General features: G+C 39.4%; 1 protein-coding gene across 2 annotated transcripts; it reads right to left on the bottom strand.

The window, feature by feature from the left end:
* Positions 1-18,471: 18,471 nt before the first annotated feature.
* On the bottom strand, positions 18,472-57,475 carry ZNF366 (zinc finger protein 366). Of its 2 annotated transcripts, none has more exons than XM_074856417.1 (6): positions 57,364-57,475; positions 40,787-40,856; positions 34,729-36,056; positions 32,368-32,559; positions 26,147-26,321; positions 18,472-23,635 (listed from the first exon to the last, which is right to left on the bottom strand). In XM_074856417.1, the coding sequence occupies exons 3-6, from the start codon at positions 36,025-36,027 to the stop codon at positions 23,100-23,102; spliced, it is 2,202 nt and encodes a 733-aa protein (XP_074712518.1). In that variant the 5' UTR covers positions 36,028-36,056; positions 40,787-40,856; positions 57,364-57,475; the 3' UTR covers positions 18,472-23,099. The 2 variants fall into 2 exon arrangements, with proteins under 2 accessions (XP_074712518.1, XP_074712520.1); XM_074856419.1 differs by lacking the exon at positions 57,364-57,475 and adding an exon at positions 56,121-56,190.
* Between the last annotated feature and the right edge of the window lie 14,614 nt (positions 57,476-72,089).

Genomic DNA, 72,089 nt, shown 5'->3' with positions numbered 1-72,089 from the left:
TGTTATAGACAGATCTTTCTTTGTGCATCTCCCAACTGCTGCTGCTGCCTGTAGCTGCAGCCATTCTTTATTGTTTCCTGTTCCTTTACATTTAGGGAATAAACTGAGACTCCAAATTCACCATATCTACAGCTAAACGGTGGCAAAGATGTCTTGCTAAATCTGGACCCACCTGTGTTGTGTTTGTGAAGCTAGAATGAGACTGCAATTATTTTTACTGATGGATTCAAATGTCTGAAAACTAGTAAGGCCAAAGGGCTTTGTGAGAAAAGAAAATGTACTGCTTGCATACTCCATTGAAAGCCAACTGGTGCTTTGTGCGCTTCCTCTTGCTAATGATAAATGTGATACTGCTCTTCTGGCATGGAACAACATTTTATGTGCGTTAATAATATATTGCAGTTGTAGACTACAAATTTCAGCAGCATGAACAGAAACTGAGAAAATACACAGAACAGTATTTTGCTCTTTCATGGGACCAGATAGCTGTACATGCACTTTGAATCATGGTAGGTGAAATAATGTGAGATCAGCTCACGGTATTACAAAGCATTTATGGCTGGAATCAGACCTGGTAATACAGATATCACCATGCTGAATCAGCAACAGCAGAAGGCAAAGGAAGGCAAAATAACACAAGAACTGTTCAAGCATTGTAAAAAGAGCTGTATCTCAAAATCCCTTATGTCAAATACAGAGCAACAAGTTCAAGAAAATTCTATGTACATAGGAGAAACCTGCAGCTGGGGATTTAGATAGCAAGTGCTAGTTATGCTGGCTATTCTACAAAACAAAATCCATTAATATATTGCAGAAAAAAATAATTTATTACTAGGAGATAATGTTTCACCTAGGCAATAGCTACTTAAAATTTACTGTGCATTGTGTTACCTAAGTCAAAATAGTTTAGGTATTTTCAACATAGTTCTGTTCTGTGTTCAACATCCATAAGACAAAAATTCCCTCACAGGATTCTTTGCAAATTGTATACCTGCTGAATTCTATACGCACTTGCTGGTATTCTTACATAGAACAGGCATCTACTGGCTACGCTGAACTTGCATATACTTAAACGATGCCCTGCTTCAACTCTGCCACTGTTTTTGCAACTTCATTTGACCTTAGTTTCAGCTATCAGAAGAGATAGCATTGAGGAAACACTTTGTTGTGTAAAAGGTTTTGTTCACAGAATTAAAATTTGTGACACTGATACAATAAATACTGTGACACTGATACAATAAAAATATGCCCTCTATCAAAGTGATTGCATCTTTGAAATGGTTTCAAAGAGTAATGGAAATACAGAGTAATGCTGAAGTTATTTATATATGGTTTTAAAGAGGTCATAGTGGCCTTCATCCATCCACCTCTACACATAAAAGAACAATTAGAAGGATTTTGTGGTTAAAGATATTTTCTACTCTTGACTCACAGTACACACGTTACCAAATTGCTAAACAAAACCCAAATATCCCATCATACTTACTAAACATAACATTTCTATTCTGAATATGTGTTATAATGTTTTGCATTGTTATCCCATGTTTGCTGTCCATGGCTCTCAGTAGCCAGAAGTCTAGTATTACCTGAACTACACTATATTTAGAAAAACTCCTGAAATGTCTGAAAAATACCCACATGCTGCACCAACACATTACAGAGAACACAACTGAAACTTCACTTCACTACATGCAAAATCAGAAAGTCTGTTACCTGTTCTTGCACCTTGTCTTGGCATCAGGACCGAAAAGAGATCTTCATATGTCACTGTAGTTATGAAAGTTTCATCACTGAAACGATGTTCCTTCTGCTGTCTCTGAGATCTTACATCATGTTATGAAAACATTATGTTTCCAATATATTTAAGATACTCAACCATAAAGAGTGATGTGTGGAATCTGCAGCCTGTCTAGACAGGTGTCCTCCCATGCATTTCCTACACTGGCAACTAGAGATGCTTCAGACTCCACAACAAGAAACTTAACCATTCCAACCACTTTTTACCAATACTTTGAAAATAATGAACTGAAAATAAAGACTTTGAAACTTGTCCTCTTAAAATTATTCCTCTGGAGTATGAGAGATACTTTCCTAGAAAATAAGCTGCTATGCAAAATGAATAGTCATACTTTTCCAATTAAGAGGCAAATAGACACCAAGACATGTTGACTGACTACCTGTCCCCACAACAGCAAATCTTGAATTTCTCATTATACTATGAAAAAACCTTTAAGTATTCCTCATTATGCGACCAAATTTTGCCTTTTCTGATTTTTTCTAGCTTCCATGCATGCTGTTAGCTGTTTATCTATTACAATGAGTGATGAGGAAAAGGCTGAGGTGCTTAATGCCTTCTTTGCCTCAGTCTTTAATAACAAGACAAGTTGTACTGAGGGAATCCAGCCTCCTCAGCCAGAAGATGGAGACTGGGAGAACGACCCTCCTACAATCCAGGAGGAGATAGTCAGTGACCTGCTGCATCACATAGACATACACCAGTCTATGGGACCAGACGGGATACACCTGTGGGTGCTGAAGGAGCTGGCTGGGGTGCTCGCCAAGCCGCTTTCCATCATTTACCAGCAGTCCTGGCTGACCAGGGAGGTCCCGACAGATTGGAAATTGGCCAATGTGACACCCATATATAAGAAGGGTCAGAAGGATGATCCGGAAAATTACAGGCCTGTCAGCTTGGCTTTGGTGCCTGGGAAGCTGATGGAGCAGCTCATCCTGAGTGCCATCATACAACATGTGTGGGACAACCAGATGATCAGGCCCAGTCAGCAGGGGTTTATGAAAGGCAGGTCCTGCTTGACAAACCCAATCTCCTTCTACAATAGGGTGACCTGCTAATTAGGTGAGGGAGAGGCTGTGGATGTTGTCTACCTTGACTTTAGTAAGGCCTTTGACACCGTTTCCCACAGCATTCTCCTGGTGAAACTGGCTGCTCGTGGCTTGGATGGGCACACACTTCACTGGGTAAAAAACTGTCTGGATGGCCGGGGCCAGAGAGTTGTGGTGAATGGAGTTAAATCCAGTTGGCAGCCAGACATGAGTGGTGTCCCTCAGGGCTCGGTTTTGGGGCCACTCCTGTTTAACATCTTTATTGATGATCTAGACGAGGGGATCGAGTGCACCCTCAGTAAGTTTGCAGATGACACCAAGTTGGGTGGGAGTGTTGATCTACTCGAGGGTAGGGAGGCTCTGCAGAGAGATCTGGACAGGCTGGAGCGATGGGCTAAGGCCAACTGTAGGAGTTTCAATAAGGCCAAATGCCGGGTGCTGCACTTGGGCCACAACAACCCCCAGCAGCGCTACAGGCTTGGGGAGGAGTGGCTGGAGAGCTGCCAGTCAGAGAGGGACCTGGGGGTGTTGATTGACAGCCGGCTGAACAGGAGCCAGCAGTGTGCCCAGGTGGCCAAGAAGGCCAATGGCATCCTGGCTTGTATCAGAAATAGCGTGGCCAGCAGGGACAGGGAAGTGATCTTGCCCCTGTACTCGGCACTGGTGAGGCCGCACCTTGATCACTGTGTTCAGTTTTGGGCCCCTCACTACAAAAAGGACATTGAATTACTCAAGCGTGTCCAAAGAAGGGCAGCGAAGCTGGCGAAGGGTCTGGAGCACATGTCGTACGAGGAGCGGCTGAGGGAACTGGGGTTGTTTAGTCTGGAGAAGAGGAGGCTGAGGGGAGACCTCATCGCCCTCTACAACTGCCTGAAAGGAGGTTGCAGAGAGCTGGGGATGAGTCTCTTGAACCAAGTAACAAGCGATAGGACAAGAGGGAATGGCCTCAAGTTGCACCAGGAAAGGTTTAGACTGGATATGAGGAAGTATTTCTTTACAGAACGGGTTGTTGGGCATTGGAATGGGCTGCCCAGGACGGTGGTGGAGTCCCCATTCCTGGAAGTGTTTGAGTCAGGTTGACATAACACTGAGGGATATGGTGTAGCTGGGAACTGTCAGTGTTAGGTTAATGGTTGGACTAGATGATTTTCAAGGTCTTTTCCAACCTAGATGATTCTGTGATTCTGTGAACGTTTCGTAAAGATGATTATGAATTATTTCAGTTCTTTTTGTAGCTATGCAATAACATACTTTTGTTGCATTTCCTCCAGGTCTGAGTTTATTGTTGGCATTAGAGTGGACAGATTTCAGATCCATTTAGTTCACAGAAGCCTAGAAATCTGGGCTGGAAGGGCCACTGGTGGTCATTCAGTCAATTTCCTACTTGAATTGAGACTATTTCTCAGACTAAGTCACATCAGCCCCAGGTTTTTCTAGTCAAGTCTTGAAAACCTCCACCTTTGATGTAGACTACATGCAAAGAGAATAGAAACCTGTAATTCATGGGAAAATGTCTTTCGTAATGAGGGTTGGATTTTTTCTATAGTAAACTTGGGCACTTGCTAACTCATTTATTTTTAATGTGCTTTTCCAATATACATTAATGTAATTTCCTTTACAAGTTGCATGCTCTAGATCTTACTTTTGCTATATGGGAGAACAATAGCAGGAAGGAGAAATATGTGTGTATTATTTAAACTGAGGAAGGGACAGGTGCAAAATTAAGTGACTCCTAGTTCAATAGCACAAAATGTTTACACAAATTCAAATGGAAACTACTTAAATAGGTGCTAAGAAGATATTTGAAAGAACTGATGTCATGCAAAGATAATGATACATGAGCTACTCTTCTAATACTTTTACTGCAAAGTACAAGGAAGTAACTACAATATCCTGAGAAAGAATGCAATGGAGATTTGTTAGAGCACATCAGGCATTTACGAGGTCTCATGGATGCTGGAGAGAGGGCAAACAGCTCTGACATCTGATGAATCAGAGATTTGGGCAATTATTTTACTTGGTCGCCCTAACATCACACAACTATTGTTAACATTTGTAAGTCTGTGTGGCTCTCCTTCATTATAGGAATGTTGTAAGGAAAAAAATTGACTATTTACACTGTTCTACATGTTTTGTAATAATAATAATAATAATATATGTTGTGTATTCAAACATATACTTGAAACGTTCATTTGAGTAATTTCAAGAAAAGTTTAATACAGCTTGCAAGCAGGCATTTTATTATTAGAGTGACTTGGGGCATTTTACAAAGTGTACATAAGTGTCATTAGTTCTATCTTTATTTTTAAATGACAGGACTTAATTTTCAGCTAGGTTCCAGTGACTCATCATAGCTAGTCTTAGCTGACAGATTGGAAATATTTTGTAGCTAAGCTTTTTTTTGGCAGAAATCTAGATTTTTTATGAAATTTTTCCCCCAAGATTTTTCTGTCTTCCTGAAGAATAATAAACATTTTTTGGCCAAATCATGGAATTCCTTGAAATCAGTAAAGGTTTTATTTGTGGTTGAGGTTTATTTTATTTCAGCTGAAATTAAAGATTTGTTTTCTGAATTGTGTCTTTGCAAAGTGTTGTCTGTCAGCAATGAATAAACTACACCTTCTATCATATGTCTTGGCTCTGCAAGCACAATACATAATTTTATTTCTTTTCAGAGAAGGAGAGCACATAGTGTCTTCTCAGAGGCTTCAGCCGGCTAGGGATCCTGGCCAGTAGAGAAAAATAGCATTGTGACTGAAAAAACTCTTTCAAAGGCGACGGTGTTGTACCACCTAGCTGGAGCCATAAGACAGTGCAGGTTTCCTTTCATGGGCTCCTGCTCCTCCTTTCACTTATTTGACATGATCTTTGAGTTTTCAAATAGTACCCATTCAACTGGATGACAAAAACCAGAAGCTTTAACTGAGTATAAATAGAAGAGTCAGAAATACTGGCTGAAAAAAAAACAGGCAAAAATCAATACATCAATATGAATCTTCAGCAGCTCAAAGATCACTGCCACTGAACCAACTAACTCCTCTGCCGAGATGACTGCACCACAACTTTCAAGGCTTTTGACATAGTCTCCCATAGAATCCTAGTACCCAGACTGGTGAGCTAGGGATTGGATAAGCAGGTGGTCAAGTAGGTGGAAAATCATCAGGATTCTGTGTCCAAGGGGTTGGGCAACCATGAGTACGAAGTCCAACTGTTGACTGGTTAGCCACTGTGTCCCTCACGGACGGATACTGAGACCCATACTGTTTAACGTCTCTGTTAATGATGTGGATGATAGGAAGTTCACCCTCAGCAAGTCTGCCAATGATACTAAGCCATGGGACGCTAGGTATGCTGGAGGGCATGTTGAGAGGAACCTGAAATTCTCAACAGAATGGAGAAATGGGGTGGCAGGAGTCTCGGAAAGTTTAACAAACACAAGTCCAAAATCCCGATAGAGAATAAACTCCTGCAACACTACAGAGAGTAGGACGAGTCGTTGGAAGTTAACTTTGCAGAGAATATTTAAGTGCTATCTGCAACTGCCTCATGGGAAGATACAGAGAAGACAGACCCAGACTCTTTCTGGAAGTGCACGGTGACAGGACTGTAGGCAACAGGCACAAATCAGGACATGGGAATAAGAAACAATTTTCACTGGAAAATTTCCATTGCACTGGAACAGATTTCCCTGAGAGGCTGTGGAGACTCCATCCTTGGAAGATACTCAGAGTACAACTGGTCAATGTCCTGAACCATCTGATCTAGTTAGACCCATTTTGACCAAGAAGTTGGATTGGATGACTTCCAGAGGTCCCTTCCAACCTCAGTTATCCTGTGATTCTCCAATTTTATAAACATTGTGTCCTCTTCAGGTAAGTTATTAATACAACAAATCTATTTTTCTTTGTCAGTCAGACAACTTGTAATTTCCATGGTAACAAGGAGAATTCCTCTTTCTCAATTTTTACTCCTTGTTAGATTAATTGCCATATGTTAAGAAGATGTAACTGAAGGTGGAGGAATTTCCAATTACTACTGGCTTATCTTTTTTCTTTTTTTTTTTTTTCACCCTGCTGTACTATTCAGTTACTCTATCAGATTTTGGAAGACAGTGTTCAGCAAATTGTCTGCATAGCAGCTGTTGGTGCCAGCAAAAAATGTGGAGAGACATTTCATCCTCTGCATGTTGCTTATTGCACAAAAGTAGCTAGAGAAAAGGAAACTACTCTCATCTGCTTTCCCACAGTCTGATCAGCAACCTCCCACATGAGCACAACCCAACTTCCAATGAGTTATTCCTGGTTTACACCATAAGAAAACAATCAAGTTCACCATGAGAAGACAATCAAGTTATATTCCTGGGTTTAAAACCACTAGTAAGAACTAACAAATAGTTAAACGTTTAACATGTCTTGGTATGGAAAGGAACAATTAGGCTTTAGATAGCTACTGAAATCTCTCATTTCATTGCTCTTTCTGTTGCTTTTTAGTAGTGTCTGCTGTGATGTAAAATGAAGGATTCACTAGCTGCTATTTACCTTAGTAGTTTTCAGATTGCATCCCACATAGCTACAAAAAGGGAAACATCAGCTATATTTACAATGCTAAGAAAGACAACATTTTTTTCCTTAAGCTTTCATCTTGTTTGCTCCCTTAAAAACACTGAAAATGAATAGAAAAGAATTTCCTGGGGAAAACTCTGAAACACTTAGATAAAATAGAAGGAAATGACAGTGAAAGAGAATGACAGGCCTGTGTGTCATGGATGGGGGTGGGAGACTTCAAATTATGAAGCAGAGGGTAAGAAGCAAAGTGTTTCTTCATAGTCAGTGGCTAAAAAGTCATGACATTATTAATCATTTGTATAGAACAAGAAATGTGATGGCTCTGTACTGTGAAAGATAAACAAATAGACAGATCTGTCATGGGTTTATATTTTAAAGGAAGGGGAAAAGTCAAAGGAACACAGTACTGCACATGTAACCATTACAGCTTTCCAGTTTTAGAGAACAGTTGTAGTTTTTATAAGGTCAAGAGTGGCTACAGTTGAGAAACACATTCTGAGTAACTTCTGTCAGAAAAAGCTGTTTCAAATCAACCTATTTCTCTCCTGCAAAGCTGTATTGATTTCAGTGAAAATTTCTGCAGTCAGAATGGGTTTTACTTCAGAAAAGACTCAGATTGCATTTTGGAATCTATTCTGAAAAAAAAAAAAAATATTTGATGTCATTAGATGATATTACACAAATATCTAAGTTGTGCTTGTAAATGTTTCTGGGCACCTACTAGCTTGTGTTTCTTGCCATCACTAGCTCTTCATTTTCTAGTGTTGCATGTGACTTGGATTCGATTTATACTGAAACATTTTAGAGAGAAGAAGCTGATACATATGCTACTCACCTTTACCCAGGCAAGTCAGCTGCTCTGTAGGAAGCCAGTCTCCTTGCATAGCAGCAGAGAAAGAGATATAAGTATCTTTGTTTTCTGTGATGGTGATTCACAAGAACAGGGAGAGCAGATTTGGAGACTGAGACAATTGCTGCCCTCCATTTGCTAAAAGGGCAGTACAAAAGCTTGAGCTGGGAAAGCATTTTGCTAAGGCAATGTGTCAAATTACTTCTTAGTGACACAAACAATAAAGCAAACATCAGACTGCCACTCTTGTTAAAGTGGATTTCAGCCAGCTTTAGGACCAACCAACCAGCTTGCTCATGCCCCTTTCCCACTAATGAATTGACTCTCCTATTTGATTCCTAAACTGGACTAGCTAGGGATATGCCACACTTCCAAGCAGCAAAGCATTTACGAAATCACAGTGTTTGTGAGTCACATCTAACAAATGCTTCTGCTAAGAGCAAATTTGGCAGAGGGATCGCATTGTTATACCCTTCTGTTTTGTGTATCATCAGCTGGAGTTATTTTTCAGAACAATGCTGAATGCCTATTACATACTGCTTCAAGCATGTCAGTATATATTAATATTACACTGACCAGTCATATTTCATTTTCATAATGCCATGAAAGAATATTAATGTTTTAGATATACAAGGTGACCCTCAGGGATGTGAAACCAAATTAATTGTAAAGTAGATTAGGTAAATTGCATTTAATTCCTTTTTGAATACTGTTCTTAAGAATGAAATTCTTATGTAGTTTAACCGAAATTCAAAGAGAATTTCATCAAATCAAATTCACACTACCTTAGCACCTAACAATCAAAAGCTGTAAGAATGCTCCACTTTAAATACACACCTTTACATAATTCAGATTCATCTTCTCAATTTTGATCATGTTGTCAACCTGCCAGTTAAATTCCTACGTATTCTAACTTGTTTTCTTTTAGTAAATGCAACACTTCTAGGCTGGAAGATTCTGGTAGCTGTCAGGGTTCATAATTTTCACATATTGGTGATCTCAAACTTCAGTATAGCTGGCTAGGAGACTCATATAACCTCGAGAAAATAATTACATACCCTTTTGCTTAGCAACAAATGAAAGAGTAGAAACTGCTACCTAAGGAAGGCCTGGACTGTACCTGTCAAAAAGCTTTCTCTGGGACATTTTGAAAATACAGACGATGGATTCAGACTGGATCATAAAGGTGCATACATGCGACTGTGAAGTGAACTTAACAAAAATGCAGTCAAAAAAGAGCCAGGGCCAGCCAAGGAAGTACCAGCAGCATGGCCTTGGAAGAAATCCAGAGAGGGAGAGAAAGTTCTAATTTTGGATAGAATGCTGGCTTAAAACAGATCTGATTTTCTGAACAAAGAAACTGCCTCCCGTTGTTTGTCCCTACTGTATTCAAAGAGACAGTATTCTGTGTACTTTCTGTGTAAATAGAGAGCAACACACATCCCAAATTTCAAACTCTCCAGATTTAGCTTGTTTTACACCAAGAGTTTTGGCTGAAAGATGCCTGGAATACTTGATATTTTGTTCATAGTTACTGTTTTTCTAAAATCCACTGCTTTTGTTAACTCTATTCCTCAGCTTCTTTAGCACAGCTACAAGTCGGTATTCACCTTTAGCAGAAAAAAATGGTCAATTCAAGAATCTAAACACTGCTTGTTTTTCCTCCTTGCATGTTGTGCATTGATGTAAATAACACTGCTCCCTGACAATGCGGAGCACCCCTCCAGAAAGGCTTAGAGTCATAGAATCATTTAGGTTGGAAAAGACCTTTAAGATCATCAAGTCCAACTGTAAGTCTAGCACTGCCAAGTCCACCACTAAACCATGTCCCACAGTGCCAAATCTACATGTCTTTTCAATACCTTCAGGGATGGTGACTCAACCACTTCCCTGGGCAGCCTGTTCCCATGCTTGACAACCCTTTCAGTGAAGGAATTTTTCATAGTAACCAACCTAAACCTCCCATGGCGCAACTTCAGGCTGTTTTCTCTTGTTCTATCACTTGTTACTTGGAAAAAGAGACCAACACCCACCTTGCTACAACCTCCTTTCAGGTAGCTGTAGAGAGCTGTAAGGTCTCCCCTCAGCCTCCTTTTCTCCAGGCTAAATACCCCAGTTTCCTCAGTCACTCCTACTAAGACTTGTGCTCCAGACCAAGTGCTTCACCAGCTTTGTTTTTCTTCTCTGAACACGCTTCAGCACCTCAATGTCTTTCTTGTAGTGAGGGGCCCAAAACTGAACACAGTATTAGAGGTGCGGCCTCACCAGTACCGAGTACAGGGGCAAGATCACTTCCCTGTCCCCTGGCCATGCTATTTCTGATGCAAGTCAGGATACTGTTGGCCTTTTTGGCCACCTGGTCACACTGCTGGCTCATATTCAGCTGGCTGTCAACCAACACCCCAAGGTCCTTTTCCACTGGGCAGCTTTCCAGACACTCTTCCCCAAGCCTGTAGCGTGGGGTTGTTGTGACCCTGGAACTCAGCCTTGTTGAACCTCACACAATTGGCCTTGGCCCATCAATGCAGCCTGTCCAGATCTCTCTGCAGAGCCTCCCTACCCTCAAGCAGATCAACAGTCCCACCCATCTTGGTGTCATCTGCAAACTTACTGAGGGAATGGTTAGCACAAGGTTCTCATTCCTGGGCGCAGCTCCTTGGCTGGTGGCCTGGGCTGTTTTCAGCCAATGTGAACCCACATTCTCCTCTGTGACACAGCGACTTTGTGAGAATGCCCCTTGCATGAGCTCACCTCCCAGTCTTCTGGGAAACTAGTGGAAATGATCAACAAGAGGTCAAAGATGCTCATGGAGAACTGATTCAAAAACACCACAGTCACAATGATGAAGCAGTTGGAGGCGAAGTTACTCTGCCTGAAGCATGATATTCTTCTATGAATACTCTTACTATATTCCAGCTGTGGATATCTTATCTCTCTGGATTAGAGAAATACACTGCACCACAGAGCCTACCATGGGGTATTAATGAACTTCCAATGATTTTAATTTCCCTAAATGCTTTCTTATCACTGAATTGCTTTCCAGTTACTCAGCTAAACAGTATGGTAGACCTCCAATGTCTACCACCTTGTCTTCAGGGTCTGAGTGTAAATCAGTCCCACAGCTACACCCATGATACAATGGTGTAACAAACAATGAGAATGAATAAAAATTATGAGAGTGTGAAGGTATGAGCGGTAACAGAACATCTTTGTTTTAGTTGGAAACTGAAATATAGGCTCCCCGTTTCTTTCCTCCTGGTATTCCAAGCCTCTCCTTCCCCCTCAGATAAGGAACTAAGGAGAGCCTTATACAAACTCATGGCTTGTATTGGTGCCTTGCTGTTCTTAGATGGGACAGATATTTCTTCTATCTTGCTGTCCTCCAGGAAGAGTATTGTCACCAGACTAACGGAACCCATTGCAGGCTGATGTAGCCTTTTTTTAAAATAAGATTGTTTCCATGAGGATGAAAAGGGAGAGGAAGAAAGTGATCTCATATAACCAGTTTAACCCACAGATGATGAAGTCCTTTCTAATAGGTTAGCATTCTGGACAGCAAGATGAATGTAATCAAATTCTGCAGTGGCACCTTGAATTCCAATTTAGATTACCATCTCCTATGGCCCATTTTATTTATCAGGGATTTCCAGATCAGACATTTGCATCTGAATATGGCATTAGTGGTACTATAGGAGCTGTAATAACAATTCTCTATTGCGAGAACTCCTTTCTGTCTTCCCAGGATTTGCCATGGGTAATGATGTTTTTTGCTGCTGGCTAGCACAATGAAGCTGAAGTACAGCCTCGGGTCAGGACCCATATATTTACAGGGTCAAATTGTTCTTTATCTAGCTCAGCATCTTTGACTGCCTACACTGCTGCTCAGGCAGAAGAAGAAGGAAGTTTGCATGTCAGGAAGATTGCTTCCTATTGCAGCATGAATAACCCAACTGGTAGCAAGTTGGCTGTCTGCCATTCAAAATTGAACAGCCAAGTCAAACTGGGTCAGGTTTACACTTTACCAGGGTAATGCTGTCTAGTTACACATCAGCACAGGAGCATTTTCAGATCAGAGTCTGGTCAGCCATGGGAGGAGAAAGAGAGAGCAGAGGAAGTTTGGCTGTCAGAAACCTTGTTTTATCTTCTATTGTAAATAGCCAACTGGCAGCTGGTCAGGCATTCAAAGTTGAAGGGTCTGGTGACACCTGTTTTAGGTACATCCCTTCCTCAGTTAATGCGCTGAAAGGGTAAGCCTCAGGCAGCAGCCTCAAGTGGCAGCTAAAGCTGTTTTCCATTTCAGCTGTGCAGTAGACTACATTAATCTGTAAGTTCTGCATGTATGCCTTGCCTATGGTTACACATCTCAGGTTGATATTGTCATTACTGGTTGATGAGGCAACCACTGTTCTGGCTGTCAGGGCAAATCTACTGCCCCTTAAAGACAGGGAACAGTCATGGGATGCTGTTCACATGCTCTGGACGGGCTCCATGAAGTCCTCTTTACACTCGTGTGTGGTCAAATTGGTTTGTGGCAAAGTGAAAGTCAGTTCTGAGAGTTAATTCAACTTTCCTATGGATCGTGGTTTTAAAATTTACCCTTTTAAAAACAACATCCCTGAGATGGCTAAAGACAAGAGAATCAAAACTTTCCTTTAATGGTGGAGAGTGCAATAGCATCCAACATAAATACAAAGCTACTATTACTTTCTTGTACAGCAAACATTTACATGTGCTTCAGCTGCACAGTTAGGGCAGCATGAAGTTTTGCTCTATTTTTTCATTTGGTCTAAGGTTAGTCTGACTAACATAACCACCTACTGCTTCCACCTGAAGAGGGAATGTGCCAGTTGCATCTGCCTAGAGGAAAGAATAAAAAAACCAAGCAAAATGAAGAAAGGGCAGAAGGGAAAAGAAGATTGTTAAGGGAAAAGAAGATTGCTAGAAAAGATATAGAGCACAATTTGACAGGCACTTGAGGCCAGTGATGCTCTTCCTCCTCTCACAAAGGAGAGCTCCATAATAACAAAATGTATACCATTATGAAACATTATTCAGGTTGTAGTGTCAAACACCCAAAGCTTAGCAGAAGACAAAGTAGAGAAGGTGTGAGGAGGAGGGTTCTGATCAGGAGAGAAAGTGGTTCAAGCACATCCATCAATGTGGAAACAAAAGTAAGCTCACCCACTCAGTGAGATTCATCAGTGGGAGCAGTGAGGTGTAGAGAGGCAGTCAGGGTGTCTAGAGGAAAGAAGCCCTCTTTCTCCAGCGCTTGGAGGAAAAACTGAGGTTTTGATATGTAACTTTGCTTTAAAGGTGTTGGAAACGTGTAATGAAAAAGTAAACTTTTTTTTACTTACATAAAAACAGTGTTTGCTGTGAGTAAACACTGGCTATATTTGTCAGATGGTTACTGTTATGAGAAGGGCTTATACCCTGCAATGGTGAAGGACCTCAGAAAATGGAGGTAGGGCTAAGTCCAGGGAGAAGTCAGAAGGGAAATACACAACTGCATCTCAGTTATGACTGCATGTTTCTCCCCTGATGAGCTCTGTTGAGAGCTGGCTGCTCTCAAAAGTATTCATGCTCTCCTGAAAGGCATATTTCTTAAAATAATTCCTGCCAGTGCAGAGCACAGGTTGAAACAAGACCCTGTCTGTTGCATCCACTCAGATTGAGCTTTATGGGAGAAAGTATACGTGGTTACTCATGGTAGTGGTGAGATGTAGTGTCATTCCTTTTTGTACACCTTTTGCATCCCTTTCTCCCTCCCAGCTGACCTGAGAGGATGACCCCAGTGCCTCAACCTCACTGTGCGCCACTGGGCTGTGGTACAGCTGCTTTGGCCCTGGGAGCCGTTGGCTCTGTTTGAAGCTTGTCACTCTCTAACAGAGTGGGCAAAAGCCTTATGTCTCTCCTCTAAAACTGATAGAGATGGCTTGCACCCCAGAAGATGAAGCTGGAAAGCTTTTGCTTAGTAACCAGTTTGTAAAATGCAGTGGTCAGGAGGTACCAGCTGAGGAGATGCCTTGGCAGGAGAGGACAGGACTGCAGGACGAGGAAGGTGTGGTTGCCTTACCTCTGAGCATGCTCCTGCATAATAGATTCAGAAAGCAACAGGAGGGTTAGTAGTGTGGAAGTACAATATAACAAAACAACTGCAGAGTAAAGCTTGAAAGGCTACATATTTAATTAAATCTTTTTGGAGGATTATCAGGTTTGAACAGTGTAGGATAGCTTTCTACTTGCTGGGCAACTAGGCCTCATCTTCATGTTACCATCATAAAGAAACTCTAAACTGAAAGAAATTTTAAGAATGTTTAATATAGAGGTTGGAAGGTGTTTAATAGCAGTAAGATTACCTTTTTTTTTAATCAACCTAGATCTCCAAAGTGATTATGCTCTCTTTCCCTGCTCCCTTAACATTTTTTTTGTATGACTCATGGCAACTCAGGTTGAAATTTTAAGGTCGGAAGTTGAAGACAGTTGAAAACAAATAAATAAAATGGGGAAAATCTTCTGATGTACAAGCAAATGCTCATCTCCTTTTGACAGCATCATAATTGAGGTGCTTGAGCTTCAGAAAAGAGAAGATTGCAGATTATTTTTGGTAAAGGGATCTTTAACTGTGCACTTACAAACCTGCATTTGCACAACAAGAGCAAGTCTAGGTTTGCTGACTGTGCTGCTTTATGAAGCTGTTGTTCTGGGATGGTATGAATGGGACGAGACCACCCTTCATATCTGATTGGTAGGATTTTATGGTTGCTGTCAATCTAAAGGGATTTTTTTTCATGTGTCTTTGAAAGAACCCACATATGGAAATAGACGCATTATAAATATACTCAGACTGACTAGACTCTTAATTCATGGGATATAAAGATAAAAAGGAGACTAACAATCTTTGCCCACTCTAAGTGAATCTGTATGTTCCCACTGCCTGCCATTACTCACATATTCAGCCCATAATCTGAAAAGTGCAAACCCTGAAACACGATTTTTTAGATTAATTTTTAAAATTTTTTTTTAAAAATTAATCTAAAAAAGTTTAAATCTGCACCTTGCTTCGTATAATTTCCAAGAGCCAGCACTGTGAGTACAGCACATTAGTCCTCACTTCTAAGTGCACCTGGGTCTATCATTCTGTCTGCTTGTCTATCACACTGGGGTATTCTTTGTTCTTTCAAGAATTTCATAAGAAAAGGATGGAAATGGCTCTGCAGCAGTGGTCTCAGAGTAAATCACCCTGAACACTTAAGGTCCCCTGTATGAAGCTGATCAGAGGTCTATGCACTAGGGTCCTGAGAGTTAATCAGAAGAAGGAAAATGAAAAAAGGGGAAACATTTTTTAAAATTTTTTAAAAATACAAAACAAAACATAAGAAAATATAATTAGCTAGTTTGCCACCATCTGTCAAAAATGCATGCAAGTAATCACTTGCACTTACTCTCCTCAGTATGCATGATAAGATCTACACAAAAATTGGTTCTACAGGGAAGCCTAAAAATGCAGAACTAAAGCCCTGGAAAAATAAACCTGGAAGTATGTGATTGTAAGAAACTGAGGAAACAGGTCAAAACATCTGCAAGGTTATTAGACTCCTGCAATAAGACTACTGGGGCAATGCCCTACATTATCCAACAGCGTATGAGTAGTTGGGTGGTTTCATGCTTCACAGGGGTTGGATCTGCTAATACAATTCAGGCAGAAGGACCACTAACCTCACTGCTGAAATCAGGCATGTTACTGGATGTCAGATGTTCATCAGTAAAATGGGTGCAGCTATTTAACATGTATTTGTCCCACAGCTGCATGTTACAGAAGAGTGGGTGGAACAGGCTGCATGAGCATGCCTCAACCCCTTCAGAGTGAAATTAGGCAGGTTTACTGAACTGGAGGATGATATAATTAAAATGGACTAATTGCACTGAAGCAGGTGACATTTGCACAATCCTCTGTCATGATCCATTCTACTGGCTGGCTGCAGGGTGGTTGTGTCCCACAGAATGACGGTAACAAGCATGTATGAGCTACCGTTATCATAAGTAACCCCAGACATTTCTGTAGAAAATGTTTGAGAATGGCATTAGTTTTGCTGGTATCTAGTCTCAAATGATTGCTCATATGAAGTCTGCTTCATGCAATCCTTTTAGAATTGGAAATATAGATAATCCCAGTTTAATAAAAACTCTCATTAGGGCACAGCTTTTAATGTTTTTCACTTAAGTAAGATCACATTTCTTTCTAAATTCCCAGGCAGTGTCTGCATGTTCATTTATCAGACCTATATCACCTTGGACCTGTATGGTCTTGGTGCTGCTCTCATAAACTTCCAAGATAGGTTATACTAGACACAATCCTGTTTCAATTTTAGTGTAAGTTTCTTCACAGCAAGACTTCACCATTGTTGTCAGTTTTCATTATATTTATGTAGCTGGCTGGAGAGTTGATTCTCTCTCTTGTATAAATGCTTTATCTACTGAGTTTAAAAAAATCCTCTTGTCCTATGAAACAAATAAAAAAGATCAAGAGTTAGTGTTTCTAGAAAAGTCCTATAGCTTGTAGTAGAAAATGGCAAGGTCTGTAAAGAATTAAGCAGCTTGCAGAATTCCCTGGCAAGATATCACTCTGTACTGATAGATATTTTTCTGAGTTTATATCTGCCACTTATCTTGCTAAACTATATTTCTTTTAGAGACATTTCTGTGACACCTTGTCTGTCATCTTTATACTGTTCCAATCTCCATTAATTTTATAATAGCTTCCCATAGGGTAGAAAGATCAGTTAGATAGATCAGTTTTTTGCATCATGAACCAGTGGGCAAACACATTTACCTGTATCACTACACAAGACTTAGAGTGTATTAATGGGACGAATTTGGCAAGAGGTTGTGTATGCAGCCTTCTTACTTAAACTAGGATTTTAATCTGTTGAAGGTCTAACACACTGCAATTTGAGAGTAACCTGATCTTCTCAGAGATATCCCATATCATTTGTATCTAACTAGGATTGTTTTTCCTTTTAATGATTCACCAGATTTTTGTTGTATTGATATTAATTTGGCTGTCTCCATGAAAATACTTTAGAGGTAGTGGCCTTCCACCCTTTCACTACAGGCATAGAAAAGGCCCCTGGGAACATCTGAGAAGCTGTCTTTCTCTTCTACTTCATTTCTGCTTGTTTGAAGACATAAGTGAGCATAGCTCAGTTTTCAACAAAAATGAAAAGGAAATTTGTGAAAAGGACCTAACATATGTTCTTCTAAATTATAGTTTTGTAACTGGCAAAGGGGAAACTTGGAGATTCACTGATACTGAGTCACATGGGAATGAACTAGATCACTTCTTAATATATCCTTCTCCTCATGTAGAGGAAGCTTATAATCTTCGTAGTGCTTGTTACCTGCAATCAAAACAGAAGGGAAAAAATAGAAAATAAGAAAACAGAAAAGCAGAAAAGGTTTAGTTCTGTTTCATTTAGCCTCTTACATATATTTCTAGTGTTTGTATAAGCCTTCTTGTACTTCTTAAGGTATGTACCTCTCAGAATTAGAAACGGAATAACTCTATTTTCTTTATTACTTGAGTTATTTTATAGCAAACATTCCAGTAGCTTTCTCTCTGTGCTCAAAAACAGCATAAAACGTTTTCTGTGGAGTCTGATGATTTCAATTCCATCAGGATGTCATTAAAATAAACAAATCCAAGAGTTTACTCATCACTTAAAAGTGCTGCTTTCCATTAGAAGAAGAAACTCTGAGCTTCTGAGTTCAGTGTCTTCTGCTTATTCCTTAAGTTATAGAGGTATTCCTAATTTCTTAACTTCAATCTTATAACATGTCTGGTTGTTTTTTCCTCTCTTAACATGATGCAGATCTTTGAAACATCTTTAAAATAAGGATTACATCTTTCTTTTTTAGTTTGTTTGAAGCCAAGTTAACAAATATCATAATCATCCCAGAGCATTCTTTATGTCCTCCCTGCAGTCTGTAATAATAAAGAAGTGATCTGTCTACCTCAGAGGACATGGCAGCTCATCTGCCCTTGTGTTCTAACTAGTCTTCCATCATTGATATAGGCTTCTCTTTACAAGGACCACTCTTCCCTGGTGCTGCATGATGTATGACCATGTCGGACCAGAACAATGCATTTACTATATAAAATAGCTAGAGTGCCAGGAACTCTGGATCCATTTCAACACAAAGTACAGCAGCTTCTCCAGTAAATATTTATTTGCTTAAATTAATACAATACATCATACATGCTTTTACTATTGAGATAGAAAGCCAGAAACTAAATATTCACAGATAGTTGGTCCATTTTTTGAGTTGGGGCTTTAAATAGGAACCCAGTGTTCTGTGTGAAATAAATATACACCACATTATGGGCAAAATCTGTTAGGAGTACAAAACGTTAGCTCTGTTACATCTTGTTCAGCTAAGCAGACATGACTTATTTTCAAAACTGTTAATAATTATTAAAAATTTCTTGGAATAATAAATATAGTACTTATATTACTTCTTAACTGTACACATGAGAGCAGAGTCCAGCAGCACCATATGAAGAGAGAAATTGGAGAATAGCTAGTAGACCAACACAGAATTGTAAAAAAGGTGGGTGCAGTAGCATTACTTGGTCTTTCCAGTAACATGTTTTATAGGACACAGCGCAGGATAAGCTTCTATTATAATATTGTCATAAAGTGTTTTATGCTTTGAGCTGCTGAACACAGAGCACTTGCCTTTGTCTTCACAGATGGGAGGCTGCCCAGCAGCCAGGAGAACTCAGGTTCACAAGGAGATGACTGAGTCCTGGTGGCCAGACTCAAAACAGCTTGTTCCAGAGTTACCTACAACTTCACTTTCTTAGTAACTACGTTGTATTTCTTTACCCTCAAATTTTATTAACCCAACTTCTGACTTTTCATCCACCTACTCTGTTTGTACAGTGTCTTGCAGAATTCTCCCTGCTGCCCTTAACAGCAGAAAAGCTTCTAATTTGACAAACCACATGCCTTCACTTGCCCAGACTCATTATGATGTAGGCTATTTACTTTTCCTCAGCATCGTCTCCTGAAGCACCTCAGTTTGTATGAGTTTGGAAAGTACCTCACTTGTATGAGTTTGTGGCCACTCTTATTTGCTCTGATACTCTCCTAGAGGATAAAGTTAGGCTTCATATAATAATGCAGGGAAATTATATGGATGCAATTTAATATAGAGGTGGTAAAGACTGGGCTTTAATTTCATGTGTTATCACAAGCTGAAAACCCAAACAGCAGAGAAGAGTCAGATAAATACATTTCTTTTCACAACATAGCAAGAAGTTAGATAGATTCATATTAGGAAGGAGGGAAAAAAAAAGAAAATGTGTCCCCCAAGGTACAGGACTTCTGAGCCTCTATTCAAAGCAAAACAAGGAAGCTAATCCCTCAAAAATTAGAAATGGGAAATAACTTCATTATGAGAGCAAATTTCTATAAAGCATTTTCAAAGCTATTAAAAAGCAAAGGCTGTTACTGTCTGTTCCCAAAGCGATGCCAATGTAAATAGCATGAAAATAACTTATGTTTGAAAAGCAAGGTGCTTCACAATGAAGGCTGTTATTTCACTTTTAATTTGTCCCTTGGGGCCTCTTTGTAACAAGTGTCTTAGACTCAGCTGCATTATGTTCTGCAGTAGGGAGAACTATCATCTCCCAATCTCTTTGCTTGGGTCACTTGACACTGTCTCCTTATCTCAGTAATAGTTTTGTTTGCAATTCCTCTGACTGGTGACAGGGTTTTAGATGAGTCCTTTTCTATTCTAACATGAGTTATCCTTAGGTGTCTGTGAATTATCTTAGTGCGACTATGTGACTGTGCACAGTCTCGAGGCCTCATTGTAATGGAATGTTCTCCACTTTCTAGGAAGAATGAAGGAAAAGAGATTCACATGAATTACTCCCAAATAGCATTGCCATTCTGGGGACCTCTACTCCTTGACACCTGCCTGTATGTCACTGGCAGTTGCTTTTGCTCCCATGAGAAGTGGGATTGTAGAAGTGGTTAAACCACAGTGATGGTGTGGTTGAAAGACTTTGGGTTAACCATTCAGACAACCCTGAACTGTTTGCAGTGATTTCCTTTCCTAAGGATACATCTGGCACATTCCCTTACGAGGTCTGTAAGGGAACTCTAGACTACATACTTCCAGTAGACATCATTTTTGTGGTTGTAATGTTATCTACTGGGAGCTGAGGTCTTCTGAAGATGTTTCCTTTGCTCCATTTGCCTGAAGTGCTTTTGGTATGTAATCATTTGTTTCTTTCTTAATAAGGATTGTCTAGCTGTCCCATAACACTTTCCAATGCATAGACAACAGGACTTTACAACGGAAGGGCTGCATGCCTTTCTGCTTTACCCATCACAGAAGTGAAGGGATTTGCTAGGTTCAACTCATCTGCATGATCACCATTCTAGAAATTGCAACCAGGTTCCTAAATCCTTGCTTATTCCTCTTATCATAGGAACTAATATGGCTGCAAAGGTGGAGTAGACTGATCTTGAGTCATGCACAGTTGGAAACTACACCACCTTGAGAGAGACATTACTAAGAGTCAGTGGCTCCCAGCTCTTGGCTGTATGTGTTCTTAAATAGGAGCTTTTGTCTGGCAGAGACAAGATATTGCCAAGAAAGTAACCAAAGGACTTGTTCCCATTTCTAAGATACAACCTCTTAGACCATGCTGAATTTCGACCTGATCATTTCCCTTCTAGTCTAAGAAAGAATGCAGTTACACACATTACTCTGAAAATTTTCAGATTCTTCTGCTTGACCACAACATCTCCCTTGAAATCAAGATGGCTCCAAGAGGAGTTACCTTGCAGTGGAAGCAAGGAAGTTGAATGTATATGATAAAACAGTTCATCACTGAAAACACATGGCTACGTACCTCTGAAATACACCTCATTTTGAAAGACATCATTAATTCTAGGCCTGAAGTGACCTATATTCCACTTTAATTTGGTATACCCTTTTAATTTTAGAAAAGTATGTACATCAGCTGTAGAATTAATTACATTTAGAAGAGTCACCTATATGTTACAGCTTCTTTTATCAACAGCTTTTCCTGCTCTTCATTCAGAGTCTCTATATTACAGCGTTTGAGCCCTGAAAAATGAAACCACCTTCTGCAACCTCAGACTATACAAATCCAGTTTTATATGGTGAAGAAGGGCTGCTACCCTGTGAATGCTGATTAACTGGTAGGTGTGACAATCATTAGTTCTGTAAGGTGAGTGGTGTCTTATAATGGTAGAGAGCTGCAGCTACATGACTCTAGCCTTAGCAAGCCATAAGTATATGACTATATTTAATTATAACTTGCTATATATTGGGCATGTTAACAAGGTCTTCCAATTCAAGAACTTGGCAGGTAGGTGAAGAAGATAATAATATTTGGAAAAGATGTACCATGTATATGGATTTCAACCTTTTGAGCTGGGATGTCAGAATGACATAGGACTAATTAAATGACTTAATCTTTATTTCCTTATAAGCAATAGGATGGTGTAGGGCTGTTTGTCAACTGTCTTGAAGATGCAGGAATCAAAGCACTGGTCAAACCATTCATGTGATTAATAGAATGTGCTCTTAGCATCTTTGGTATGAACATAATTGTATGGGAATCAGAGGATGAAAAGTTGGGAATTAATCAGTAAAAACAGCATGAGTGGAATTCTTCTGAAAGGCCTGGAGTTTACTGGTCAAACCATGCTGACAAGGGAGTACTTCTGATTCCGATAAGAGGAAATACAGAACCAGTTTTCCTCTGTCAGGTACTGCTTGCCCTGTAAGGGGTCTTTTTTGGCATACCTTCAAAAATAAAATCTGATCAGACCTATGTATTTCAAAATCATCCTTGCTAACCAAGATAAACTGAAGAGATAAATCGCAAAATGGCATAATATTCTCAATTAAATTACTTGTATTGGCAAAATGGCATAATATTCTCAATGAAATTACTTGTATTTCTTTATGTGTAATTACAGCAAGACTTGTAAATGCTACACGCTGCTGCTGTTCATTAGATGTATTGGTCTGAGCAGACAGTAGAACAAAATGTCAACACAGTCAATGCTATTTCACTTGAAGAATTGCTGAATACTCCCATACTGACTAAAACACAGCAAAGCACAAACATCCTTTGTGCCAGAGGAAAAGCTTATGTGATCATAATAAATCCTAGTCCTTTCAAAGCCTTACAGAGCTGCCCTTCACGATCTCACAAGACATTATTTTTTTTCTTTTTAATTTGTTTCCCATTTCTCATTTTACGTGGTTGAACTAACAGTCACTTCAGTAAATGAAAGTATTTGGACTGTGTTAGTTCTGAGAGTGACAGTACTCTCATGCACACCATATTTAATAGTACTCTTGCTTATACTGTGAAATACTTAGTATTTTCAGACTTTTTTCTGAAGCATATGGTTGGAAGTGTTCATATATATTTAGTCAGATAATAAATCAGACACTAAACTATGTTGGTTTTTGGTAACTAGAAAATTGTGTATAAGTCACTATCCCTCCAGATAAAGGAAATCAACTTCTATACTCACCCCACTGTCTGCTTGTACATTAAGTGGGTAAGTATAAAAATGTTATTGTTCAGTATCTATTGCATTTATTGATGACCTTGGACTGCTTTACTCTTTTACTGTACGCGTTTTACCTTACATTATTTTTATTAATTTGGCTTGTTTATTTCTAAAGACTACTGCAAAATTCCAGGCTTTGCTAAATTACAGTTCATGTTAAAAGCTACCTGGTTCCCATTTTTCAGCTGCTTTAAAATGTCCATTTTAAATGCCTATAAGCATTGTTTGTTTTTCCATTTTTCTTTCCAGCAATTCTTTCAAACTCTTGTTCCTGTGCTTGAAATACAAGTATTCAGAGAGAGAGTGACCAAGTCTGGCCTTTTCAAAGGATCTAAAGCTGAGGCATTCTCTGTTGTTTGCAAGGTCTCTCTCTCCTTGGCTCTCCTGTTTGTCTGAATTTCCCATTCTCTTCTCCAGGCCTCCCTTGTTTAGCACTTCTTCCTTCTCATTGCAGTAGGATTCTCTGAAGTCCTTCATCATGCACTCAGGTTTGCCAGAGAGATCTTGAGCCACATACAGCTTGTTGTCATCATGGTGGTACATGTCAGGGCTGTACCGCTCTGCCTCATAGCAGTTGTCTTCCTCTTCTTCCTGGCATGAAGTTCCCTTGGCACTCTCGCTATCCAAATGAAATGAGATTCCCTTTCCTTGTCTTTTCTGGGAAAGATCAAAGGGCTCTTCCTGTTCCAAGCTTCTCAAGACGTTTGTCTGGGACAGAGCAATTCTTCCTCTTCCAAAACCTTGTAGTAGTTTGAGGGGAGGAGAAAAGGAATAATTTATATGCAGGAAATTTTACTGTGTGATACATGGTTAAAAAACAAAACTTGAGGTGGCCTTCTATTTCATACTTCACCTTTGTCTTCCACCCAGCTATCTCCAAGTACTTTACTGTTTATATCTCATGGCATCTCCTTTCAGATGTTGTTAAAATAAGTACTATTGTATACACTTCACACCAGGTCAGGACACATAAAACATTGTGCTGTACATGCCAGGCACTTGATGAGGGAGCTAGGAATAAAAGGAAGTGGCCTGGCCTGTTGTAAAGTGTATCTGCCAGTGAACCTATCCACTTCCTCCTCCCTTTTTTTTTTTTTTAATGAAAAAGTTGATCTAAAGCATCACAGGTCATAATCAAAGTCTCAGGTTTTGTACATTTTTTTTTCCAGAGGAGTGGAAGAGATCAAAAATATGTTAATGCATTCTATGGAAAATGTGGTTCAGAGTTACTACTTTAAAAATGAAAAGTCAATCAAGTTTCAGCAGTCTATGTCCTCCACTGTCTTTAATTTTTCTTCTTTCAACCACTGAGAAGTCATTCATGCCACTGAAAATTTCCATGCACTAGGTAGTGCTTCTGTTTGAGGAAATCATTATAAATAAATGATGATTTTGAGTAGTGCAGTGTAAGTTTGAGAGTTGTTCTGGATCTGGTGTGTCTTAATATTTGTCAGAGTGTCTCCTCTCTTGCTGGAAATCCAGGCATTACCTAGGAGGCACCTGTGGACTCAAATATGCTCTGAACATTGGCACGTACCAAAGAAGATTCAGAAACTGCTGGCATAGTCCATCTTAATTAAAAGAATAATGACAGTACTGGGGTGAGGATTTCACCCAATAGAAAATATCTATGAAAGCCACTATTTTACTTGCTTTGTTTTGGTTTTTTTCTCTCAGTAATTGAATCCAATTTCTGCAGGGTCTATGCAGCCTCACTAGATAAAGCTTCTACTTTGCAACAGGTTTTATTTTTTAAAATGGTTCATGAGCAGGTGGCAGCCCTTACAAATTGTCTGGTGTCTGATAAGCCTCAACGGCTGAAAAATCTCTGTACACTGTAAAGTTCTTAGGCTGTCTTCAATTACAAGTAATTGTGTAACTAAGATGGTGCTGTACACCTGATTTACAGGAAAAAAAGAGCCATGTATTTCATTACCTGTTAGGATCTTTGTAAATTTTATGCCAAATATCATTAGAGTATGTGTTTTACACACATGTTATGTTGTCCTAAAGGTTGAATTTGAGGAACACCAAGAAATCTTAACCATGAAAGCCTTGTTTACCCAGAAATTCTTAACAAACAAAATATCTTGGATACTCAAACTCTCAAAACAATCCTGCCTAATTCACCCACTACTTTAGATAGAGTTAGCATGTGTCACACATGATGCTGACTTTAGGAAGTGTATGTGGTAGGTGGGAGATAGGAAATGCTTTGCAGGATACCCTGGGTAGTCAAAAATCTATATACTTTGAGATGGGGGAGGAGTGTCTCCTGTTCACATGCTTCCTTGTAAACTGGGTCTTGAGCCTATGGCTTTTGCCTAACTTCAGCTATGTCAATATGGTACAGAATAACCAAGGCTCCTGGACATATATCCATTCAGGCTTCCAATCCTATTCCAGACTGGAATCCAATAAGCAGTGGGCCAGACCCATGAAATCTTCTCGGTTTTTTGCTTCAGTCAGCTTTGAGTGAATTTATGATTTATGATGTAGCTTGAACATGAGAGAAAAAATATAAACTTCTAATCAGATGTGTCTGGGGAAAACTGTTTGCTTGTCCATGGCTGCTAAGCTGTGGTCTGTCAGTCTCTGGGAATCAGGTCCCTTGAAACTGTAACATGTATTCAAAAATAATGGAACTACACCTTCAGTGGGGAAGATCATGTCATCCAATTATTTCCCTAGCCAACTACATGTACCGCAGTCTCACTAAGGCTGAGTCTCCACCAGCTCACTCCCATTTGCGTCTTGGGATACACACATGCTGAGAGAAGCTCTGTGGTGCTGTGGATATTGCACCTTCTCACAGTGATGGATGGGGAGCCCTGGGCATAAGTACAAGAACGTTTGGTATGGCTTGATAAATCCTCTCACACCACTGACCGTATTCTCCCTAACACCTGACAACAGCATCGTAGTGTGCTAAAATTATTTCCTTTGTGCTCATAAATACTGTCTCGTTTTGTTTCCATCTACTCCTCCACCTCAGTCTGTACCTCTCTGTCATCAGATATATAGTCTGAAAGGTCTCTGAGACAAGGGTCACTCCCTTGGGGATCTCTGATGTGTAGCACTGGAGTAATATGGATAGCTAATAACAACCTCCTAGGCTTATGGGATTCAATCTGTTCCAATAGCATTGAATCTATGGTACAAGGTCATGGATCTGTGGTACAAAGCCCATTTGGCTTTACTGATATGCATCTTCAAATCTCTGAGAGAATAACCGTCCTGAAAAATATTACCTTGGGAATGAAATCCTCTCTCCATGACCCCATGTTTGACTTTCATGTGCCTGGTTAAGTTCCCCTTCAAGGTGAATTTGCTGGGACAGTAAAGACACTTGAAAGGCTTACTGTCTGAGTGCAAGTGCATGTGTCCCATTAAATTGTGCATTCTGTTAAATTCCTTTCCACACAGCTGTAAAAACAGTAAAAATGAAAATTATTAGTTAAAGGGATACTTCCGAGGAGAACATTTTAAAAGAAAATAGGGCCTACTTTTGTCAACTTGAGACCTGGCAGCTTCTGGCTGCAATTTGTTTTTCAAAGATGCAGGCAAAAATCCTACATACAAGAATATGCAGTTGAGTCTGATCCATCAAGGGCCTTCTGCACTGCTGCCATTTTTTAGATTTGGTGACTAGGACACACAGTCAAGTATTTCCCAAAAGCAGGGAATGTTGTTGTAAGGAGGGGAGAAGCCTAAGTGTGTAATCTGGAAGGCTTTTAACTTGAATGAAATTCAAAGTATAACTTTCTGCCCTGGTGAACCATTTAGTTTGCAGTTTATTAATCTAGCCTTTAATCAAGAACAAAGCCAGGCAGAGATGGAGATACAAAATAAAACCAATGAAGGGTTTCTGTGAAACAGTCAAGAAGAATATTACTTCTTCTTAAGTGGAAATGAAATGGCTGCACATTTTGCTTAAAGCTAGAAAAAGCAATTCCTTTTTTTCTTTGTTTCTTGCTCCCCTATTTTTCTCTGATCCTCTTATCTTCTGCTTACCAACTTCTGTGTTTCGGTGTCTCTGGTGAGTAAGTTGGAATTTAAACAGCCATGGGGCTGCAAGAATGACTCAGCTTTCCCTGAAGCATGTTCCTGCCAGCTCAAGCCGTTGAACATGCAAGTTTCCCTTTGATGAAACAATAAAGTTTTTGCTTTCATTGTTGTTGTTTATCTAGATGACTCCTTCTGTAGTCTGCTCCCTTATAAATCAGATGAATTCTCAAGACATGAGAATTTGACATCACTGTTACAAGCTTCTAGTCTTACTTGTCTTCTGGTCTTTCTTTATCAGGATTTAAAATTTTATTCACATTCAAGTGGCTATTTCCATCCTCCACAAACTTCTGTGTTTGGTTTCTACTTCAGCTCCTTTTTTTGGAATGGTTTTAGACAAATACTTTTATGACCAGATTTAATTTTTTTACATTCTTTATTACTATATGAGCCAGAATCACCATTACTGAGTAACCGAAACTTCCATCAAGCAGCATGCTCATCTGGGAGAAAATTAGTAAGAAGCAATTACTGAGATTTCACCAAATTTTTGGTCTAATATGACTTCTGATTTAATTTATTTTAGTAGTACAGAAGGTCTGCAACAATACTTTTTGATTCAAATTCACAAAGCCATCACCTGGAATACCTGGAGGAAGTGTAGATAGTGGAATGATCCTTGGTGAAACAGTACTGTATCCCTGGCATTTTAAACCATCTCTTGAGGGAAAATGGAAGCAATTCATTAATATAAAAATTTGCAGGAGGATTGTTTTTAAACAAAAACTAGAACTGAGTCAATGCTACAAAAAGAAAGTCTGGAAATATTCACTTGCTTTAAAAAAAAAATTTACTTCAGCTGCATAAATTCTCTTCTGTCATTTCCTCTCTGTGATTTTGCTAAAACGAACATTCTAGAAAATAAATTTATCAGCAAAGTGTTTACCAAGACAGTGGGGGGGCAAGGGGGAGAAGAAAAATAGCCACTGAAAATGAGTTATTAATTTGTAGAAGTAAGATATCTGATTCCAAGGATCATCCAACTACTTAGGAAAGAGGACTATCTCTTCTTTGCATTCAAATAAAGTTAGTATGTTGGATGACTTATAGTCAGGGAAATTAATGCACCAAAAAAACACTCAAAGTGTTCGGAGGAAACAAAGAGGAGAAGAAGCACTGATGAGCACAGAAAACTCACAAGAAGAACAGCAGCTGATTATATCTTGACAGCTGCTGGAATGACCTATGACATGTCAATATTTCTCTGGCTACAAGAACGCCAATAATAATAATAATACTTCTCTAATACTTCTTAGCAGAAATCTTCTAGTTATCTGCTTGTGTTGTGGCTGATGTCTGTTCTCAACAACTTTTGCTTTCCAATAACTAGGTTTTTACTTCTCTATCTAAACTGGTAATCCAGGAAAATCAGGTTGAACAGGTGTATGGTTAGAGTACTTCATGCAAATCTGTATCTTTATAAGGTATTGAGTATTAGAATGGTTCTAGTAGGAGCATTTTTTTTTTTGTTTCTGTCAAGGCAACATTTACTTCCCTTTCTTCATAATGAAAAGACAGGGGACTTCGTAAAGGATAGTTCCTTACAGCATAAAAGTTTTGTGTCTCTAAATAAATAGGGAAGGTTTTCCATTTCCCGAAGTCATGCACAGTGTAATGTGTTCTTGTCCTAAAATCTCCTCTGGGGACATGAGGAAATGGTACTAGAGGGGAGAGGTGTGGCAGGAAAATGAGAGAAATGCAGATATGAAAATTGGTTTTTTTGGAACAGTGGCTCTGTGTGGCATGGTCTCTGGGTAACCTATCCTTTTCAAAAGGCACAAGACAACTTTCAGATGAATGTCAATGATCCAGAAGGTGAAAGGAACAGGTTTTGAGCTCACATGATAGAAGACAGCAACTCAGAGCCAGCTGGGGTTCACAGCTAGTGCCTAAAGAACACTCTGAGTCTGTAGACCAAACTGAGGAAGGTGTACAAGATATTCTTTCTCTGTGACAGGGCAGGGGTGTGAGCACTGATGAACAAAGTGTGAAAGATGACCCTGAGCCAGTTGCATGGGAGGGAGCTCCAGCAGAACTCACCACAGAGCACGTTAGCACTCAGGAAGATGCAAAGCTTATAAAAGAGATCTTGGGATAGCAGGAACAACATGGCTTACTTGTGCACCTTTTGTTAGGCTGTTTACTTTAGACAAAATAAAGTTCAAGCCCTGAAGAAAATGACCTCAGCTGCAAGTCTGCTGAACACGCTTTGTTGCACTGGCTGGTGAAACGGACTTCAGTACGGTTTGCTAGAAAATCTGAAAGAGTTCAACATTAGATTTTGTCTTCGTAAGCCACCATGTGAAGTATCACCCTTCCAGATTTGTCAGTCTCTTCCCAAAGTACTTATCTCTCACATTTTCTTTGGTTTTGACTTCTGATCTAAACCCATGATTTTAGATGGGAAGAAAGTAGAGTTCAAACATCTGTTGCAAGGTGTATTTGGATGAGCTGGAGAAAACTTCATCACATTCTTTATTGAAGATCTGAAACATAGCTGGCTTCAACACTAAAAGCATTTATAAATTTCATGGAAGCTTTCTCTACAAATCAGAATTAGTGCTATTGCACCCGTTGGTGCAACTCCTTCAGAACTCTTCAGTGGGTTTTTTTTAACAGAAACAAACAAGTCAGCACAGGCTCAGGCCTTTAAACACTACAGAGAAGTTCACTCTTCAGAGAAAAATCAAACAGGCTGCAGCTGGATGAGGAAACAGAAGGGACAACTATTTGCTACTCCCTCACTTCAGATAGTCTGTGCTTAGCTGTGATTAGACACATAGGAAAGCTTCATGTTTTCTTTTGCTGTGAGAAAAAGGTAAAGAAAATCATTGCATGTGGTGAAGTAGAAAGGCAACTGCTGTGCTCTCTTTCCCTTGCATTCTTCTTTTTTTTTTTTTTTTTTTCTTCATAAGAAGGGTGTTCCTTTCCTCAAAGAGAGAGGGAGAGGGAGAAAGACTGTAAACTGTCCAAAAGGACCGTGAGAAAACAGGAAGCTTTGAAAAGTACAAGAGAAAGCAAGATGAAATCTATTTGCAGGCGGTTCCCCGGGGACATGTGAGCCATTGTTAAGCAGGCTGTTCATACAGCTATATCCTTCCTTCTGCTGAGGAGGAGCTTGGTGCCAAAAGGCTGCTATCTGGTCATTGCCTTAACCCCCTGAATACCAGCCAGAAACACTTGCTTGAGTCTTTCAAGGGCTCTGTCAGAGAGACAAGGGTTTTCCTGATACGGAAGAGCAATACCTGATTCTCCCTTTGCTTGTTATTACAGTCTCCATTTGTTCAGGGGCACTGATGTTGATTCACACCCCTTCAACCATAGCAGAAACTGTTCCACTGTGCTTACTTGTTTCTTTCCTCCTAGGAACATTGGGTGGAGACAGAGAAGTAAAAAAAAAAAAAAAAAAAACCCAGGTGTTCCCGTAGAGCTTTTGTTCCTGGCTAGAAAACATACAGGTAGTACTCCAGTTCCCCGTTCAAACTATTGCTGTCTCCAAGTTTTAATAGCCTGTCATCATCAAACCCTAACCTGAACACAAAGTTCCAGCTAATCTGCACATACCTAAAAAATACGGTGGGTACAGATATTGCATCTAGAACAGCTGATCAAACAACTGAGTTTCTTTTCTGAAGTTTGAGGGATCAGAGAAAGAGGGCTTTGACCAAATGGCAGCAAAAAGGTTTGCAGGTGTTCTCAGAGAATGAAAGCCTCCAGCAGACTTGACACAGAACTACCCAAGCATTTCAGTAACAGAAATTATTTCACTAATATAGAATAACATATCCTACTACACAAAATAACATTTTAAGAGGACGTAAATTAAAATTAAACAAAACACTAAAGTTGAAAGACTTTATTATTTTTTCAAAGTTAAATGCTTCAAAGTAATCAAAGTGAAGAACTCAAAAATATTCATTTTGACATTTTACTAATAAAATTATCACTGAATGCTGTATTTTCTTATGACATTTTGAACTTCTACATTTTTCCAGAGAAAATAATTCCATTTAAAATTTTTCATCCAGCTCTGCTTCTCAATGAAATGTTCCTTTTAAGAAAATATTTAATTCCATAAAGATGTTGGATGAAAGAGTTCTAGAAATTGCTTCCAGATCAATCTTCAGTTACTTAGGCATAAACTGGGTAATATGCTCCACTCTGTATTTATAACCCTCTTAGAGAAGATCAAAGTGGGAATAAAGCCTACAACCTTTGACTTCACAAGATAATACTATAACAATGAAACAGGTAGGCAGTAAAAGGAACAGAGGTAGTGTCCAGTACTGAGTAAGAATATAAACATGAATATTTAATTCATAAGGAAGATATTAGAGATAAGCACAGTCAGAATCACAGAATCATCTAGGTTGGAAAGGACCTTGAAGATCATCTAGTCCAACCATTAACCTAGCACTGACAGTTCCCAACTACACCATATCCCTAAGTGCTATGTCGACCCTACTCTTAAACACCTCCTGGGTTGGGGACTCCACCACCTCCCTGGGCAGCACATTCCAATGCCCAACAACCCGTTCTGTAAAGAAATATTTCCTAATATCTAGTCTAAACCTTCCCTGGCACAACTTGAGGCCATTCCCTCTTGTCCTATTGCTTATTACTTGGTTCAAGAGACTCATCCTCAGCTCTGTGCAAGCTCCTTTCAGGTAGTTGTAGAGGGCAATGAGGTCAAGAAAGCCAAAGCCTCAAAGGTTTATGGGGAGGGAGAAGAAGAGAGGATGGAAAGGGAATGTCAGCCTCTAGTGTGCCGGAGGGAGGCAGCAAACTGGAATTTGCACAGGACCCTAAAAAGGCCAGATGGTCTGGGAGGCTGTTTTATTAAGATACTGATGTCCTGCCCTGAATTTCAGTTTGGTTATTACACTTGGCCCATTCAAATTCCTTCTGCAGTTGTATTTTACTGTGTCTGTCTTTGAGTCCTTCCCTGAACTGTTGCACAGCATCACTGTCTGAAGTCGTGGCTGCTGCTTTCCCATGGTCCTCTGTGGGGTGCATGACTTGATCTATATTTTTAGTCAGTGTTTCAAGCTACTAAGCACTTAGACTCCTTTTCTGGATGGCTGTATTAAGCAAATGTCAGATATGTTTATTGACCTCAAACAGCCATGGCAATGCTCATGAAACAAAAAATGTATTTGAGGATGAAAGTTAGTGATATTGAAGGGGGAGACATATCTGTAAACCACAGATATTTACCTCCATTATTTTGTGCTATGTAAGCAGAACCTGAATAAAGAAAGAAAACCAGACTGGTTTATGCTAATTTAAATGCAACTGCAGAATGTGTTAGCAAGTCTTGTTTTTCTAATTCTAGCATATTACGAGATGATAATATCACAGAAATATCTAGTGGGTTAATGACTCTGCCACAAAATACACTCACCTTGCATTTAAAGGGTTTGACATCAGAATGAACAATCATGTGGGCCTTGAGAGTTTGCTTTTGCACAAAGCTCTTGAAGCATAAATGGCATTGATAGGCCCTGATATTGGTGTGGATCAAGACATGTCGCTTCATGTTGGCCAGCAGAGTAAACTCCCGGCCACAAATTCCACATTTGTGCTCTTTAACACCCTGTAAGAAAAGAAAAAAAATCAGAAAATTCTGTAGATGGAAAATTTTCTAGATAATTTAATCTTCAGTACAGCAATATATGAATTATTCATTCTGCATTAACAGAGCAGGTAATAAATTATTTAACTTTTAACATGTTTTGCTCAAGTATTAGATATTTATGTGGGGTTTTTTTCCTCATAAATTCTTACAAGAATCTGAGAAGCCAAGAAGGCAAACAAAATGTAATTTTAATGAAATAATGAGTTTTGCTTCTATCAGTAAGTTTACAAATCAATGAGACATAGTCAGGAGCAGAGCTTCTCTGTCCTACTCTCCTGCTTATGTAATGTATTGGTCAAATGTACACACTTACTGACCAAGAATAAAAGCTAACCAGTGAAGAGACTAAAGTAGTGCTTGCCTTTGATAATTGAACATCATTGGCTTCTAAAAAAGGCACAGCCCTGTTTTGAAGAAGGCTATAGAAAAGAATCTCAAGTAATCGAGAAATAGTAAGCAATACCACCAAATAAGGATATACATGTTACATTCAATGACAGAAAAAACTGTTAACTCTTAATGGGCCTTGCACTAACCCTGGTGGAGTGATCTCATTTTACCTGGTGTTTACAGAGCATTTTTTCTAGCACTTTTTATGCCATCCAGTCAATTTACTAATGCATAATTCAATATCCTTGCTCACACTCATGTGGTCTAACTGCCAGCTCCTCAATAAGTTATTTAGATACTATGAAAATCGACTAATTTACCACTAAACACTTATAAAAGTTTGAGTATAACTTGTTGGAGCCAATGAGGATTTACCAGTGAAGTGCTGAGAGCAATTACTCCTCCTGCAAGTCCCCATCAAAGAGAAGACTTGAAACGATCTCTACTTTCGTGCCAGTCAGTCATTTTCACAGTTAACTGCAAAGCTAAAACAGTGAATACCAACAGCGGCTTCACACGTCTGCCTATCTGATGTGAGGCTGCATTTGGTCAGCTAAGTACTGTGAATTATGTTCACAGCTGAATCCACCTGCAGCTGTGGACAAAGAAGCAGAAGCTCTCTAAAGGCTGAGGGGCATTGCATTTCCTTTGACAACAAAATACCAAGTCTTAAAGTAGTAGAATTTTGCATGGTAAATCCAGAGACCAGGGAATCTCCGAAAAGAGCAGAAATTGTAATTATGTAGTAGGGAACAAAAAGCAAATGTGGAAGTAAGGGATGTTGGTATTTAAAAGAAAATGTGTCCACAAGACTGAAATGCTGTAGCTTTCTCTATTTTTTATGTTTTTCACATAAAAGCCAAAATTGCTGTGTTAAAGGAAAAATATGCAAAGCTGGAAAAAATTTTTTATAAAATGTGTGGAGTTTTGACTTGTCTTAACAACATCTTTGTAAAGGTGGATAAGCCAATTTCAGACATTCTTGAATGGAACAGTTACATTTTTCCTATTTTTGAAAGCAATCTTCTGGGAGGTGTTCCAATGCCCTCTCCTAGCCTAAACTGACTCTCCTGTCATTGCTGTCAGCAGTGACAAGACTACCACTCAGTACGAATTGGCTGGGATTATGGTCCTGCTTGTCTACTTTTATTAACTGACATTCTGGATAACTTATGCACAAAGGAGTATTTTTCTTAGGTTGTTTTTCTTTTTTCCCCTAAATGTCTCATTATAATGATTCTTCAGAATCTAATGAGTTATGATATACTTTCTTTTGCTGCATACATGCAGTCTACTGCAAATCCACCTACTTCCAAATTAAGGGAGCAAAGCAATAGAACCGGTTTTCAGTAGAAAATTTCTGTCAAAATTTAAAGGGGGTTACACAGGTCTACAAGATTATGCTTTGTTACAGAAGGCCATTCTGAAGATAAAACCCAGAAACGGAGAGATGTGAATACAGTTTTGTGAAGTAATACAGGTGGTTTACTTGAACTGCTGTTTATAACAAAGTGGGTTTTGTGTGTACTTTCTTAAGACTGACAGAGATACCTAGCTTCTACTGTTGCCAGCACTGCTGGGGCTTATTGCTCCACATAAAACTCTCCAGCTGGCGAAGGGCCAGCATGAGGCTCTATAGACTGATTACCTTCTTTCTGAGGAGGTACATACGTGTATCTTTAGTGTCCTTGTGCTACCTTCTGAGGCAAGGTGAGAGCACAAGCCATGCTGGCTTACCTTATGTGTTAGGGAGTGTTGTTTGAGATGGTGGGGCTGCACAAACTCCATGCCACATTCAGTGCAGATGTACGGGCGGATGTCTTTGTGCTTCATCATGTGGTTTTGCAGCTGACTTGGGTACTGGAAGGTCTTATCACATTCAGTGCAATTATACTGTATAGGGCCACGGTGGGTTGTTAAGTGTCTCTTCAGCTGGGCCAGGGTTGGGAAGTCCAGACCACACTCCACACAAATGTTCTCTCGCCCACTCTCGTGCTTAGACTCATGTGCTTTTAGCTCACTGGGGTAGGCAAAACCTCTGCCACAGATCCTGCAGTTGTAAGGCTTGATGTCACTGTGTTGCATCATGTGTCTCTTAAGGTGACTGGTTTGAGTGAAAGCCTTGTGGCACACCTGGCACTTATGTGGCCGAGTGCCCTGGTGTGTCAACATATGTGTGTGCAAGTGGCTCAGCTGCTTGAAAAGCTTGCCACATCGGGTGCAAGCATGTGGCTTAATGCCACTGTGCCCCAAGATATGGGTGACCAAATTGTACTTGGATGTATAGGACTTCTCACACATGGGACATTGCCAGCGTTTCTGTTCACCCCCCACATCAACATAGTAACTGTCATCTATCTGAAGGTTGACATCTACTCTTTCCACTTTCTGTTTATTTTCACCACTTTCTCTTACTTCAGCCTTCCTGAAGGGTGGCTCTGGAGGTCTTTTCATCTGAAATGGGTTCCTGAAATGAAAATTTGGTGGCACAATAAAAGGAAACATTAATCCAGGATGGACTTTAGGATAATAAGGGTAAGGAGGCTGCATGAATGCTGGGCTACTAGGCCATGCCATATTAGGCTTCACTGGTTCTTGCTTAATGGGTTTGGCTCCAAAGTGCTCCAGAGTTCTACAGAACTGAAAACCGAAGTTGCAGAGGTCGATCATCTGGGAACTGTACTTGGGCTGTGCTGGCTGTTGGAACACCAACGGGAGACTGGAAGAGCCTATGTCATTGTGATCTCCAGGTCTGTCTGGTGGTGATGAGGAACCCTCAAGGACAATAGAAGGAGGCATTTTTGTTGGCATGCTCTTGCGTTTTCGAGACCCTCCTTCCAAGGATCCCTGGAATGTTTCCATGTCTCCAAGAGGAGGAGGGCCATAGCGGAAATGTGAGAGGTGTGGTCTGAAGTCTTCACCAAATAGAGTCGTTCGCTGTCGCTTTGTAACAGGGCTCAGTGGCTGCAGGTAGCGGGAGAAGGGAGAGGCTTGTGTACTGTTCACATTAAAACTCGTTTCTTCATTCTTCATCATATTTGATTTTTTCTGTGTTGCCCAAATTCCTTAAAACAAACAAAAAAACAAATCTCTTTATTTCTCCCTATTCTCCTGGGTTTATTTTTTTTGTCTATTTTACTGTTTTGGATGTTGTTGGGTTTTTTTAACTAAATGCAACTAAGATTATCTTAGGCCCATATAAAACAAAGCCCTTTTAAAGCTGAATTATATTGGTTAGTGAAGAACAAAGAAGCTTTGGTCTTCTTGAGGTGGGATTGGTGGTTTAAATCAAGTTTGACCCATACAACATCTTTGCAATATAAACATGCTCTACTGTGACACACTACTCTGTAGCTGAGTATATATGACAAAGTTTCTGCTTAATTTGATTCAGACAGGCTATTTGTGGGCAAAATCCTGTCCTTGGCCGTGCATGCACAGGCTCTAGAAACTGGCGGTGCATCTAAAGGATATGGCAATACAAACAATAATGTGCACATTTATTATGGTTCTGACATGAAAAGCCAAAGCCAAAAAATGTTAAAATTCTTTGTATCATTAACATGCGCTGCTGTGAGAGAGAACAATGGCCAAGCGATCTAAGGACACTGTGTACCATCAGGTTTTGCACCATGTTTCCTGGCTTCTCTCACTTTGTATTGTAATAACAAGGCGGACATGAATTTATTTTCTTTGTTTTAATCCCAGAGATATTTACCTGGCAGATTTGGGGGAGGAAAGACCTTTGATGACTCTCCAAATTACATTCAGTTTTATAGAGTTAATCTAGGGGGGGGTGTGTGTTTCTAAATAGGTGGGCAAAATCTCCACTATAAAGCTAAATATAGAACTAATGTCAAAAACCTCCCAGGTGTTCAGAGACATTGACACCTAAGAATGCTCCAAGCATTTCTGGTGGTACAGTGTGACAAAGCAGATTAATAATTTTCTTCTAGCAAAATTTTATGTTCCACTGGTCATGCAGGGAACTTCTCTTGAGTTTGGGGTTCAATTGAAATACTGGTTATGAATTTTGGTTCATCATAAATAAGGCTGCTACCTTTTGCCTTGGGTCTCTAGAATCACAGAATCATAGAATCATTTAGGTTGAAAAAGACCTTTAAGATCAAGTCTAACTGTTACTGTAGCACTGCCAAGTCCACCAATAAACCATGTCCCTAAGCACCACATCCACACTGTGATTCAACCATTCACCACTTCCCTGGGCAGCCTGTTCCCATGCTTGACAACCCTTCTGGTGAAAAAAATTTTCATAACATCCAACCTGAACTTCCCCTTATGCAACTTCAGGCCTTTTCCTCTTGTCCTATCACTTGTTACCTGGAAAAAGAGACCGACACCCACCTCACTACAACCTCCTTTCAGGTAGTTGTAGAGAGCAATAAGGTCTCCCTTCAGTCTCCTTTTCTTCAGGCTAAACAACCCCAGGTCCCTCAGCTGCTCCTCATAAGACTTGTGCTCGAGACCCTTCACCAGCTTTGTTGCTCTTCTCTGGAGGCGCTCCAACACCTCAACGTTTTTCTTGTAGTGAGGGCACCAAAACTGAACACAGTATTTGAGATGTGGCCTTGCCAGTACCGAGTACAGGGGGACAATCATTTCCCTAGTCCTGCTGGCCGCACTATTTCTAATAAAAGCCAGGACACCATTGGCCTTCTTGACTGCCTGTGCACAATGCTGGCTCATATTCAGTCGGCTGTTGACCAGCACATCCAGGTCCTTTTCCACAAGGTAGCTTTCCAGCCACTCTTCCCCGAGCCTGTAGCATTGCATGGGGGTTGTTGTGACCCAAGTGCAGGACCCGGCACTCATCCTTGTTGAACCTCATACAATTGGCCTTGGCCCATTGATCCAGCCTGTCCACATCCCTCTGTAGAGCCTTCCTGCCCTCAAGCAGATCAACATTCCCTCCCAATTTGGTGTCTGCAGACTTACTGAGGGTGCACTTGATCATATTCAGATCACTAATAAAGCTATTAAACAGAACTGGCCCCAGTACTGTGACCTGGGGAACACTACTTGTGACAGGCCACCAAATGGATTTAACTCCATTGACCAAACTCTTTGGGTCCGGCCATCCAGCCAGTTTTTTACCCAGTGAAAAGTGTACCCCTCCAAGCCAGTTTCTCCAGGAGAATGCTGTAGGAAATGGTGTCAAAGGCTTTACTAAAGTCTAGGTAGACAATATCCACAGCCCTTTCCTCATCCACTGAACGGTTCATCTTGTCATAGAATGTCAGGTTAGTCAAGCAGGACCTGCCTTTCATAAACCCATGCTGACTGGGCCTGATCATCTGGTTGTCCTGTACATGCCATGTGATGGCACTCAAGATGATCTGCTCCATAACTTTCCCTGGCACCGAGGTCAGACTGACAGGCTTGTAATTTCCCAGATCCTCCTTCCAGCCCTTCTTGTAGGTGGGTGTCATATTTGCTAACTTCCAGTCAACTGGGACCTCCCCCATTAGCCAGCACTGCTGATAAATGATGGAAAGTATCTTAGTGAGCAATTCCACCAGCTCTCTCAGTGAGGATCCTTATGAATACTTAGGTGGATTTCATTCAGCCCCATAGACTTGTGTGTGTCTAAGTGGTGTAGCAGGTCGCTAATCTTTGCCCCTTGGATTATGGGGAGGGGACAGGGAAGTGATCGTCCCCCTGTACTCATCACTGGTGAGGCCGCACCTTGATCACTGTGTTCAGTTTTGGGCCCCTCTCTACAAAAAGGACATTGAGTTACTCAAGCGTGTCCAAAGAAGGGCAACAAAGCTGGTGAAGGGTCTGGAGCACATGTCGTATGAGGAACAGCTGAGGGAACTGGGGTTGTTTAGTCTGGAGAAGAGGAGGCTGAGGGGAGACCTCATCGCCCTCTACAACTACCTGAAAGGAGGTTGCAGAGGGGAGGGCATGAGTCTCTTGAACCAAGTAACAAGCGATAAGACAAGAGGGAATGGCCTCAAGTTGCACCGGGAAAGGTTTAGATTGGATATGAGGAAGTATTTCTTTCCAGAAGGGGTTGTTAGGCATTGGAATGGGCTGCCCAGGGAGGTGGTGGAGTCCCCATCCCTGGAGGGGTTTAAGAGTTGGGCTGACATAGCGCTGAGGGATATGGTGTAGTTGGGAACTGTCAGTGTTAGGTTAATGGCTGGACTAGAAGATCTTCAAGGTCTTTTCCAACCTAGATGATTCTGTGATTCTGTGATATGGGGACTTTATTCTGTTCCTTGTCTTTGTCTTCCAGCTCAGGAGGCTGGGTACCCCAAGAAAAACTGGTCTTACTATAAAAAACTGAGGCAAAGAAGACATTAAGTAGCCCAGCCTTTTCCTCATCGTTTGTGACTATGTTTTCCCCCACTTCCCATAAAGAATGGAGATTCCCCTTAGACCACCTTTTATTGCTAATGTATTTATAGAAACATTTTTTATTGTCTTTTATGGCAGTAGCCAGATTCAATTCTAGCTGGGCTTTGGCCCCTCTAATTTTCACCCTGCATAACCTTACACATCCTGTAGTCCTCCTGAGGGATGCACTTACATGAATGTGTGTGTGTGATAGTGTGTACACACTATCCAACCAGGCAGAGATTAGTTTGGAAAACTAGATATTTTTCCTCTGTCACCTGTAACATGTTGATGGTATTTAAAACACTGTTCTTTGGAAGTTCTGGGTGGAGAGCATGAAGATGGTTGGAGTACTAAAGACACTTCTGTTTCTTTTTCAGGAATCTCTGTGCTGGATGAACCTGTTTCTAAAGATACATAGAAGCACATCTCTGACCTAGTTAGACTGTGGACAAGAGAAGGCATCTTAAAAACCTGCTTGCAAAGTGTTCACTTCCTTCTAACAGGGTAGACTGTGGAATTATGTTTGAGATACTGTGTGAATCCAGAGGCTCAGTGACACCCTTTTAGATGGAAAGTTTAGACAAAGGGATCAATCAATGCTCAAAGGAGAAGTAGTATTGTAGGATCTCTAAACTGATGATTCAAAAAGCAACTATGATAGTGGAAAAGGCTAAAAAAAATTGCTTACGTCTGGGACAAGTATCTAATAATTACATATGACTTTCAGTCCCTAGCTCACTCACTGGAAATTATTTACATATATATATACACACTATATATACACTATGTTTGTGTGTGTATGTGTATATATGTAATATATATAAGTATGTATGTTCCATCAGAGAGGATTGTTAGGGAGCATGCATTCTGCTGTATTTTCTTGTCACCCTAACTCCCTGGACAAGATAAGGAACAGTTAGATCTTGAAGACTCTTTGGTACAAAGACTTGACTTATTAAAAAGGGAGAAGAGAATCCTCAGAATACCAAAAAAGACTCCACTTCTTTCCAAAAGGGCAAAAGTGGGTGTTCTTTAATTCATTTTAAGCAAAGTTAAACTCACACAGTTTGAACATAAAATATGCGTGTAGACCAAAATTTTCCCTTCAAAATATACGCCTGTGTCTCAAATATATTTCATCTTGTGTATCTGACTCTTTCCCAGCAATATGGGTATAAAATGCTTCAGAAAGCCCATAGCAATTGAGAACTCAGCTATGTTTTTTACTGCTTTTGTTGGATTATTGAAATGCTGCCAAAAATACACAGAAGTGACAGTGAGTTATGTCTAATTGCTCTTGTCTCAGCTGCTGGTTACTCCCTTCTTCCACAGCCTGTTTTATGCAAAATTTCAATCTTTCTGGAACATGGCAGAGGCTGTAGAACTGCTTGAAATTACCAGAAAGAAATAATTTCCTTGCACTACTAACCTTTGGCTGCTTTCAGTGAGTGTATGGGTTTATTCCACTGTCCATGGCTGCACACATCACGGGACCAAGCCTACAAGGGAAAGTGTTTAAACAGTTAGTGACCAGCACAATCAGAAAGATGCTATATAATCCAACAAAAGAGCACCTAAAAGGGGAGGAAAAGTACAGATTTGCATTCTAAATATGGATTACCTTGCTGCTTTTTTTTTCCCCTTCAGTCTGCTAAACCCCATGATGTAGAAATTAATTGAGGAAAGATTAAATGTAGCCTGTCTTCTCATCTCCTTTCATGTCAGTAACAAACCCTTGCTAATTTGAATAGAGGCATGATCTTCACCTTGACCAGAACTTAACTGCATAAAAATGTGAGTCTGGAAGAAACTGTAGAAGACACTACAGATTTCACCACCATGTAAGAAATAGTTCAGGAGCAGTTCCTTCTTTAAATAACTTCAGTGGAGAACTTTAAAGCTTTTAATAGCGCAGTTCCCCAATAATTTTGTTCTATCTGACTCTGGAGTAGCTGATCTCATTTTAATACTCATCAATAGATAAGCAGGGGTGAATTAAAAAATTTTTGTTTTAAATATCTCCTAGGAAACTTTTGTGTTTCCTATATAAGAACTTAAAAATTTCTTTCTTTCTTCAGCATTTAGTATTTGAAATTTAATTCTATGTAGCACAGTGGTGTGTGATTCTAAACATTGACATTAGTTTAAACCTGGATAGATATTAAAAATTCTAGATTTTATCAGTAGTATTTCAGCTCCTCAGTTTTGAAAACTTGGTCAGGAAAGCTCACTGAGACAGAGGTTTCCACACTGAATGGGCACTTAAACATAAAAAAACCCTAAACCTAGCACTTCAGAGCTTATTAAAAAGTTCATTTCTTTAGAACAAACTAGCATCCTCACAGTTTCTTTTGTTATGTAAATAAGTATATCGGGAAAAACATTATTTTGAAAAATAAAACCACAAATTAGTTCTCTCCCTGGCCTTTCAAAAAAAGAAAAAAAAGGCAACTGTGAGTTCAGATAGTTGTTGAGGTATTTCCAAAATAGAGTATCTATGCAGCAGCTAATAATATTGTTGAGTTAACTTCCATGAAAGAGGAATACAGTTCAATACAGTATAAGAATTACCATTTACTTTCTCATTTCCACTCATATTTCTACAGACAAAGGATTTTAAAAAGTGTGTAAATCATGCTATTCACTCTACGAGCATATGCATTGTTGCAGTCTACAGTTAATATTCTGTGCTGAAGTCAACAGCAAATTTTCTTTAGACTTCAGTAGAACCAATATTCTGCTTCTTGTATGAAAGTGCCTTCTGTTTATAGACTAATAATAAGCCCAGCCATAAAAATGTGAGGTTGTGTTAAGCTTAAACACTACTACTGTTGTGATTTTGCTCTTGGGCAACACAATGGTAAAGCCAGCAATGAGACCAAGATGAATGAAAGTGATATGTACCCTCTGACAAAGGGAAACAGGCTACTTTATTAGGAGGTTTGCACTTGTGTTTGCTATTTCAGAAGAAGATAAAACAGGGAAGTGTAGGAAGTCTAAAGGTGGCTGAGTAGGCTGAACAGCTTCCCTTAGCTGGAAAAGAAATTTCACGTTTAATTGAATATGTATGACTGTAGAAACCATGCCCTGTAAGAGTGCATTTCTGCTCTTCTCTTGGGGCCTGAAATACTGGCATCCATAAGGAAAGAATGAAATCAAACAGCTGTTTCTGTGTTGAATGTGATGAGGATCAGTGACAAATGACACACTATTACATTTCTTGAGCTAAAATTAAGGAGTTGAAGAGCTTCAGCCTGATTGAACAACCAGCAGGGGTTTTTTTCTGTCTCTGAACTTTGTAAACTCTTATTATATTAATGGTTATGATTATCTCAATAGATTTAATGTGATCTCCTTTATTCAGTTCATATGTCCAAATAGGTTTTAGTTTTAAATTTATTCAGTCATACAACTGTTGAACTAAGCACCAAATTCTTTACTTAGTTTTCACTCATTTGCTATTTATACAAAACTTGCATCAGTCTCAAGATCTGACCAAAGGGGCTTTACTATGATGAATTCATCTCATTTCAGCAGCAAAACAGTGCTCCCTACCAAATCTACACAACTTGGAGCTATTTGTCAGACTTTGAAAATGCCGGGAATACCTGTACAAAAATGAATGTATCTGTTACTGGTATCCAAGTATTTTCAGTTAATACACATTTGATCCGTCCTTACACTGCTAGTTTCCTTCAATAGCAGCATGAACCCTCCATAAGCCACTTTTTTCTTTGTCTTATTGCTACCTCCAGTGTGTGAGTGAAATCATACAATAATGTTGCCATTCACTTCCTTTTCTATTGGGAATTTCATAATTTCACAAAGTTGGAAAACAATTATATGGATGTTTTTAACCTGTAATTTTCAAGTGTATCTTGCCTGTTTTGCTGGTTTTATGAACTGTCTTGATAAGAATTTGGATTAGATGATACTAATGCGCTATATCTGTAAAATCTGCGCAGCTGCTTGTCATTTGTACAGTCAGATTTTTGTTTGTAAGTGCTGCCTTGGTGAATGATGCAGCAGTTCTACACGTGCTCAAAAGGTTTAGAGTTATTTCAATACTAAGTTCACTAGATATTGGCTCAAACTGCCACTGTTATTCTATAATGGATTATTTGTGTAGTTTTTTTCAAGTTAAGGTATTTTGTTTACTCTAGGCTTGCGTGATTACCATTGTTAGAGGAGGGCAGAAGGTAAAAGACTATGTTCAAACCCACACCAGAACTTCTCTAAAATCGGTGCCAGTCCTACTCTCTTATTCCTTAGAGAAGTCCATGTAAGGTGTGTTTTCCATCCATGTTCTCCAGGCATAAATATCTACATTTGAAGCACACGAACTTGAAAAATCAACTCCATTAACATATACCGAGTGTGTGTTATTATACTTAAGCTGAGTATATAAACTGAGTACAGTTTTTATATAAACTGAGTATATGTTCATAGACCCAGATCAGCCTTGAAGTCCTTATGCTACATTATTTGAAGCCAACCTAAATTTTAAATGAAGAAAGCACTTTTTCTTCCCCAGTGTGGAGCTGGGAGAAGACAGAAATTTGGACTACCGTGCAAAAATAAACATGGATTTAGGGAAAGTGTCCAAAATCATTGAGTGCAGATACTGATTAGGGAGACACAAATGTTGGGGAAGCCTTAAAAAAACAGACCTGAGCTGGGAGTAATAGCTATTGTGGAGTTTAGTCAAATATTTTCCAATAACACTTCTACAAACACTTGTTTTCTCTCTCACATGTGCATGTAGACCTGGTGTCAAATGAAGTCCATGATTTAACCATCAGCTTAATTGTCTTCTGAGATAAGGCTTCTTGTCCCATGCCTTTTATGAAACAAATATGTGTGTTTAAATGGAGAACACTATCAAGATAAAGATATTGCTATAAATATCTCTCTTCCCCTTTTGGATTACCATCATTAATAGAATTGGAATTGGAAAGAAGTAAACAATTGTTCATGAAAATGATCTGGAATGACTGAAAATGAGAAGTGGACGAGATTAGATCTGTTCTTCCTACATCAATACAATAGTACTGAGGAGCTCGGTCCCTTTTCACTTCTCCCTGGGAAATTACCTTCATCTGCTGGTATCAGGCTTCAGGATAAAACTTCTTCTTTCCATTAACAAATGTGGGTTTTTTCCTCAGCAAATGTTTGGTAAAAGAAAATTGATAACCTTGGTAACTCATCCTAGGACATAATCAGAGCTCACTAAGGCTTATAGAAAGACTTCCAATGAACCCTGAAAATAATCCTTCACAATTTTCTTTGTTATTTGTTATGGGTTCTGTTGTCCAGTGAGATATGAACCCATCTATGCCATGACCAAAATTTGATACTTTCAACAAATATATTGTATACATATGGAAATAGATAACTTATATCCTGAGACAATATGTTAACAGATAGAAACATTTGCAGACAAACTTAATGAAAACCATACAATCACACACTTAAGAAACTTAATTGATTAAAAATCTGACAGGTTTAAACAGCTTAACATGACATGGTAAACAGATGCAACAGGCAATGAACTTTCAAAGATATCTTACATATTAAATAAACTTTTTTTTTCTTCATTGACTCTGTTTCAACACGTCTTCCTTGTTTTATGATTGAAGTTTGATCATTTTAGATGTTGCTTCTGCTCTAAGGGCTTCCTATGCAATGCTAAGCTGCATTAAAACTGTCTGGGAGATGGCACCAATACAAAGAAATGGGTCTTGTCTCCGAAAAATGTGCAATAGAAATACTCTCCCTGCATTGTCTTTGTTATTCTCAAATTTTAACATTTTAACTTACATAATTTTTGTTTTATTTTAGCTAGTAAATACAGAAGCTTAGGAAACATACCCATTTGCCTTCATTGACTATGGAGTGGCTTTTGGAATCATCTTGTATATATGTGTAACTTGGTTTTGTACTCAGTTTTCAGGGACCAAGCACTATGTGGACTTTTAGAGGAGCATAGTTACTTTGGTATTTCTTGTAATAGAGAAAATGCTTTAAATAGCATAAAAATGAATGCACATTCACTTTTCCATAACTTACAGATCATTTTTGTTTTGATAATTATTGAGAGTGTTAAACTAGATTCTGAGATTTCCTCAGCCAAGTCTGAAGCAGTCCCACCACCCACCCTGCAAAAGCTGGGGCACTGCTTGCAGCATCAAATGTGCTCATAGAGTAGTTTGTGGCATAATTTGCTTGTCAGTGGTGGCATTGATTAGATTTTTTTTAAATTGCCTGTTGCTGTAGTGAGGTAACTGTGTTCTGAGTTTAGCAAAATGATTTGCTACCCTTCTCATTGCTTTTATGTGTGCTCTGTCCTTAATTTAGCAAAACCTTCACTATCATTGTCACTACTTTTCTGTTGCCTAACAAGACAGCAGGTGGAGGTCACAGAGCAGTATGGCTGGGTTAACCATTGAACATCTGCAAGAAGGCCTTACTGGTAATGCCCCTAGCAGTACTTAAACCTCACAGACCATCTCTAGTCATGTCAATGTACATATGAAGTGCCCTTTGAGTACAGTGTAGACTCGCTGCTGTTTTGGTTCTTTATTTCTCTTATCCTCCTTTCTCCTTTTTTTTTCTTTTTTCTTCCTCTTTGTGAGTTTTCTTAGTTCTTCTCTTATGTTTCCTTCCCTCTTCACTTCTCTATTCCATCTGTGGTTCACTCCCTCTCTGCTTCTCTATTCTATCTGCTAAAATGATCAGCTATACATAGATAACCTGGATAACAAAGTGGCTGTTAAATTCACAGGTTCTGAAGTGTTAGCTGTTTACACAAAGTCACCCCAAACTGCAGTTACACATGGTGGGAGCCTGCACAGCAAATTATCTGGTCTAAAATTGTGTAAGAGGACAAAGATTATATGTCCTCAACTGAGAATCTCCACCTGCCTTGTTCTCTGGTACCAACAGGGAATTCAAGGCTGCTTTGGGGTGGGGAGGAAGGGGGGAGGGAACAGCCGTTTACCAGCAAATCTCTACCTCTGCATCCACAGCACAGCCCTGCCCCACCGCACAGCAGGGTGGGCCTGAGTCTTTCTTTTTCCGTCCACAGAAACGTGCTAAATGTAGCCTGAAACAGAGCTCTTGGTGAGGTACAGGAGGATGTAAAACCAGCCATATCAGCTCAGGCTTGTAGTGTACCTAACCCAAGATACTGGTCTTGTGAAGAATGTAAGAAACAAAGAGAGAGCATCATGACAACTTGCCAGCATTGTCTTCAGGCTTCCAGCTGTCTGTGGCTCAGAGTTTTCCTGATCCAAAGATGTTACATTCTGATTTTTTTTATTTCATGAAGGATGGATGTGGATAAAAGTTATTTAATAAATAAATAAATAAAAGTTATTTAATATAAACAATTAATACAAAAATCCGTCTTGTGGGCTGAGCGGCATACAAAGATAGGTACTGTGTCCAGGGTAAGTGAGATACCTCTGAGTGCTTTGATGGAGGGTCTTGTACCTCCAGAGATTTAGAGAGGAGCCAGGGCAGTGAAAGCGATGCCCACCTACGCTCTTCTCAACCTACCTCTCCCTGAAACCCTTCTATTTCTTCTCCTTAAAGTCCCCTGAAACCCACTGTGTACTGTAGGTTATGTCACTCATGCCCTGCCTTCCATCTCTCCACCAAGTCCCTGAACAGCTGACCCTGTCCTGCTTCAATTTCTCACATCTTTAGAAACCATTATTTTGTCACTATAAAGATGGATAATTTTTGCTGGTAACCCTTTAACTGCATACTCTTTATTGGTTAGGGTTTTAAAAATGTACAATGTCTCTCTTTTTTCCCACCAAAACAGGAGAGCAAAATACATTCATATTTTGAATAGAAGTTTGTAGAATACACAGGGAGGAACTACTGCCTCAACCACACTAACAAGTGTGTGGCACTGGGCTGCTTTTGAAGACACTCCTGTATCCATGTCAAGAGGAAATTGTCTTAGGTACCCCAGATTACTTTTCCCTGTTTTGAACACAAAAACACAAGACTGAGTGCTGAGAGCTGTTGTTCAGGAAATGAGTATAGGTCAGACTTTAGGTTGAGGATGTCCCTTAACAAATTGCATTCACCCATACTGGACCCTCAGTCCCTTCTTCTGGAGCTTTGGCACTGCAGAGAAGGGGTTACAAGGAAGCCTGACACTCTAGCCAAGCCGTAAATCCAATCACTCAGGAGGATGAAGTGCCTTTAACTTTCAGTAAACCTGGAGATGTGACACCTGAAGGGGAGCTCAGACCTATCTCTAGAGGGATGGAGTCTACAGCCCCTGATTGCCTTGTCTGACTTCTCTCTGCTCCCTGCCCCTTGGCACTTACATTTTTGTCTGTGTAATGGCCGAGCTCCAGCCAAAGGAGAGCAGGGTTACCCTCACAGGCTTTAGTTAGGACAATTCTTTAAGAGGCTAGGGATGTGGGTCCAAACTCCTCGGGGGGGAGGAGGAAAATGAGTCAAAGTCTCCCACTTTGTGGCTGTTATATTTTGCACTGAATTTGATGTTATTGGTGTACGTTCAGTTTCATATAAATATTCTTACAGGACTGGGTCGACAATTTGGGTAAATTTGGGTACAGGTACACTGAGTTTCCAGACCCTGCCCAGAGTTCATGGCTGGCAAGACAGACTGGCCATGATGGTGACATCAGGAGCACATCCAGTAACAGACTTTCAAATGTGCAAAGCTTAACTGGTGACAGCAGACCAGATGAAAATGCAGTTTGATCCTGCTCTCACTGGTATTAACAATGGGTTAGCCAGCTCAGTTAATAATGCAATTAAACAATGGCAGTAATTCATCCTGAGTAACTGTCCTATTTCTCTCCCTGGCATCAGCCATATTGTACTGAAAACATTATGGAAAATCTGGGGTGTAGCTGAGAACAAGATTTGGGATTTGGCTGTTATGAGGAGATGCCAATAAGACAAATTTCTTCCTCTTCATAACTGGATAAGAAGGTCTCATGTCAAAGGCTGGAACCATGGATCTGCCCTTGCCTTTATAAAGCAGGTGGAGTCACTTTAATCACTGTTTATAGAAGTCCTATCACTCCATCCCTGTTTCCTGTCTACTTCCATATCTGGCACTGCAAATTAAAATAGCACATTTTTTGGCGCCATAGGAATCCTATGTAATAAATAGCTTTTCCTCTGGAAAATTATCAGATAACACTAATACAGTTTTAGGATTTTTTTTCTCACCATACAGATATTGTAAGAGACAGGGTGAACTGAAGAACAAATAAATAATATAAAGAAGGATCTGGTAGTAAAATAGTAATATTGAATAGAGTGTAAAGTCCTTGAAAGAATGCTTTGGACATAATCTTCCCACCTGCAAAGCACAATCATTGAACACTATAGAGTGAACTGGAGACAGAATTTGAGCTGTACAATAATATTATTTTAAAACAAACAATGTAGCTATGAAGAACACCCAAAATGGAAATGATCAAAAAAGCATGCCCTGCCATAACCCTCATGTTGTCCTGCTTGGGCTGTTGTTTTGAAAGTAAAGCTTTCACTAACATTCATGACCTTTAAAAAGGAAATAGATTGAGTTTTCCTTCCTACTGTAGTCCCAGTGTCATTATCACCTCTATGGAGGCCAGAGAGATGGTCTGGTCTCCTCCCACCTCTTTGTTATCTTAAAGGGTAGCTAAGGGCCACCTTCAGCCTTGGTTCTTCAAGCCAGCCCGCTGGCACCCTCCTACACCATTAGCAGTTAACTGCACCTTCTGGGCATTACATGTGTAAAACAACAGGTACCTCAAAAAAGAAAGTACCAGGTAAAATGTGTGCATACTCTTGGAGAAGGGCCAAGGGAGAAGAGGATTGTATGGGAGAGTTTTCATATAAAGTCTCCAAAACAGTTATTTCAATGCAAGTCTATTTTTACTTAAATATGGGGGAGTATTATTAGTCTTCAGAAGGACCATTGCTTTTTATATTTATTTTGCATTCAATTCTTTGTTTCACACAATTCAAAACTCATAGTGAAACTGAAGGTTGCTGAAGTGGTAAATATCATGTGTTTCAGTAAGACATGATATATCCTACAAGAACTGAAAGAAGAGGATTTCATCCAGAAACTGACAGAATTTGGAAAAATATATCTGCTACTGAGTACTTCTGTTGGTGTCCAGTTCATTAAAGGTAGTTACCAGATGATATTTTCCTAACCATTTAGGAAAGATTAATAAATTTGTTTTCAACTGAAGTTTGAGCAGGATTCTTGCTGGAAAAGCTGCTTAGCTGAAAATACCAATTAATCCCTATTAACCTCTATTACTTACTTGAAATTAAGCTGGCTCATTAGTAATTTACACATTTCCCTCTGAACATAAGTTCGGTAGTAAACACAACAAAGCAGTTAGAGATGTCAGGAACATTCCTAGGACACCCTGTGTTTATTTCATTGCTACCCAAATAGAAAAAAATAAGAGCAATGAGACAGAGTTAAAAATTACTCTTAAGGCAAATTACTGTGGCATTGGAGGAAACTAATTTCAATATATCTGCACTGTGATCAGGGAGCTCTGCTTTCCAGACTGCCAGAGCATAAAATCTGTGCTAAAGCACTGAAACCGTGCTGAATATGTATCTATCGTACAGAAAAATTATAACCTTCACATACATCTCACAATGATGTGAGATTGCATTCAAATGAGAGTTAATTTTTAAAAATCAGTTTGTTTAAAGAGAAATGTGCTTAGTTCTTCAGTTCCAGGATAAAATGGATCTTTGACTGATCATATGGAGTGCCTGCAAAGAAGTCATTTAAGAAAACTTCCTCTCTGGCTTTGCCCTTCACCTGTGATGCCAAACTTGAATCTGCTCCTTGACTGAACAGCAAAAAGCAAAGTCTTTCCCTCTCTGATCCCCAAAATGCATCCTGCATATTGCTCTTAATTATTTTGTTAACTTCTAGAAAGTTTTAAAAGTAAGCATTAGTTTGCAGCCAGAACTAAGGAAAATCTGAAATTTAAAACAAATTTTATATTGCTGGTGTGATTTTGATTAATTAGAAAACAAATCTCTATGTAAATCAACTAACAAGGAAAAATTCTTGAGGTTAATTATTTTAAACTGAAACAGATTTAAAACGCCATTTTTGCTGAATTCAATAAACTAGCACACATAGTGGGAATGACAGCTCAGACTTTAACCAAATGTCATCAGCAGATACTGGAACAGAGACTAGAGCTACAAACAAATAAGAAATTTGTTAAAGGGAAAAAAAAAGAAAGAAAAAGAAAAGACTAAGAAGAAAGTCAGCATAGTTTGAAATCTGAAATTCTGAACAATTCCCAAACCACTCTAGTACTGATCCTTCACTGTTAGTGATGCCAAAGTTCTGGCATACTATCTCAGTTCAGATTTTCATCACAAGAAAATGAAATGAAAAAAGCCATCAAACCAATGTGACTCTATCCCATAAATAAGAATGGCCAGCCAGCAATATAAAATGAAGTTTTATAAGAAAACAGCATATATATTAATATAACACTTTCTCTCAATCCCTGCCCCATCCCCTCCCCCACAATCATTCTATTCAGGGCTTTTTATCTGGAAAAATGTCAGGTGCCACATACAAAAACCTGGAGGATTTGATAGAAACTATTGTTGTGTTTTGGGAGGGATAACAGGCAAGGGTGTGGTATGGGGATGGGGATATTACCCAGGGAATAAATAGATTTGCGAATTATCTTCCAACTTACTGTCCTAACCATGTTCAGTGCCTTCCATTGGGTGCCTGTTCATGTATTTTGTCTGTGTCTAGTAGTGAATGAGGTAGTGAAAAATCCTAGCTGCAGTCATTATAGGGGATCCCAAATCCTGATAATTTGCCTACAGAATCCAGTGACATCTGTTCAATTGCATTTCTTTACCTGTGGCTTAAGCCAAATTTTTTCATTTTGTGGGACATGAAAAAATAAATTAATGTGTTTGGGATCAAAAGACTTTAATTAGTATTTTGATATTTCTGGTAGAGGGAAGAGGAGATACAGAGGATGAGTCAGCACCATTTCTCTGATGCATGTGACTGCTTTCATAGCATCCTGATGAAATGTTACCTACAGACATACAAAGTTATTCTGGAAACCTTGGTGACTTCATATTGTGAGTGCAGCATTATGCAGAAAAACTGTTTGATATAACTGCTGTGATTCCTTGTTGTCATGCTGCAGAAAAAATATTCTTTTCCTGCACCTTTATAAATGGATGGGTTTAGTTTCTGGTAAACCTGCGAGCACTTTGTCAACTTGCTCTTCCAGAAGGTCCTCTACAGCTTTCTGGAATTCCTATCATAGGACAATAGTTTGGGGCAAATACAGGGCACTCTTCATAGCCTCAGAAACCTGCGCTAGGGAAGCAATGCTGTGTGGGCTGATGCCTACCAGATGGTTCAGACAAGTTCTGCTGTTCCTTAGAAGCTGGCAAATGCTCTAAACTCAGATCATCCCTTTCCTTTTCACCTCCTGATATTGTTTTCATTATACATGTATTGTAAATACTTTTAAGTAGACAGGTAGAAAAGCATCCTACTACCTGGAAGTACTGTATGAAAGACACACCCTTTTCAAATAATGCTTTCAAATAATTTTTACCTGGGGCTGAAACACAAAGCTGGAACACTATTTGCTTTTGAAAGCACCTCAGAGAGAGGACTAAACCTGAAAGAGTAACTATATTCCAATGTGTTCTTCCTGGATATCTTTAGAGTAGGTATATTTAAGTTTGGTTTAAACCTAGTGTATTGGGTGTTTTTAAAAGGACATACTCTTTCCAATTTACAAAGTCTTTAGTAGCAGACCCAGTATAAGTCCCTCCACAAAACAAAAGGTCTTTCATCACTGGAAAAAGAGTCTAACAGTTACATTGCAACCCTAACCGGAGAAGACTAAAGCATAAGTGGCTTTTGCACAGTCAGGAATAGCAACAAACCAGTGAAGAGGAAGACTGGAAGTCATCTTGTCCCTCTCAGAAAACACATTTGTGGCTTATCAGAGGGCCTGGTATCAGAATAAGCTGCTCCCAGAGAAGGGGCAAAGCCATGTGCTCACATCCCAGACCTGCCACACCTGCTCCTCCACCCTGGGACAACCGACCCGCAAAATTCTTTCCATGTGGACAAATTAGGTGGTTTCTATTCTTCATCAGGCCTCCAGACAGAGGACTGCATCGGTAATGCCTGCTTGCTGTGCATTAGTATTCCTTGTTGTACAGCATCATCTAAGAATAGTGTCTAAAAATCTATGACCCTTCTCATAACCTTGTTTTCGATTTCAAATCAGTTGTACCTTTCTCTAATTCATTAGCAAAAAGTGATGCTATCAATGTATGAGACTCAGTTTACCTTCTAGCTTTTTGTAATTAAATGACCCTTCGGATTCAATGAATATTTGTATCTTTCAATGTTCTCTGAATTCTAGTGCTGTTAATGAACATAAGCAGCTGGAAAGTTGGATGTTTCCAGGTTTACTTTTTATGAATATTGGCAAAGGGAAAATAAGTTTTCAGGAAACACACTTTTTATCCTAAGTTTTTTCTTCTAAGTCACATGAATTCATGCAGACCTATGAAGTAGAAGAAAAATGTGTCAGTGTTTTAACTTTCATAGTAGAAGAGGGAGAAAAGAGAAAGTTAATATCTTTTTTCATCCTTCATTCAAATAATTAATAATGTGTCTTTCTAATATACAAAGGAGAAAATAAGGAGTGAACATTTATAAAAGCGCAAATTTTCCCATAATTTCTTCCTGTAACTTTCAAAGCATGAAAGTATTTTCTTTTAATATATGATTGCTTAGCTTAATAACTTTCAGTGACATTAGAAGTCTGTACAATATATTAAACTTTGTTGTTTTAGAAGGAAAATGCTGTGTTTTGTTTATCAAGGTAACACTAGTATAAAACCATTTGGTTTACAAAACCAAGTCACAAAGGAATTACATTTGGAAGGAAGTAAAGCAAAGATTAAATAATATTTTTCACTGGGTCATTAGTATTTCAGAAGTCAGACAAGAAGGACTAGTCCCTGCCAGAAAGATATAAAGAAAAATCAGACATCCAGTGCACAGTTCAATACATGTTTTAAATAACCAATAAGTATTAAATTAGGCCTCTTCACTGATGAAAATCTGAATAGCATTCATAAAATTCCACTGCATTTTAACAGCAATGGAAAGCTGTGGTCTCAGCCTCAAAATACCGGCTTTTCAGCAGAAAAAGGATAATCCAAAGTCTTTTTTTTTTCAGACTTGTTTCTTTCTTTTTAAAGGCTTCACATTATTTGTCTCTCTATAATTCTTTCTTCTCCAAGCTGACATTCAAGCTGACTTTGCAGTGGTCTTCTGGGATGGTAAAGTAGAATGGGGAATACCACTGCATTTCAGAAGAAAATGCTCACTTGGTTTTAACTGGTGGTCTACTTTTAAAAATCAGTTGGTGTATAAAATTAGTCCATCAAACAAATGAACAACTTTACAACTACCTGTAGCAGTCTACGCAGCACTTGTAAGGTCTGTTTGAAGGACCAGTTTGTTTCATTTGTTTAATTACTACTGGGGAACACACATGAGTGCTCAGAAGCTATGCATAATTTCTTATCAACTAGTAAGAAGCTACTTTTCCTTACACATCTTTCCCTGACTTGTGTCCTTAAACCATGGTCACAGAAAATGTCTATTTCCTTATACAGCCTTTACTGCTTTTGTTTCTCATGGTGGTATTCTGCTGATATGTCGGGCTGAGTGGAGTGGTCCATCCAGATAGATGCCTTTCTGCATCATCAAGGCTTTGCAGTATCAAAGATCAAAAACAGTATAAGTGCTATCTGGGGTAATCCATACTACTCTGCCTTGGTATACGAGGCTTGTCTCAGGTTGCTACCATGACTCATCCCCCTGTGCTTCTCTCATTCTAAATCCTGCATATCTATCTGTCACTACTAGAAACGGCACCTAAAAGACATGCCAATATGTTCACCTGTGCAATGCACATCATGCCTCTCAGTCCACCAGTATCTGCTCTGAATCCAGATAGTCCTAAGGCAAGGCTCTTATTGATGTCTTTGTTGGAAAGAATGCAAAACTGATAAAAAACTCCTTAAAATTCAAAGATTCAAACTATCTCCTGGTCAAAAACCTATGCTAGAGATGCCAAAATGTTACTAGGAATGAAACTCAGTGCTACTATTCTGCATTCAAAACTCACATTCTCAAGAGTTTTCACCATTAAAGAAGATGGTCCTAACTGATCCTAAAAAAAAGGCAATTGACACTTACAGAAAGACTTCTATCAGTGTCTATGCTTTTTGAATCAGACCTGTTAACTTGGAATTTCCATGGGCTACAACTTGTTTCTGTAACATCTTTGCCATCATTGGTGTAGTTTTGTTTTTATTTTTCAGAACAAAAGTAAAATTCTACATATTCTGTTTTATTATAATTGAGAACAAATCAAACTGTAATAATGACTGTAAATAATTCTCTGGCAAAATACATACACTGACTGACCACTTATGTATGCTATATACATAAATATGTCTCTTAGCAATACAAACAATGACTTTAAGCAAAATAAACAGAGCCTCTCTCTTTTTATTCTTGGTTTATTGCTTCTTTTTTCTTTTTTTTATAACATTGAGGTAAATAATTGAAAATTCATTTCACAAATATTTAATTTGTGTCATAAACTGGTAGTAGATGTGTATTCAATCCAGCCTCAGACTATAACCTTCTCTGCTTGTAAATATCTCAGCAATGTGGGATAAGGATAACACATCAGCCAAAAATCTCCTCTTCCAGACACCTCTAGAAAGATATTAGTTGTGAGACAAATTACCATTATACTAAATGATGTTACAGTTATTCCAGCAATAAACTATACACTGTGAAAACAAATAAACTCCAAATGTTTGCAAAGATGTATTATTTGAAGGAAGAGTAAACCTGATGGGTGAAATTTAAGAATGAAGTTAAAAATTCAAGGTCTGTTTTTTACTGTCAAGTTGTTAAGCATTGCTTTAAAAATACTCTTTCTTTGTGCTCATTATTGGGGAATGGGTTTAAAAACAGCATGTACTGCTCAGGCCACCTACTATGAATACGAACATATATTCTTATTTATGTATTTCAATCTCTCAGAGAAAGCATTTATCGTATACATGGTCCAAATCAAGAATACATTACTGTTTGGTATCTTCAAAACCAAAATCTATACCTAAAGGCCTCAACTGGCTCTTACCTATATGGCAAATTGAACTTCTGAGCTAACCAGGTCAAAATTTACAGCTGATTGCAATCCAGACTAACACTCTGCGGTTTGAGCAAAATGCCACTATGAATACAGGGCTTATGAAGTTTTTAATGTTTGAGAGACTCCTCCTCTACTCACTTGAAGTAAAAAGTGGTTTTCCAGATGTTTGGCATGTAACTGTCAAAATAGCTGTCCAAATAATCTAATTTGAATCAATATTTAGTCACATAAAATATAAACCCAGGTATCCTGAGCAAAAGATGTGGCAAGTGGGTTTCATGTCAATATCTGGCATTTACTTGCTATTAGCACATGATTCTTTGTGGGTTAAATATAACCTGATAAACCTAATAATTGGTGCCAAACTAGACCAAGCTGCAACATTAAGCTACAGAGTTCGAGAAACAAGTTATTTCCACCTCCTTTGGCAGAACCCACTTGCTGCTCTTAAAGTGAAGGAAATCTACAACTTACCCAGAAATCAGGCTGAATTTGGGGTAGATCACTCCTTCCTACAGAAAGATTTGCAGAAAGACACCAGATAGAGGGAGAAGAAAATCCTTTCCACTAGTTGGTTCAGCGAGGGGTGGGAGCAGAGGGCTGTCCTGGGACAGAAGCACAGCCCAGGTGCCCCAGTGGGAGCAGGAGCAGGAGCAGGAGCAGGAGCGGGGCAGCTCGAGCTGCCTGCTGGCCCTACGCGATGCCTGCCCACCATTTGGAGCCACTCTGTTCAGGCTCCAGGCACCCTGCAGAGGACCCAGCACTTCAGAGAGCTGCAGCTTGAAGAAATACTAGATCAGAAGATGATCAAGCTCTTCTTCTGCAGAGAAATGGACACCTGTCCTAATTCTTCCCCCCACTTCTGCATTCTGCTTTTATAAAAGCATGGGGGGTATTTTTCTCTTCCAATATTTGGAACACACTCTTGCATTCAATCACTCATTTGATGTGTCACTTCTGATCATTCTGATACATTTATGCCCAACGTGAAAGATATTATTGGTATGTACAACAATTAAAAAAACAAATAACATTTGAGTCCATCCTATTACTGATGCTGGTGATAAGCTTTGGTGTTACGTACTACACAACATGAGCTTTTTCTTTTCTTTTTTCAAGTGAGAACCTGGAATTGTCTTACCATGTCTTAAAGGTCACTATTCCTAGACTAATCATATACACAGATGAGTAGAGATAAACATGTATAATCACAAACACAATACGATTTGAAGGAAAAAAAAGTCCTAGTAATTCTTCTCCCACTATAGCACAGGCTGGTGGGCTGGAGCAGGCTTCAGTAGTGGCAGATGATACATGAAATACATCAATTTGCATATGACACAGCTCCTCTTTTTATTTCAGCAATGGCCCAGTGAATCTTGCTGAAACATTCAAGGTAAAGTTAGTGAAGTCTGTAATAAGATTCTGGTAACAGAAGCCGTATGTGCAAAATTCACAGCAGATTATGTTATGAATATTATCAGCCTCACTGGAAAACACTTTCTTGTCTGCGTTGGTTAAACTGTATGCTATTATCACCAGTATCTAAAAAGCAGACTATAGTTATCTATAGCATAAATATACTGCTTATCAGTGCATAGGGTTACTATATTTTTATCAGTTAAATGTGTATCTGATTAATGCCTTTCCTTAACACAAAAGCATATATATTGCACTTCTAAAGAACTAACCATAAAAGCATTTTTACTTAACTTACCCGTTGTTGAAGCTGGAAGGAGTCTTGCCCTAAACTCTCTACCTGCTCTCATGTTGGTAAGTCTCTCTCTCTCCTTTCTCAATCTCTCTCCCTCCCCCAGTGCAGAGATTGCAGTAAACTTGGAAAACTAGCAGGGACAGTGTTTCAAATGACTTAAGAAAGAGAACAGGAACAATCATTTCGTTCTCTTTTTTTCAGATGAGTACAGTACCTTCAGAAAGAAGGAAGGAAGGGAGGGGAGAGGAAGTCAACAACCCTTTGCTTTCCTGCAAAAAAATAAGGAAACAGCAGATAGCAATCTCGTTTTCTCTCAAACAAAATGTTTGGAAAAATAAATATATCCAAAGCAAAAGGAATTCCTCAAGTATTATATCTGCATTATTGGCTTCATAAAATGTACTTTAGAGTTTGCTATGTGCAACTACATGAAATGAATTTCCGAAGTAGTGGGTAGAAATAAGACACCCATGTGCAGAACAATTAGCCATAAGCTTGCACAAATAATGCAGGCTTTTACTCTAGAGAAGGAGCAACCATAGATGTATACACATATCTTGTTTCCATGGTGATATAGGTACAAAAATTCCTAAAACCCCTCTTTACTGTGATCATAAGAAAATAGCATATTAGATATTTATAGAATGCTGTGAAATAGAAAGGGGGATGAGAGGGGTCACAAAAATGGTAAGGATCATAGCTTGATACTGGAGTTGCAGTAACAAGTAATTTATCTCAAACAATTGCATTATAGAAAACATCCTGATTTATACAAACAAAACCAATATGCTATGTTCTAGGACAGATTTTATATTTAATTTTGCTTCTTTCTTTCCCCATTAAACACATTTTGACAACCAGATACTGGCCAGCTGGCTGGAGTAATACTTGGGATATGTTTAGTCCATTGTGTGCCACTGTGGTTTTGTTTCCTTGAATGTTTTCCCCTAACTTTATCTATCATCTGAAGTCCACATATAGTGATCAGATGCTCCCTTTTTTTTCCCCCTAATTTTTTTTTTCATTCTAACATTCTTGCCAGTAAACACCTTTACACTTGTGCTGGGACTGTTTTCAGTTAACCTTATAATGTGGTACCAAAGATGGGGCTGTTCATCAATGAGCAATTCACGGTTGAGTTCTGTGAAAGACGTAAAAGAAAAACTCATTTTAAATGGCCCTCTCTTATAAACTATACATCCAGACTTTGCTCTGGGAGCAATAGCTAGATGAATACTACTGAAGTCAATTGACTTATTGCTGTAAATCCAGTGTTAATTGGAGGACTAGTTGGTATGCTATCCCATAAAAATTATTATTTCTTTCACTGTACAATAATGAGAATTGATAAGCTGTAAACCAACATAGGAAGTAGCATTTTGGCACCTGTGTCCTTTCATGCAGTTCCTGGTGTTATTTACAGAAGACTTCTAGCAATGATTTCGCTGGAGAGTCTTTTATTTTAATGTTCAGAAACAGAAAGTTTTGATAACAGACATCAGTATTTGACAGAGCAGTGCAGGTGCTATGAGTGATCTCTGGACTTACAACATCACCAGTGTTTCCTGGAATGCGTGGAAGTGTAACACAAGGGTGAATTTTAAAAGCAAAGGAATACAGTGCACTTAGGGTATATACTGCAAATGAAGTCCTTGATACTCCCTAGGAAATGGACACCCTAATCAAACAGATCTCCAGAGGCATGGGAAGCCAACAAATTAATGTATTGTTTTGTGGGGTCAGTCTAATAACTCAAAAAAATTATTTTTTTTTTAAATTGTTTTTCAAGGTCTTAAAGATGGTAACCGCTTCAAGGCTTTTTAAGTTTGTGTTATTTATTTGTTTGCCACACATGCAAAGTTAAGTTTGTGTTATTTATTTATTTATTTGCCAGGCATGCCAGGCTAACGAGACCCTGAAGACTGCCATTATATATAATTTTGCTTCTCTCTATTGGGAACACACTGCAGAAGTTAGCTGAAAACCTATACTGACCAACTTAGGATCATTGCTACATAGATCGCTGAGTTTATGTGATAGTTTGTATAGTCCCTTATGAAGGACTTAATAGTCACAGATGTGCCCTACTTCAAATAGCAGGTTTCCCTTTCTTGAGGATTGCAAAGCTAAGAAATGGAACACAAACTTCTGTCTGTCATCTTTAACAGGTTATAAGACTTTGCTATTCTGATTGAAGGAGACTGTGAGAGACCCTTACTTCAGCAAGGAGAGCAGGAGATGTAAGGCCTTTACTGACCCTACCTCAGATCCCATCATCAACAACATTTCCACCACCCAAGTGCTCAGGACTTAGTTGCCCCATCCAAGGCCAGATAGAGTAATCTTGCTTCCCAGCGTGCAGCCACTATAGTACTTGTCTTGCTCTTACTTCTGCCAATTTCTCCCAACTGTTGCCAGAAAATCACAACCCAAGGAGTAAGACACACTGAAACTGTGATTTTCATGCCAGAAAAATACCTTGCAAAGTTATTGCCCGTGTAGTTACTAACTGTGGAGAAATAAAATCATTGTCGAAATAATTAGTATCTAAAGTCATGCAAACCAAGTCACAGATGACACTATTTATGATATTTACCCAAGTTTTAAGGGACAAGTTCATCTGGTTTTCAGAAGTGTTAGCCTTCTTTTTTTTTAACCATTTGCCGTAGTTTGAGCCCAGCACTGGGAAGGAGAACATGAAGCAAAAGGCTTGGGAAGGGAGATAAGGACAGAGAGGGAATGACTCACCCATTATTGTCATGGGCAAAAGACAGATACATTAGGGGAAGAAAAGAAGATCACTTTATTTCAAAACACCAACAACAACATTTAACAGACAGAATGGGACAGTGAGAAGTGTTACCACATCTTAAAAGCACCTCCCTCCCAGCCCTCCCTTCTTCCCAGGCTCAGTTTTGTTCCTGATATCTCTACCTTCTCCTCCCAGTGGCACAGGGACAGGGGATGGAGGTGCAGTCAGTTTGCCGCTTCTTCCTCCCAGGGTGGGGGGCAGGCACTCCCCGCATTCTTCCCCCCCTCCACGTGGCCCCACTCTCATGGGAGACAGTCCTCCATGAACTTTCTCTGGTGTAAGTCCTTCTCACGGGCCACAGTCATTCCGGAGCTGCTCCGTTCCAATGTGGGTCACCCTGGCACGTTGCAGTCCTCCCAGTGCCAAACTACGACAGCGTGCCCTCAGAGTCTAGTCCTCCTTTAAAGCACAGCTGCCTGCTCTGGCATGGGGTCCTCCACAAGCCACAGGTCAGCATCTGTTCCACCATGGACCTCCATGAGTCACAGGGAGGGTGGCCCTGCTGTCTCACCACAGGATACAGGTGGGGTCTCTGCTTCAGTGCACCTTTCCGATTCCTCCTCCTTCCTTCCACTGACCTTGGTGATCGTATAGGTGTCCTTCTCATAACTACACAAGTCCCAACCCACTTACAGGTTCCCCTTATTACATACATTATTGCAGAGGTGCAGCCACCATCACAAATTGGCTCAGCCTTGGCCAGAGGTGGATCTGACTTGGAGCTGGGGGAGCTTTTGAGAAGTTTCTCACAGGGGGCCACCACTGTAGCCCCCTCCCCCATTACCAAAAACCCCGCCACACAAACCCTGCACAACTTTTCTCACTGTACTGTTACAAAAATGAAGCCACTGATACAAATTCAGAACAGTACAGTTCCAGCCTCAGTGCAGATAACTGAACAACTTCAAGTGTAAGTTCTTCCCAGGACCAGTACATAATCTCTTGTAAGAAGTGGCCGGGAAAAAAAAACATTCTTGTGGTCATGGTCAGGGTAGGTACAGAGGAGCAGGAAGATTCCAGTAGTACCAGTCTGTATGATCAAACTAGATCTTCAACCAGACTGACATCTAGAATGTTAAGGCCTTGGGTTTTTTTTCTTTTTCTTTTTCTTTTTTTTTAATTCCAGTAGGGAATAAGTTGTGTTTCACAGGCTCTTTCTAATAACAGCAGGAATGTTTTCCTATATGTTCAAAATAAGAATGAAATAAACAAGTTCAGCATGCTAAAAATAATGTGAGCCTCCATCCAGCAAAGATAGAAGAGCACGCAGAGGTAACTGCAACAGCAGTAGTATGCCACTTCATCCTGAGAAAATGAGACCAGAGGCAAAAACCAGAGTCTTTTACTGGTTTGCTTGATTGCTTTAGGACAATAACCATATACATCTGAACTGTCTGTGAAAAAATAAGATTAATGTCTTCCTTCCTGTCTACAGTATACCTGTGGCATTTTAAGTGAGTAAAAATAATACACTTCTCACTTAGAGACAAAAAAACTGAAGGACACCTAATTATTTTCCATAAGTCACTCTCTGCTGTGCTTTCCTGGTTTCTTGTCTGCATTGCATGTTTATTGTAGACTGTTCAGGAATGAGCTGGCAGAATGTTAATGGGACTAGAGACAAGCAGAGCTGAGTCTAAAGGGATTCTCTTCTGTGCTGCATCACGTGGAGAGAACATGGCTCTAGTTAAAAATATTTTGTTCTGCACTCCGATTTGTTGCATTGCTACACATTAAGCCTGTATACATTGTTACACAATAATGTATCTCCATGGTTTGGGTTTTGTTAATTATTGCAGTCATACTATATGTATTTAATTTAGTTTCTCAGATTAGAAAATATCAGAATATTAGAAAATATTCCAAACGTTTTACACTACTACCTGTCTTTTATGATCATGGTATGATCAGAATATGCTCATGTCTATGTGCTTGTACAGGTAAATTTACTACTCTGTCATCTATGTATTATTATTTACTTTTGGATCAAGTAATATCTAATCACCACTTTAATGAACCATTAGCATTTGCAGACTATAACCTTTGGAGCAACCACATCTGTCAATTGTTCGGGGGAGAGAAAAGTGGGAATTTATACTAAAGAGAGGAACTTTCCTGGCGATAGACAACTTATTATAATTTAAAGTGGCCTTTATAACTCATCTTGGGCCAAACTCATTTCTGGTAAATTACACTGGCAGAAGTCATTTAAAGACAGGCTTTTCCTGTACCCTGTATGTAATCATCACAACTACCTTTATTAAAACAATACCATCAAAAGCTATTTTAAAATAAGATGGTATGATTAAGAGGATGTGTTTTCATCTTTTAACATACATAAAGTTATGTGAGCAGGATTGTTAAGCCCTATTCAGGTCAGAGGTGGACAAGAACTTGGCTTTAGTCAGTATGTTTGAATTTGGTGTCACCTTTGAAGATCTGTAACACATGGAAAGTTGACAAAGTATCCACCAAGTGTTTTGGTGGTTTCTCAAAGCTGGCCATTTGATAGCAGTAAAGGCTGAAGTTTTACTTCTACTTAGACTGGGAAATAAATCCAGCATTTGTTCTGGTCTTTCTTGGTGATCTTACTTGAATAAAGAGTGTTCGTGTACCCTAATGTTCACGAAGTGTATTGTAACACCTGAAATTACTTAACATGTTTACAAACTTAGGTTGGGCATCTAAGGTTGTAAAACGCATCACTCTTCAGAAAATATCAGGAAAAGAGATGCTTACATATTCTTCCCTGTCCAGTGATGTTTCTTACCTTGTTAGCTCTGATCATATGACAGCACATCTTCTGGAAGCCTGACAGTGTATTTCAAGATAAATTTGAAATTAATATGAATTTATCTAATTTTTGTAATCAGTCTGCAATTTCAGTCATTTTCATATTACTTATTTTAGTCACTTAACTTAGCTAATGTCATCTCTGTCTTATATGAAATAAAGAGTAGCAATGATTTTTGATATATGCTTTTATCCTTTATTTTGTGATATTTTTCCAAAGTAATCAGTGATTGTGCTACAATTGAAGTGCTGTGAGCACTTATAAAAGGCTGTTTCTGGGAGCAAAATAAAAAAAAGTGAAAACCCAGCAATGCTGCTACCAAGTAGTGCACCTCTGATTTATAGTTGCTAGACTGTAGAGTCAAGAAAACTCTTGGGAAATCAGTACGCCACACCTGTGTGAATGATGATAAATTGTGTCGCTAAAGCTTTTTTAAACTCTCTGTGTGAAAGAAAAAGGAAAGAAAAGGAAAGAAAAGGAAGAAAAGAAAAGGAAGAAATGGAAAGGAAGAAAGAAAGAAAGAAAGAAAGAAAGAAAGAAAGAAAGAAAGAAAGAAAGAAAGAAAGAAAGAAAGAAAGAAAGAAAGAAAGAAAGAAAGAAAGAAAGAAAGAAAGAAAGAAAGAAAGAAAGAAAGAAAGAAAGAAAGAAAGAAAGAAAGAAAGAAAGAAAGAAAGAAAGAAAGAAAGAAAGAAAGAAAGAAAGAAAGAAAGAAAGCTTCTATTTGTGTTTAGGTTGTAGTTTGGGAGTGTTTGTTTCTTTAGCTTGGGTTTGGGTTTGGATTTTCTTGTATTTTTGGGTTTGTTTTGTATGTTGATATTTGGGAGATACTAGGCAGAGCAAACACTGTACTCCTGCAGTCCTCATTCATTTGATGCTCCTACTGACTGCTGTAAGACTTCCCCATAACTGGAGATAATTGTGTTAGGTCCCACATGTATTAAAGGCTACAGTCAGTAGTCAGACAATGTAAACTAATTGACTGCATACGACAGAGCATATGGATTTACACATGAGCTCACAGGAGTTCAAAGCAGTTATCAATAAAGAAAAAGTGAGTGTTAAGACATCTAGCCAAGAATAAGTACAGGAAAAGAAAAGCAGAGCTCTTAGGTCTGTTAGATTTCCTCTGTTCTTCAAAAAGTTTAAATGGGTTTGGGTTTTGGTCCTTGTTTTTTTTTATTTTAACAAAACACTTTTGCTGTGACTGCTATTGTTTTGTAGAAAAGCATTTGGTTATAACTTAAAGCACAGGAAAAAAACCCATTTACAGGAAAAACCTCAGACTACACTAGAAGCCTTGCCACTGGGATTTCTTCAGCTGCGCATTTCCCTTTTGCTCATCACAGCTACACACTTCAGTTCATACACGGAAAGTGTACCATGATACAACACTGCTGGTGGTCATTCTGTATATGCATAACACCAGAATATCCCTCCTAAGAAGTTATTACTCAGTAAATAGAGTTGCATGGTTCATGAATATTTCTGGAGAAGCTGTCTCTGTGTGTGTGTGTAGTGACTGATAACAGTGCTATTTTGTGGGGCAGTTTTAATTATTTTTTAAAGTCTGTTGAGATTTTTGACTGACAGCATTTGGTCCTAGGCAATAGTCATTAAAAAGGAGCATGGAAGAACAACATGGGGCAGAACTGAAGACTGTAGTTACAAACCAGGTATTATCTCCTAGCTCTTAGGCTTGCATGATTGTGCATTGAATTTTCTGCAGGTTTTTTTGTCTCCTGTCAACCACAAACTTGAAATGCTGGACATTTTTTCTTGATGCTTGAGGTATGACATTGGAAATGGACTGCAACTAGAAGCACTGTTGTGACAGATGCACTCAACCCCTCAACCAAACTAGCAGTAGTTTGGTACAGACTCCAAAGGAAGTAAAGGCCTAAGATGTTAACAGGCCAAGAACTCCTCTAGTTTCAATCTGTTCTCTGAAAATCCACAAAGGAGCAGAGTGACACAGTGAGCATTGGTGCATATGAGCTTGGAACACCAATCATGCAATTAACACAAGAATAGCAAGTGGTTTTTCCAAGACTCATTTATCAAGAAACAAAGTTGCAGGTACAAGGAGTCTCATGCATACCTTTCCCATCACATGTAATTTGACTATGAGCCAACCACTTTATTCCATAAATCTGACAGCTGAAGTGAACCTTCTTTGAGCAATCCCTGTTAGGCAGCATGGCTGCGTGGTGGTGAGCTCTCCTTGAGCTGGGATGCCTCTTAAGGTTAAGCCTTGAGTCGGAGAGACCTTTTAGCAGCAACAGATCTTTGGTAAGCAACCGATATCATGCATAACCTTGTAGGATGGTAACTTTGATTTGTGACTTGGTAGCTTTGATTTTGTCTTGGTGACTCTAATTTCTGTCTTGGTAAGTTTGCTTTTGTCTTGGTAACTTTAATTTGTGTCTTGGTGATTTTGAATCATTGTTCAAATTATTGTGCCTTACAGAAACAGAGGAAGCCTCGCTATCGAACTTTTTTAAGTTACACTTTTACAACATCATTTTAAAAACGCTTTTGCTAATACCTTTGACAGTTGTTCTTTAAGCAATCTAAATCACGCATTCACAACAGTGATTCACAGTGACCGTCTTATATACTGTTTGCTGCCTTTTGGTGTCCCCTTTCAAGAAGAAATCCTTCATGAAGGTTGCTGTTAGGTCCGATTATGTTGTTCCAAGTCTCCTAACTTCATTGGACTGGTTCTTCCTTTCTCACTAATGTGTATCACAACTGGTCCCTTTTCATAGGGATAGATTAGACCACTAAAGCATCAGTAGTATTGCTGTATGGTTTCCTCCTCACTAGACTGTTGCTTTGAGAGACTTTCTCATTCTAAAACACCATCAGACCTAGACAACAACGTCCAATCATAATTCCCTTTCTTGTGGTTGGTGGGGGTTTTTTGATAAGACTGAAGTCTCAGATCAAGAGAAAATGAAATTCTTCTGCTGCAGAAGTTCTCTAGCCTTCACCCTCAGCTGCACAGGCTACTCCCCAGGCCCTGGTACACTCTGCCTGCATTGTTTTTCTGTTTAGGAGTGAGACCCAACAACACAGTGGTAAAGTGAACTCGGACGCATGCCCTGGACAGAAAATGCAGCGTGATCCAGTAGGTGCCAGCTTGGGGAAAGCTACCTAGAAGCTGAACAGTCAGTCTACATACGGCATTGTCCTTTGTGGTTTGTCATAAGGTGTCTGACAATGAGTATGTTAATAAGCTAGGGAAAGAGAAAAGAAACCCAGATGAATTCCTGAATCATCCCTCAGCATGGGGATGCCATCAAGCAAGCCTGTTGTTCCCTTCTGAGACATGCTGTTTGCCGTTCTTCTATCTGTCTGAAACCACCTACATTGCAAAGGTTGTTAGCTTGCATAATGCAGCAACCTACACTCACCAGACAGTGAGCATGAAAAGGGCAGAAGGAGAGATTGTATGTTCTCTGCTTGGCAGCCATTCCATCCACAGAGGTTATATCCACACAGTATGTGCTCAGGAGGCTCCAAATCAGATGGCTGACAAATAGCAATAACATAAGGAGAGGGTTTCTTCTCTGTTCTTTTTCTTAATAACTTTAACGTTGTTTCTTAATAACTTTAGGCTGTGGGAGTGAATCAGCACTCTCAAGACAATACTGTAAAGAGCTGTCAAGGGGGTGCAATTGGTAGTGACATAATTCTCATGCTCAACTGCAATATTGGTTTTGTTACTTTTCCACATGTAAAGTTATGATGTGGATTAAGATTTTTATAATGCATGGCAAGATTGGTTCTAGCCTGCCCTATATAACTGTGAAGATGATCCTAATCTCTTACATCAGCATGAAATCCACCAAATTATTTTGGGTTTACTGAGGTTTTTTGGGTTTACTGTGCTGATAGAGCATCATAAAAATCATCACCAACTATTTTTCTTGTAATCACTGGTTTTTTCCACATTTCAAGAAAGTTAAATTATGGATATTATGGTATTATTTTATACTACAGAAATAAAAATAAATCTAGGTTTGCTTTGACTCCTGAATTGATTGCTTTGCAATGGAAAATTGTTAGATCACTTACTTATGAAATTGTCCCTGTTTATTATTTTAGTCTTTAAGTCTAATATGAACAAAAGTTTAAACCCTAACTGCTAAAACATAAAATGTTAAAATTCCAGAGTTGTTATATAGGCTTCATCTCCTAAATCATGTATATTTCCAACCAACAACCTGAGTTTTGAATTTGTGTTCAAGAGGAATGTATATGCAGGCTTATCTCTGCTTGGCCAGTCTGGATGTCTACTTTTCATGGTGACTGAGCTGTTCTGAGTATCTTCCAGTTTGTGTGTGCACTAGGAACTACTCAGAGCAATACACCTGGCTCTTCCAATGGTTAGCCTAGGCAGAGAGTATGCTGAAAAAGCTAGCTGAATTTACTGAAATGGCTGATTTTCATGAAAAGTCTGCTTTCAGGATGAAACCAGATCAGAAATTTAAAGTCTGATTCTGGTTATGTCTTGATTTTCTTTGCTCTAAGTAAACATAACAATTCTGGAGTCATACTGGAAAAAAACTGGAGCCTTAAATGTCCCACATGTGGAAGAGGGAAGGTTCCAAGAGGGGGGTGAGAGATTTCTGCTAAGAACAGAAATAAAAGGCAAGATTGTTTAGGGCAGGTCTGGTTCTGTTTCAGAACCTAGGAAACAGATTCTCCGTGGCTGAAAATTGTCACGTAGCAATTTAGAACAGCAAGGAATATACCCTAAATCTGAGTGAAGGAGAACAAGATCAAAGTTCAATTTCCACAATACTATCTGAATATCTGCAGGATCAATGTAGCTAAAGAAAAATATCAGAATTTGTTCTTCAAATCAGATACAAATCAAGACATTCTGCAAGAGCAAGGGGGGAAGCTACGATCAGGCACATTTTTGCAGGGGATAGAGGGACTGTCCTTATAAGAGCACATGATTTGGATCTCTTTCCACAGGATGGCATTTTCAGGAATGTATACTAAATGTGATTCAGCACAGGATTAAGAAAAATACACTCAAAGAAAGTGATTTTTTTTTTTCCAGTGGCTAGAATCACTGATGAGTTCTGTGCCCTGCAGAGCAGGATGGGTGAGGAACACAGGGTTATAGTCTCTGACAGACAGCTGCCCACACCACGCTGATTCCTCACATCCACATTGTGCAATGCCTGCACCACTCCTTTAGCATGAATGGCCAGGGTGGAAAGCACCACATGCTCAGTCATCAGGGGAATGCCACAGTGTGTCTGTGCAAATGAAGATCCCTGCTTCCTAGCAAGGGACAGTCAGACATTTTCATAGCAAATTCAGTTAACCAGTTTTGCATTGGCAGATCTGGAATTTGATTGTTGAATTTCAGTAGTATTTTTTCAAGTTCATATGTCTTCATTATTTTTCATGTGCACGGCAGGGGCTGATCCATCAGGAGAAGTAATGTTAAGGGTGTTCTTCTTCATGCACCAGTGAGCATCTCCTGGCTCTTGAGCTCAGGAAGGTGGAGCTGTGGCTTGTGCATTTGTGTGCTCTCAATATTTTGGGCCACTTTGAGCTTGTAACAGTGGGACACAATGCAGAAGGGGGGAGCCCGGATGCCTAAGCTCCCACCAGAGTTAATGAAGAGAGAGACAGGGCTGTTCAGAAATCTAGTCAGAGCACATACATTAGATGTTTAAAATTAGACACTGCAAATACATCTCTTGGGTGTTAATGCTGCCTCAGATAAGCTCTAACTGTCTTATGAAGTGTCCCAGGGGTTGACCACAGTTCAAAGGAGAATCTAGGACCACAAAGACCTCCACTTTTCTCCTGGCTGTCTCACTTCTCTCTTCATCTGGCTCTAAAATACCTCCATAACCTGGGACCCCCTGGAATATGAGGAAGAGCATGAGAGAACCTGCTGTACACATACAAGTGACCTTCCTAGCAGACTCCTGGGTGCTGGCAGTTATCCTTCCAGCTGGGCTAAGGAGAGGCAGGAACAAGCTACTAATGGTGGAGGGAAACAAAAGCCAGAACAGAGCTGCAGCACTTAGGGCAGGAAGGGTCCCATAGGTGGTGCTGAGGTGTAGAAGCCTTGTGAGTAAATAGTCCCACCTGGGACAATGATTCATCCATCCCAAAGTAAAGGAATAGTCTCTGTTTGCAGGGCCACTTAGAAACATTGACATGTGGTGTGCATGTAGCAAGGTGGGGAACAGGGGCAGCATTGCCTTGAGCAGGTTCTGTCACCAAGACATAGTGTCAAGAAGCCACAGACTCATGAATCAGCTACCTTCTGAAATGTGGGTGAAGAAGCAAGGAGAAAGGTGACATTTTAGCCCCTCATCCAAAGGCCACCTTGCAGTTCTGCAGAGCTCTCACATCAATAGCTCTTCTGCGTCTTCAGCAGAGAGCTCCTGGGATTGTCAGAGACCCCCACCCTCTCTCTCCCTTAGGCAAGTTTAGGGTGAACTGGTCTTTATTTATCCCTGTCCTGAGCTTTCTTCCTAGTTTGCTGTTACATGTCTTGGCATAACCCATAGAAATGTAGAGACTTCCCCTCCCTGTCTGCTTGTATTTTCAGACCTAATTTTTTCAGGGTCTTTATTTTTCAGATCCTGAAAATAAAGAGAGGCTTCCTTATCTATTACATATATTTATACGTATTGTCTATTATGTATTCTTTATTTTGAATTCCTGCTACCTTTATGGGCTTTCTTGCAAGCCAAAACAGATTTAAATTCCACACTGTATGTGTTATGATGTGTATTTAAGAAAAGGGGGAAAATATCAATGGATATTCACCTTTTGTCTGTGGTTTTGTCTAGATGAAGACTAAGCACGATACCTGGAAACTATAAAAGAAAACAACTGAAGCATGGTGGGGTTCAGCTTTTGCAGCATCTTTCTCACAGTTTCAGGAGAGCTAAGTATTATTTCAAGAACTTATATGTTGTTCTGAGAGGATAGATTTCAGGTGAAGTATTCTAAAACCAGTGCAGTGCCCACTACATGGCATGACTATTGCCTGAGCCATATGACAGGAACAGCACAGTCTGGAAACTGTGCTTTGAATCCTACTGATTTCATCTCACCAAAGTTACAGATCTCCACTCAATCCATTTTGACAACTCATTTCTTTTACAATACCCCTAAAATTGGAATTTAACAGCAATAACTCAAGTTAGTTATTTTTGTATCTTCATTCCTTTCTGTCATGTCTGGTCTTTTGTTTGCTCAAAGATATTAAACTATGATTTTATTTGCTATTGCAGAGCATCAGGGACACTGTCAACATTAAACAAATAGTTATGATGACTACATTTTGAAAAGCATGACTACAAGTGAACACTGGCATATTTACATATTGCAGTCTTTGCCTTTTATATCCTTGTTTGTTAAAGAAAACAATTACATCTTGTCAAGATGTACTTGTGGGGCATTGTGGTACATTCCCTAATGAATAAGTAAATTTTTTTAATGTGTTTTGGATAAAACCCCAGATAAGTATGTTGCAGAAAATAGTCCTAGTGCTTACAGCGTCGAAAATTTGACCTGCAGTATGCTTAAATAATTCTCCAACTACAATTTACTAAAGGAATGTTTTCTCAGCTTTACAGCAAATTACAGCAAAACATGACATTGTAGTTCCCTAACATTACCCAGTTCTTGCAAGGTGCTGAATTCCCCAATTCTCATCGAAAAGAAGAAGTAAGGATGTTCAGCCACATGCTTGGTAGAGTCCTCTGCTACTCCCAAACAGGGAAACTGTTACTTGAAGAGTCAGCTACTGAAGTCAGTACCCCAAAGATGAGCCACTGTCTTATCTCCACAGCAAATGCCCATGCAAGTGTTTTGCATAACCTGTGGTTCCCAATATAAATCTTTGCCAGCTTTTAAAAGGTGTCTAGCTTGTGTTTTGAAAAGCTAAATTCAACATTTAAGCATGCAGATGATGTTTAAGTGATTACCTGTTGGAATACAAAAATGTATGTGATTACTCATTGGAATACAAAACATATAGAGGTGATCTGTATAAGACTTCTGTGCTAATTCTTCCAGCCTCTGATGAGTTGCTCCATCTGCTTTACTTCAATACATTAGGTGGTTTTTTTGCCCCAAAGTTACATATTTGATAAAAATAATCCTCTATGTCTATTGGATAGAAACTCTGTAGCTTAATATTTATCCTTCTCTTATAGTCTGTCTGAATTTAAGAATAGATTATGCTAAAATAAACATAATTGCTCATTCAAAATAATTTTCTATATAGGAGGGGTGGGGGAGAAATCCTCCTGTTAAAAATCTGGTTCTGAGGCTGGAAAATAACAAAACACAGAACTTCTGACAGTCTGTAAAACTTACCCTTTTTCAGGATGACATTTTACAGTTAATAGTTCACCCCTTATGATTTGAAATGGGTTATGATGATAGACTGTAACAAATTGTTAAAAACCTACCAGCATGGAAATACTGCTCGTAAAGCGTTGTGAAGACTCACATGAGAAGCCTGTTCTCTGTTCCAGCTACTAGCCTCAGCCTTTACACACTTAGCTTGTCGCATTGCACTCAATGAAAAAAAAATATTGCTATTACTATACCTGTTTTGCACACAAAATATCTGTAGGGCCACAAAGAAACCAGATTTTTTTCCTTCCATTTCCCTGTCTGCTTTGCTTTAGTCCAGACAAGGCCCTTTCCAACACACAGGCAGAGACGGAACAGGCTTTTCACCTGCAATCCACAGGAGTGCCCCAGCCTATCCCCAGCAACCATGAGCTGGACCTCTGCTCTCCTCATCCATCCTGAAATCAGGGTCAGCATCATGTTACTGCCCATCCTCAGATCAAATCCACCCTGTTGAGACAAGCCAGGGAAGGTAGTTACACAATGCTCCTTGGCATGCCCAAGTTCTGGAAACAAACCCACAAATCAAGCCATGCACAAAGCAGGAAAAGCCATGTTTGCTTGGGCTCTCAGTTGTGTGGTGCTTCTCTGTCCCAAGCAGGAAAAAACAAGAAAGTAATGTAATTTTCTGGTATCCCCGTTAAGGGACCTATGTTTCAGCAGTTGATATTTGGTGTGCTTTGGTGTGCTTTTTAAAGCCAAGCC

The sequence above is a fragment of the Strix uralensis genome, chromosome Z (genome assembly GCF_047716275.1).
Source record: "Strix uralensis isolate ZFMK-TIS-50842 chromosome Z, bStrUra1, whole genome shotgun sequence".
In the NCBI taxonomy this organism is placed as follows: Eukaryota; Metazoa; Chordata; class Aves; order Strigiformes; family Strigidae; genus Strix; species Strix uralensis.
This window is presented reverse-complemented; position numbering and strand designations above follow the sequence as displayed.

Coding starts and splice junctions, on each gene's coding strand:
- ZNF366 (XM_074856417.1), bottom strand. CDS start 36,027: ATGATGAAGAATGAAGAAACGAGTTTTAATGTGAACAGTACACAAGCC. Junction 32,560..34,728: donor AACACTCCCTAACACATAAG/GTAAGCCAGCAT, acceptor CTTTTCTTACAG/GGTGTTAAAGAGCACAAATG. Junction 26,322..32,367: donor TCAAACCCTTTAAATGCAAG/GTGAGTGTATTT, acceptor CTGTTTTTACAG/CTGTGTGGAAAGGAATTTAA.